The sequence below is a fragment of the Amblyomma americanum genome, chromosome 8 (assembly GCF_052857255.1).
Source record: "Amblyomma americanum isolate KBUSLIRL-KWMA chromosome 8, ASM5285725v1, whole genome shotgun sequence".
Lineage (NCBI taxonomy): Eukaryota > Metazoa > Arthropoda > Arachnida > Ixodida > Ixodidae > Amblyomma > Amblyomma americanum.
The window spans coordinates 13991349-14057031 of record NC_135504.1 but is presented as its reverse complement, the minus strand read 5'-3'; the positions used below and the strand labels follow the sequence as shown (position 1 = coordinate 14057031).

At 47.2% G+C, this 65683-nt stretch overlaps 4 protein-coding genes across 5 annotated transcripts in view; 3 read left to right on the top strand and 1 right to left on the bottom strand.

The window, feature by feature from the left end:
- KdelR (ER lumen protein-retaining receptor) overlaps positions 1-10302 on the top strand; it is a 14164-nt gene extending 3862 nt beyond the window's left edge. The window contains exons 2-5 of one of the 2 annotated variants that reach the window (XM_077633871.1): positions 2101-2360; positions 3400-3480; positions 7023-7275; positions 8494-10302. In XM_077633871.1, the coding sequence (XP_077489997.1) occupies positions 2101-2360; positions 3400-3480; positions 7023-7275; positions 8494-8528 (629 nt within the window). In that variant the 3' untranslated portion in view covers positions 8529-10302. The remainder of the gene's footprint in view (positions 1-2100; positions 2361-3399; positions 3481-7022; positions 7276-8493) is intronic. The other variant, XM_077633872.1, reaches the window with a different exon arrangement.
- A 2714-nt stretch (positions 10303-13016) lies between these two features.
- On the bottom strand, positions 13017-14438 carry LOC144100942 (glutathione S-transferase kappa 1-like). The gene has a single exon (XM_077633870.1). The coding sequence runs from the start codon at positions 14251-14253 to the stop codon at positions 13576-13578; it is 678 nt and encodes a 225-aa protein (XP_077489996.1). The 5' UTR covers positions 14254-14438; the 3' UTR covers positions 13017-13575.
- A 1282-nt stretch (positions 14439-15720) lies between these two features.
- Positions 15721-42652, top strand: Axn (protein axin). Its single transcript, XM_077633873.1, has 13 exons — positions 15721-15989; positions 21309-21500; positions 22337-22633; positions 24098-24364; positions 25013-25287; positions 26211-26499; positions 28838-29050; positions 29342-29611; positions 32362-32591; positions 33264-33401; positions 34330-34515; positions 36507-36779; positions 40558-42652. The coding sequence occupies exons 2-13, from the start codon at positions 21402-21404 to the stop codon at positions 40682-40684; spliced, it is 2664 nt and encodes an 887-aa protein (XP_077489999.1). The 5' UTR covers positions 15721-15989; positions 21309-21401; the 3' UTR covers positions 40685-42652.
- Positions 42653-49135: 6483 nt separating this feature from the next.
- Positions 49136-55045, top strand: LOC144100949 (ubiquitin-conjugating enzyme E2 S). The gene is made up of 4 exons (XM_077633878.1): positions 49136-49274; positions 52821-53009; positions 53218-53447; positions 54782-55045. The coding sequence occupies exons 1-4, from the start codon at positions 49266-49268 to the stop codon at positions 54918-54920; spliced, it is 567 nt and encodes a 188-aa protein (XP_077490004.1). The 5' UTR covers positions 49136-49265; the 3' UTR covers positions 54921-55045.
- Positions 55046-65683: the final 10638 nt, after the last annotated feature.

Here is a 65683-nt window from a genome sequence, read left to right as displayed (position 1 = left end):
CCCTAGAAGGAAGCTATTTAAGTAAGCGTTTCAGACGGGATAATTTGCCAGAAGGTATAAGAAAAGAAAATACAACCAACTTGACACTGATGGGAACTAAACCATTATTAGCTGCAGCCGTAGCTCAATAGCTAAAGAGCTCGTGGGTTCGGCTGCCATCAGTTACAAGGTGGCTGTCTTTTCTTCCGCTTTCTGCTAAATCATTTCTCATGTAACATGATAACTCACACAATGCCTTTCTCTAACACTGCCTCAGAAAAATAATCTTCCTCTGTGGTTTTTTTTATATATGTATTTCAAACACTCATGGCTTAACCAGTGTATATAGGGTAAACCGCCCAGTAGATTTCAGTTAGGGAGTAATTACTAATTAGCTTTCAGCTTTCTTCGTATAGATTGTGGGCCTCTGAGAAACTAACGGAGAGTGTGTTTTGGCGAATTGCTGTACAGTGAACAGCACAAGGCATTTGCCATGTGCCATCTCTGGTCTTGATGCGGCAATTGAAGAAGCTAAGTTGCCTGTTGAATGAGGAATGATTATGTACAGACAATGTGGCGTTGACTGTATGTGGAAACTGATGCTGGCATTCAGACTTATTTGCTCGTATATTCTGACTTCAGAGTAACCCGGAGCAGTTGCTTCGTATTTCATCTACATGGCTGTGCTTCATTTGAGCTCTTCCAAGTGTGACGATGCTTTTCGAATGTGATGAATCCGTAATTTTGTGAGCAAGGCTTCGCTTTATGCCAGAGTGTGAAAGGAAAAAAAAAGCTATAAGCATGTTCTGGTGGGGCTGGTGGAGTCGCAGACTGCGCGACATGGCTACGTCATCCCTTTTCATTGCCACACTTGCTTCTGCTGGCTGACAGATGTGCTTTAGCCGCATGTGCGGCAAAGGTCTATTGTTCCGCATGTGGAAGCCCAGGTCGCATAGCGGCTGGTTTCTGCAAGTTTTTTTGCGTATTCGTTTCGCGTGGTGCCCATGCCATGTTGTTCTCACAATTTATTTTCCTCAGATTTTACAAGTGACAAAAATAAGTGACACACATTGGCTTCTGAGCATCTGTCGTTGACTGCTGCTTAAGCAAGAGGCGCAAGACATGTATGCGTGAATCATGCGCGACACCTGTCTATGCCTTCTTTGTTGCCTAAGGATTTGTCGCCATATTAAATGTCTGTTCGAAAAACCGCAAGTGCATTTTAATTAGGGCTTGGTCACTTTGACATCTTTTCATGCACAGTGAATAGGAAAGCTGTTAGAGCAGTTTGTATGATTGGTTTCTACCGTTCTTAAATGCTGGCTATTGGGGAATTTGCACGGGATGGCAGTAGGCGTTGCACTCTCAGGAAATTCTATTTCTGTTCTCCTCGGTTCTGTACAGTACATGTGGTGCCAAAGTTACTTTATTTACTTTTATGTGTCGTAAGCATTAAATCTGAGTGACACGTGGGGGACCACTTCTTTGTCTGGTGCCCTTATCGCACATTGTTTTCCAACATGTAATGAATGTATGTCTTTGCGTCTCATCTTGGGCATTATTTGTGTTCCCATTCAATTTCAGAAAAAAATAAACTACATTCTAATAGCGTATTTATTATACTGTAGCATATTTGAGCTGCTGATCGATATATCTTTTACATAAATCGTGCATTTATTTGCATTGCTCCATAAATGCTGTTAATAGATCTGTTTACTATTAAAAGAGGTACATGGCTTATTTGTCAAGCAGCGGCAAGGCAAACAGCAACTCTTAATTAGCCAACTTTGCGCAAGGTGAAAGTGGAAGTACAGAGGCAACAATGGATGCTTTGCCATTGTGATGCCGTTAAAACGGAGGTAATGTCGGAGGATTTTGAGTCTGGTGACTCCGGCCGCAGTTCTTTTCTGTGGCCGAATGATAAGCCCTTCTCTGATTTCTGAAAGTGCATTCTAATAGCGTATTTAATATATTATATCATTTGTAGCCACTAGCTTTCGAATGCTCCATGTCATCCTTCCTGCTATATTAGGGTGCTTTGCCTGTTGATCAGATTTGTGGGCGAGTGCCTGTGCGATCAGGGAAAAAAAAAGCCTTTCCCTCTTATTTTTTTGTGTACAGGAATATCAGGGAAGAGCCAGATCCTCTTCTCCATCACGTACACGACGCGCTACCTGGACCTCTTCACCACGTTCGTGTCGCCCTACAACAGCATCATGAAGGTGGTGTTCCTGGCCACCTCGTTTGGCACGCTGTACCTCATGTATGTCAAGTTCAAGGCAACCAATGACCGTAACCACGACACCTTCCGCATCGAGTTCCTCCTGGTGCCGGTCACCGTGCTCGCGCTGCTCGTCAACCATGAGTTCACCCCGCTTGAGGTGAGCACGCTCTACTGCTGCCCTTCTTCGGGTTGCTGTAGATTCGAAAATGGAATTCAGGTTCCTTTTGTTTCAAATGTCAAAATTATAGATGCTGAGGGCCGTGGCGTAAAAGCCATACTAATAGCCTGACGAGGTCCGCGGCCCCATATGCATGGCGCAGGCTTGTGCAGTAAAAGGCTTGTAATACACGTAGTCTTACACGCCACGAATACTTGAGCAGTAATGGTCAAGAAAAGTAAAAATCATGACAATAAGAATGGAAAAAAAATTGGCTTGCAACCTAACTGTTTGAATGAGGTGAAAAACGAAAGGATAACATTTTTGTTTTTGTACTTTTGAATGTGCAGAACTTCCTGTCTTGTAAAGCATGGGTGCTATTTTTTCTTTGGCATGAGAATAGGAATTGTGCTAAAGAATAATTGTTGTCTTGTGAGGGGCCTGTATGAATGGTAACCATTTTTGGGATGCTAACGTTGTGGTAGTTAGGTGATAACTTTAGAAACGTGAAAACAAACCGTTTATTGGACGTCGTAGTGCTCGGTGGCATGGCGTCGACATTATTCGGGGACAAGCAGAACAATGTTAAATGCTGGTAACTTTGCATCGTTGTCAATTACAGAATGTTGTAAGATTTCTGAAGTCCCTTTTCTTTTAATCTGATTTTTAATCTCATGGACTCCCTTCATAATTGTGAAATTGGCTTCACCTTAGTGTTGCACGGCCAACTAATGGCAGTACAGCAAATTATTGAAACAATATATAGCTGTAGTTTGTGGAGCAGTATATGTCAACGCATTTCCTGTGACACCACCACTTGCAGCTGTCGAGGAGACTTATACATGTTCAGCATTTATCGTTTTACTGACAACTATTGACTATATCCTTAAGGCAACATGGGAAAGCCAACTGAACGAATTACGAAAGGGATCATTGACTTGTTTAGACGCTTGTTGTTCCAACTGTCCCCACTGACTTGTATGTCGGGTTGTGTGGGCATGTTGTGAGACCTGGGTGTCGACTTCTCATGCCGACACAGGCACAACCCGGCGGCCAAGAGCGCAGCTTTCTGGATGTGCTGTTCTCTCACGCCACCCTGGTGTTCAGGGACCCCGTCGAGGTAGAATACAGTATTTCAACAGTTCTCATTGGCACGGCTTACTAGTTTCTCTCGGGGGCGGGAATCTCACAGCACGACTGGGATGGTGGCGGCGGTGGCGGTGTGGACTGTTTGGTTCCGGGTGGTTCAATTCTGGCAAAGAGTGCCGCAGGACGCCAGCTTTAGCAAGAGGCAGGACGTGCGCTCACCTCAAGTGCAGCCTTGGATTTTTTTTTTGCGTATTGTTGCGCTGATTTTGATCATTTCTTCATTTTGGTGCCAGTCATTGTTGACTTCTTAGGCTGAGCGTGTGCGAGATGAAATCTTTGCAGCATCAGTATTTTTGCTTTCAAACCATCATGATCAGCATCAAGCAAACTATAATGTAGAGTTGTGCACGTGAATAGAGATTAGCTCAGAGTCGTGTTCAGTTATTTTAAATTTTCACTGATCATGGTTATTACTGCTGTGGCTGCATTTACAGAGTCAAAATGCAAAAATGCCCATGTGCTTTGTCATGTCAGTACATGTCAAAGAGCAAATCCCGAACATGCAGCTTCACGATTTAAAATCCCACAGGTCATACCCTGAACAAGCTTCTTACTTTTGCCACTAGAGGATTTTCTTCCCGTTTTGAAGCTACGAGTTCGCCCAGCAAACTGCTTTCGATGGTATCTTGCCGTTATTTTGATCTGTACGAGACTTTCACTCGGGCATAGTGGCGGGCGCAGCCGCCAACTGAATTAAGGATGTGGCTTTTACAGCCTTCCCCGATTTATGTGCATCACATAAGATTTTAGCGTGCGTATTGGTTGCACAAAAGTTCAAAAAAAGCTACCAGTGACATGATGAGTGCAGTCTGGTACTTGAGGGTGCCTTGCACCAAAATGGAGACGTGACAAAATCTTATCCCTTACCTTAGCAGAGTAATTTGTACAGAGGTAGGAAGCGAAATTTGCTGGCATTTTTTGGGGTTCGCAGGACACCTTGGGGGAACAGTTACCTTGCACATCAGTTTTGTGATTTTGACGAAGTTGTACCGGTTATTCTTTATTTATATTTTTTGTGGGGTCATATAACTACTTAACGACCAGCACAACAGTTGATGAGGCTTACCGCACCTTTGTAGATGGCTGTGATGCTGCAGCTTGCATCCTGTGGCCTCCTTTCCCACTGTTCGCATGGCCGCCGGGTTTTGCCTGCTCTGGTGCTCACACTGTGGTGAACCGTTTGCATAGTTTGCGGACGTGTTCCTGGGTCTCAGTCACATTAGGGCGTGACTTGATGGTGCCACAGATGACTTGGGGCCACTTGCATTGTGGAGGCACCTGGTGGTTATTAGGACAACTGCCCCATTGTTTTTGTGCCTTTTTGTGGGGCAAATATTTATCCCAAGTGGTTTAGCCAGCAGTATTATCAAGCACATGCAGACATTTTGAAGCACGTGCGGTGGCATGTTTCGCAATTGTTTTTGCGGCTAAAGAACAGTTTGAGAAGCTTGTATTCCGTGCCACTAGGTGTCTCTAGTGCTTTTCTTCTCGTCAGCACCACGTGTTATCTGGTCGTCTGCTTGTTCTGTTGAGGGTGTGCCTTTATGTGAGTGTTCTTGCTTTGTGTTTGCTTCATCATGTCCGTTTTGAAATGGTACATGTGGCACACTTTGTTCGTTGCATTGCTTGCAGTCTTTCTTTTTTTTTGTCCTAGCGCATTGTCTCTGTATGTGCGCGTGCACTTTATGCTTGCATGTTTGATCCCTGAACGGACCTGTGTAGTACTAACAAGGATTGCCTTTGCAAAAACTAGCCTTTAGACAGCTTTGCCATCTTCCTCGTTTACCAAGCTCTTGGGTTCACTGGAAAGGAATTTTAACAACATGGCTGTCACAGTTCCCAAGATTTGCTGGCTGTTATCTGGTAGACTACAGAAGCTATGCACATACGTACAATGGCGCAGTGCCATTGTATGTGGGTTCTGCACTGTCATGGACAAAATTTCAGAACTGTTACTGGCTGCTGAGATGGATTGCTGCACTATCTGCTGGCGACTAACTCCTAGGCAGACTCCTTCAGATGTGTTATCTGGACTCACTGATCACTGTTCATATGTCCTGGAAACATCTGTCTAAAATTTTACACCCTAAACTTGTGCTCTGACTGTGGGGCAGTTATTTTTTCCCTCACCCTGACAGCGGAGGGCATAGTATATTTCTTTCCGTTGGCCCGGGCTGTTCACGCTTGGCGCAAAAGAAGCAAGATGTAGGTCGCGTTCTCCAAGGCATGTGGCGTCTGGCTGCCTTGTCCGACTTTGTTTGACTGGAGCATGTGGGGTTGTACATTGAGCAGCGTTGCGATTCGTCTCGGAGCAGCCTGTGCACTTCAGAAGTGGCTGCAGTGTTTGGCTGCTGCGGCTAAGCTGCCAGATTCTGTGTAGCGTTGTATGGTTTGTGCATGTTGCATGTAAACAGTGCTGCAATTCTGCTGCCTCAGTGGTACTGCGTTGAATGTTTTTTGGAATGGTACATGGCTGTCCTGCAGATGTCTCCTACTAGCTGTTTCCTTGGGCATTTAGCTATCCTTTTGGCATTGCAAGGAGCTCAAGTTATAGTTCCAAAAAAAATGTTCAGTTTGTTGACCTTGACACCGTGACAACATTATTGATGATTAAGACTTAGAGTGTTGTAAATGTGTTATTTGCACCATGCAAGTTAGTCACAGCACTACCAAAGTTCGTTGCCTTTGCTTTTTTTCTTGTGGGGGGTGGTTGCAGTTAGGTGTGCTCAATCTTCAGACTGTGGTTACTGGCTACACGAGCTGGAGCTTTTACCACACACGCGGCTGTGTGTCTATCAAGAGAAGCTGCCTGCTCAGCTGTAGCACTTAGAAATCGACACATAGCACAGTGTGCAGATGCGTCGAGATACCGTGTGTTCTGTGTTTATCTGTCCTGGTTGTAAAAACTTCTCCTGGACAAACTATTAGCCTATATGGGCTTAACCACTGACCACAAGGTAGCTTATGGTGGTCTGCATTTTTCGGTAAATAATAAAACATCGGAACTAGGCTTCTTCCGCTTAAAGTGAATCATTTATACGCTAGAAAGAGCTGAAAAGAATGAAATACACGTGTCGCCACCACTGTGCCATTTGTGCAAGCAAGCAAGGAGGGTGTTATTTATGTTTCCTTGGTTGGTGATCTCTGAGGCCAGACCACGTAGCGGAGTGCCATTCTTTATTGTGATTAAGTGTTTGAATTTATATCAGGGAAAGAACAGTCTATTTTCGTGTCCAGTTTTTTCAGCCATTAACACATCTAATGCCAAGAAAACGTAGACACAGTTACAGCCAGCCAAACAATTGGTTTTTACTACAAGCAAAAATTAGATGGGTTGTCTTCAATGACCCATCAACACTGCAGCACGAATGTGACTGCTCCTGTACGCTTGAGGTTGCAGAATTTGCAGAATTCATGCATGATTGTTGTGGGCATTGGGGTGGCGGCCTGTGTGCCTCACGTGAATCTGTACAAGTCTGATGAGGTGCCGCACGTTGCCGTCACGCCCCGCAGGTCCTGTGGACCCTGTCCATCTACCTGGAGGCCGTGGCCATCCTACCGCAGCTGTTCCTCGTCTCCAAAACTGGCGAGGCTGAGACGATCACGTCGCACTACCTGTTCTGCCTGGGCATGTACCGGGCACTGTACCTGCTCAACTGGGTGTACCGCTACTACACGGAGAACTTCTACGACCTCATCGCCATCGTGGCCGGCCTGGTGCAGACCATCCTCTACTGCGACTTCTTCTATCTCTATGTCACGAGAGGTGGGGCTCTCTCTCTAGTGGTTTTGTCTCCTAACAGAATGTTCCTCATTGCCCATCTTGCCCATTTCGTAACTGTGTGTGCGTACCTGGTCACTTTGCGTTTTCACGTGCGAAAGCAGCGATAGTAAGCAGAGGTAATTAGCGAGCTTAGGTGCGAGCATTGTGTAGGGGAAGATTGACATGTCAGCCTGGTGCGGACATGCTGCTTGCAGGGATGGCAGTGTTGACCAAGGACATAACTGGTAATGGAAAACTGCGTGATGTACTTGCGCATTCCTGAGCAGGTGACAATTAAATGCATTAGCATGTATAGGCTTTTTGAAGGGCTTTTACAGCGAGGTTCAATCAGTACACTGGAGTTAACTGCACTGTGGCTTGCCGCACCCTGTGGTCAACAACAGCAGCTTAGTGAGAACGAAAAAAAAAAAAAGCAAGAGAACATAGCTGAAACTGAGCTGTGCTGCTAAAGGCTGCTTGCGCTGCTTGTATGGTGGAGGTGTGAGGTCACAAACTTTATTGGTGAAGCTCGTGCATTGGCATTGAAGGCCTAAACCAGCTAAATGATGAGCCCAACCTTGAAATGTCCGAGATTACCAGAAACAAGCCAAAATGTTTTGTATCACGTCTTCATCGAGCCAGTAGGCAGCGATGATGTGGGAAACAGGCGTGTGACCAGCAGGGAGGTAGAAACAGCATTATCTTCTTTCAGGACACAACACTACACTCATCGTTACAGTATGGAGACCTTTAGCACCATCTGACGATGCGGGTTGTTGCACGAATGGGGGACGCATAAATGGGGCTCCACTGCATTTGCAGTCTTGAGGCACTAATGTCTCAATCCGCCTTTTTCACGAGATGTGGCGCCCTTTTAACAGTGCATGAAAATTCGTCTGCTACCCTGAAAAGAATTGCAAGTGACCGACACTGGCATGATCCTGTTCCATGAGGCACTAACTGTGCCTGCAAAGTGGGAGATGTGTTCTTGACGGCTGCTGTCATGTATCGCTTGCACCTGTCACTAACATGAACTGCACACATGCTGTAGAAGCTGGCAGTTAGGTGGTTATGAACTGTGGATCACGAGGAAAAGAGGAGCGCATGCACAGAGAGCGTCCGTGTGTGGAAAAAGGCGGATTTAGCTACACGTGGTATTCCCGTTTAGGGTTCCTTTATAGTGTTGTCGTCCTATTTGACTGTGCCCTTTCTCATTTGCAGTCATCAAGGGAAAAGCCCTGAAACTGCCTGCCTAAGCCGAGCCAGGCTCCCAGCTGTCCCAAGTGCCGCTGCGGACCACCCATCTCCCCGAGGAGATTGCGCAAAACACCCTGCAGGCATCGCTGTTGCGAGTACTTGTGCAGTTCTGCCCCCTCCTCAGCATCCGGTCTCGGCAGTTCTTTGGAGCCAAGCAACATTCTTTCTGATTCTTTCTGTTGATACCTGTTCTTTTCTTTATCCCCCCCCCCCCCCCCCCCCCCCTCTCTCTTTCTCCGAAGTTGTCATAACCCACCCATCAAGTTTGTTTTTCTCCTTGTCTCATTAGGACTAAAATTCACACTAGCTTTGTGCTTCCGAGTCGAACCTTGTTTCTCTGTGTATACTTTCTTCCTTACATTTCGTTCGCTTCTGGCGAGGTTTGCAGAGGGCTGCCTGGGGAGTCAGCATTATGGCGCCCCCTGTGGTGAAACGGTGGAACAACTGGTAGGCAGTCGGCTGCACCACAAATGCTTGCTCGGGTGGGTGCAATGCGCCCAGTTTGGGGTTGGATTGGCCATAAGTTCTTGCTCTGAAAGTGCGGGATCACGTTGCCTATGTACCGTGGTGCCCTGCTTCAAACGGTTGCTACTAGTCTGTCATCGAAAATGCCTGCGACTTGCAGCCTGGCGGCAAATAAACTTGCGGAGGTGGTGGAGCGCACGCTGGCTTCTCTGCCGCCGTCTGCAAACCCTGTCCGTGTGCGCAGATTGCCGAAACATGTTCAGCCGCTTTGTTGCGTAGGCTTGTGAATGCTTATGTCATCGATTTCTTGCTTTGGGAGCAGCGTGTGAATTCCCTTCATGCCTGTTCTTTTTTTTCTTGTTCACTGAGTGAATGGAACTACGGTGGTCATAGTGTGGGGTGTTTTGGGGTGGCTGGTTGACAACTTGTGTACAGTCTCAGTGGAAGTGTTCCTCTTTCTCGTGTGCATTCGAAGACGATTATCATTATTATTATTGATTATTGTTTTTTTTTACGTGTGTGTGTACGTGTATGCAGAGGTATGGCAGGAGGCGGATTCCAAAGTTTCACCTCCCAGCGGCGAAAAACGTATATTCTAGGAGGAATGTCTACATTGTGTAAATCTAGGAAGATGGAAAGTCGTAAAATTGAGGTCGTGCAGTGTGTACTCTGGAAAAAAAAAAATAGGTACTCAAACAGTGTAACTGAAATGCGCCGCATCTCTTGCAGCTGGCCTTTTCAAGCGAGGGATTTCGGATTCTTGCACTTCAGAACTTGGGAAGGCACACTGCTCTTTTTTTTTTCTTGAAGAGGCAGCCAATAGTGTGCCGGGCAACTTTCTCTATTCATGTTTTGAAATAATGCAAATTAAATATGGAAAGGTCCTGCATTTGTTGCGAGGAACACTCATGCAAATGAAGATTGTCACTGAAGGCAAAATAAATGCCTCGAAGGATCGTGGAATGTACAGTAGTCCCATGTAGCAAGTGCGGAACGCCTGCCTGAGGTTTAGTGCAGCCTACGTTTTTTTTTTCGAAGCTGACGTGTGTCCCATTTATTAGTGGCTTGTCACGGTGGTTGCCAGTGTCGTGAAGCAAATTTTTGAGGTGCCGTCGCGTGCAAAACAGGAGTGTTGGAAATAAAAATGAGAGGTGCTGGGAAAAAAAAATTCTCTTGCTGGCACCAGAGGTCGCCAGCACCTGTCGACGGCATCACCAAAGTTGCTGACCCTGCTCCTGTCACGGCTGTCCCTGGCATGGTTTCGAGGCATGGATCATGGTGCAAATAAAACTGTTTACCGATTTTGGACACTGCCTTCGGTTTCATGCTTTTAGGTTATAGGCCTTTGCAATGGGTGAGAGGTATGTTGAAACTCCCCCCCTCAACTGTCTCATACCGGTTCTGCTGCTGCTTCCACAGTGCTAGCCAGTTGCACATGACAGTCCAGTGATCAATATGGTGACGCCAAGGGAGCCCTTACTGCAAAAGTTTACAGCTGTTGAATCATATGTCGGACAAGTATAAATATATTAGTGTATTTTTTATCTTTCCCTGCGATGGCAATAGTAATTGGGACAAGTATAAATATATTGGTGTATTTTTTATCTTCCCCTGTGATGGCAATAGTAATTAATAATCGTTTTTTTTTGGGGGGGGGGGGGGGAGGAAATGGCACAGTATCTGTCTGGTATATCGTTGGACACCTGAACCGCGCCGTAAGGGAAGGGATAAAGGATGGAGTGAGAGAAGAAAGGAAGTGAGAGGTGCCGTAGTGGTAGTGGAGGGCTCCGGAATAATTTCGACCACCTGGGGATCTTTAACGTGCACTGACATCGCACAGCATACGGGCGCCTTAGCGTTTTGCCTCCGTAAAAACGCAGCTGCCGCGGTGTGGTTCGAACCCGGGAACTCCGAATCAGTAGCCGAGCGCCCTAACCAGTGAGCCACCGCGGCGGGTCAACGATGGCAACAACGAGGTCAGAATTCTCTGTTCTGGCAGGAGTTTGGAAAGTCTGAAGAAAGTCTGTTCAGAACCAACAGTAGTGACATGCCGTGTTCAAACTTCATAGCTAAATATAGTCGCATGGAGTAGATATACTACACACTATCAACAGGACTGAACACCATACGAAGGGTTGGTGTTGCTGTTGGATACTCCAGAAGTGCTACTTTTCTGTTGCCTATTTGTGAAAACCGCTAATAGCACAATTAAATGTGGTCAGTACAGTTGCTCCTATCGTGCAAAGGGTTAGCTCTGCTTTTAATGCGAGAGCGTTAAGCCTCCCGTTCTACAGAAAATCTTGAGGCGCAACATAGAGGCAACTTAGGTGGGCCACCTGGGTCATGTGACCTTGTGGTGCCATCACAACCTGCCCACCGGACTGTGTGTGGACTGACCACAGTGGCAGGTGACGGTTAATGACTGGTTGCAAGAGGTTGCTCGGGAAGAGCAACTGGGGTTGCAAAAGCCCCGCCAGTGGCAGCACCTGCTGTCACAGGGTAGTGGTGCATTGTTGAACTGCTTCACCACTGCGCCAGGAGAGGTATGGGGACTCCGAGGAATCTATGAATGCAGTCTGTAATGACCAGTTCCGCATATATGGGCATCAGTCGCATCATACCCTTAAGGCGGAGTTTAAGTGTTGCCTCCATTTTCTGAATGCATAGAACAGCAGCCCGAATCCATTTACTTGAACACTTGTTTTTTTTAGTATTTACACCACGCAAACTATGTCACACTCCCTTGGGGGTGCGTTGCCTTTTAGGTCACATTCCGAGATTCTTTGGAGTAATGCTCATCGTTTAAAAAACTTTCAGACGATCCAAAAGACCAAGCGGGATGTTTATGCACTGCACTGTTGACAGAGCGGAAATCCGCAGCGCTGCTGCCGGCAGAAAACGCTTGCTGTGCTCTGATATCGTCAGTTTGATCTTATTGAAAGTGTTTTTAAAAACACCTCAACGCTTTACAGTAAAATCTATGCTTTAAGAAGTTGTGTGTGGATTTAACATATTTTTAAATGCGTAGGAAATGCACGGTGCATTCTTTATCCACACACAAAAAAGTGGGGGTTATGCAAGATTGTTCTGCCGGGAGGGATGATGCACCTTGTTGGGCTCGTGACACTGCCGTTGTACTTTCTCAGTGGTTCGGTCTTGTTATATAAATCTTGCAGTCACAGTGAGGTCATTTAGGAGCTGCTTTTTTTTTTGCTTGTAAACCCAAGGGCTGAATGTTAATACTGAAGCCTTAAAATTTAAGAGGCACTGGAAACAATGCCATCCAATTTTTGTTCTCATTAAAATCAAATTCAGTGCCACTTTATAGCTACGTTGAGATTTGTTGGTAGCACTTGTTACACAGAAAATTGGTTTTAAAATGTTCGCATGACTATTCAAACTGGTGTCATCCAAACTACAAAGGGGTGGTGTGTAGCCTAGCCTCTGTAATCCATGAACAAGAAAAAAAACGCGTCGACGCACGGAGTTTACTTGCAGAGTCGGCCAGTAGTGGCACCACCTGTATTTTGTCTTTTTATGGCTTATGAAAGCTCCGTTTTCATTTAATGTCTCTGTTGTCAGAATGCCATAATCTATCAATACAGGCAAACTTCAGTTTGCCCTCAGCTGTCTGTGCAACTTAGGCAGATCTGCAACAGGCAGGTAAGTAGCATGAAAAGCTTGCTGTTTGATATTTACACACATTAGTCTGAAATGGGTCTGAAACCTGTTGCCTTGTAACCTCTATTCTATTCTGCACATGTTGCGAGACAGTACAGTGAAGTGTGTCAATCAACATGCACAAAGCTTAATCATAACAGGTAATGTTGTTTTAAACACATTGCCATGGTATTTTCATGTCTGGTATGTGAGAACAGTTTTCAACAGTTATGCAAATTTTGTTGGCAGATATTTGGACTAACTGTTGAAAACTGCTCTCTTATAGAAGGGCTAACGCCACAACAACTCTATGCCCCGGTAACCTTGCCCATGTCATACTGATAAACTTCAATAAACACGAAGGCTATTTCAACGTGTGTATTTCAACAACAGTGGTACAAAAATAGTGATATACAATATAGTGCTGCAGTTTCTTCCCATATGACTAATGCAGCTGAGCACCCTGCAAGCTTGCGCAGATGAGTTTCAACATTTTTATGCAAAGTTACTCATTCAAACTTCATTTTGTGAAGCTAATTTGTGTTGCATTTGCATTTAATGCAAACATTTCACTTGATGACGCACCACGATCTTTACCTCAAAAGCCTATTATTAAATGTGTGTCGAGATGAACACGCAAAATTGCCAGCTTTAGACATTACGTGAAACACGCTCACTTCGTAGTGAACTGAGGGAGCAACCAAAAGTGGAAAACGGGGATGTATGGTATGCCAAGCTTTTCTCAAACGTCAAGAAACGTCGAATCAAAAGGAGTGTACGATAAAAGACAAATGCCGTACACTAGTAATTAAAAAGACCTGAAATGCATTATTCTTTTCAAAGGTATGCTAAACCGCAAAACCAGCACTGCGCACGCGCCGAGTTACCACCTGTCATAAATCGCATTGCGCATGCGTGAAACTACAGCTTGGCTTCTGCCGGTTTCGGTCCGAGCCACTTCTTACCCATAACATGGGCCAGCAGCTCGAACCTGTCACTGCCGAAGAACACCTCCGGTTTGCCCCCAACGTGCGCGACTATGGTGGGCGCGCCGAACGCGCCGTACTCGTCAACAGCGCGCTTAGTGTTTTCAGCCAACGCCTTCTTGATGCTATCTTCCTTGATCATGGCGAGAGCCTCCTTAAGCGCCCCGTCGTTCATGCCAACCGCGCGACCGACCTCCGCGATGCTGTCCTCCTCGGCGATGTCCTTGTTGTCCTGGTAGAACCGCTTCCAGAAGCCCCGCGACGCCTCCTCCAAGTACTGCGGGTACTTCAGGTCGAGCGCGACGAGAAAACGCTGCGGCTTAATGGTCGACTTTGTCGTTATGAACTCGATGAAGAAGTCGGGCACCTTAATCGGCACGCCGTAGTACGGAGAGAGCCGGCGGATGTCCGTCATCATGTAAGCGCCCTTGTTGGGTACAAAGGCCGGTGGCTTGTTGTTCGCCTCTTTCATGACGCCGCCCAGGAGGAAAGGCTTCAGCTTCAGATCCAAGTTCCATGGCGTCCTGTAACGGATTAGCGTCTCGAACGCGAGGTAGGAGTAGGGAGAGATGACATCGTAGAAAAGTTCGACAGTGATTCGCGAAACTGCCATGTTTACACGTCGTGCTGGTGGGAGCGGTCGTGGCGCGTCGCGGCGGCGTGGAAAACAGACGAAGCGACTACTGTTAAAAGCCAAGCCGAAAGGTCGAATCCGGGTTGATAAGCTTTGCCTACTTCTTTTGTGCGAAAGGGTGCCGTTCGTATCCTCAGGACCGTATCAACGGTTATCGAACGAGGAGGATGGACAGAATAAACAGGGTTATTAACGGTGCAGCAAGGCTAGCAAGGCCGGCAAGGCCCGGCGTCGTCTGCTACTGAGCGTAGTGTGTACTAGTGCTGTCATCGTGTTTTTCCTGCCTTGAAGCTCAAAATATGGTTGCAACTTGTTGATATTCAACCGTTTTAAACTACGATCGAAAAATTTTTTTACAAATAAGGTCGCACCAATGAGCCCAAACGAGCGTTCAGTGAATATAATAACATACACTTAAGTTTCGAGCTGGCGCATATGTAATCGTAATTTCATTGTCTCGTCGGAACTTCACATCTGAAGACCACCAAAAACGAAACGTAGACCCTCCACGCCTGCACGACGAGGGGGGTTGTCGCCGCCAGGCGTCGTTGAGAGCGGTCTCAACTTTTGCGCTTTTTTTGCTTTGCTTGCTTGGGTTCTCTTGTGGGCCGCGGAGCGTGCGAAACGGTGGCGGCGACTTGCCTTTGATCTTCAAAGCACGGCCGCCCGCCCCTCCCCGCAGGCAGTCAACAAACGCAACGACGAATAAAAAAATGCATGAAAACCAGGCGGGCCGCTCTCTCAAGCGGCTTCTCTGGTGGCAAGCGGGTTTGCAGGGGCACAGCTTTAATCGTAATCAGATTCGCCAGCTATGGTCTTCTCTTCGTCTCGGCGCCGGCTACTCATTTTTGCCGCCTGTTAAACACGTGCGCGCGCCTTTTTTTTTTTTTCGCGCGTCTGCCAAACCACGTGCTATTAAACCAAGAAATAAAATGTAAAGCAAACTATGTCGCCGACAAACGCAGGCACAGGAAAAAAAAAAAAAAGACAGCCGGACCTTCACACGTGGTGCGTGTTTTGGGGCACTCAGGCCTTTAATCTTTTGCGGAAACCGCTGCTTTCTGTGAAATGCGTTAACTTATCTGGTTTTTTGAGAACGAAAGCCGAAAACGCGTTGTGAACGTATTATGTGAAAAAAAAAAAAAAACATCCCTAGCGAGTAGTTTGCTCACATTTACCCCGCGGCATAGCTGTGCTGTCCGTGTTTTGACAAGCTTTGGAGGCCTGATTGGTTCGTGATAGGCATCTTTCACTCCCAATAATTGTTAAAATAATTTTTCCTCTCTCGTTTCGAGAGGAAATCTCGGGCGGTAGCCGCTCTTTAAGAAATTTTAAACGGCGGACACCGGCGATATTTGTTCCCTAGGGAATTCACGATTGGCCGAGGAGAGGGGTGACGTTCAGTGAAGGGGCGTTGCGATTGGGCCTTTTTTTCGTGACGTTGACGCTGTCGGAGTATGGCGGCTGTGGACATGTGCGGCGATGGTGGGGGACGGGAATCGCAGTGCGGAATTTGCGTTTGAACTTGGGTAATCATCCCGGGCCCGTGTTCCCGGCCGCAGGCAGTGCCTTCCGAAGTCTTCGACGCAACGAGTTTCGATCGTCACGCCGCGCAGTGCCTGCGCAAGTTCCCTCAAGCGCTAGGCCTAGCGCTCGTTTTCGGCACCTTTACTTTTTGTTTTTGCGGACTCCTAGGGCTCGAGCAACCAACACCGGTGAGTAGCGATCCTGCGGTGCCGTGTGTCAAGATTGAGCCGCTCGTAGCACGCATCCTCCCCAAAGTTTCGCCCTGTGTTGAAGACGAGCGCGTAATTCGTGGCGACTTTGTGTGCCGCTGCTCGCCCGTGCAAAAACTTTTGCTGTCAGGAAGTAAAAGTCGAAAGCAAAAGTTGACCAGCGGCACTCAAAGCGAGCCTTGTGCCGCGGTAAAACTTCATGCGCGGCTAGGCCTACGACGTCGAGTTTTCGCCGTTTTACGGACGTCCTGACTCGAGAAACGGAAGCGAGACATCGCTTGACAACTTCTTGGATTCCGTCTGACGCCTACCCTGACGTGCATTTGTTGTTGCTTTTGTTTGGGGCTCGCGAGAGGTGCACGCGACAGACTCGGGAGGATCTGGTTCATTGCTTGTTTTTCTGCAGGCCGCTGTTTAGGCTTTGATCTGCTTTATATCGCTTGCCCTACTGTGCAAAGTTCTGCCAGTTCAGGGGTAAATAGTTTGCTGAGATAAAAAAAAAATGTTGCGGCTTTTCTTGTCCAAAATTGGTGAGGTGAAAGGAGAGGTAATGGGGTAAGGAGGGGGGGGGGGGGGGGGGGGTGCGCTCACGGAGCGCCAGCGTACTATGAATGGTCAGTGTTAATGAACTTGCGTGGTTTCTCGGTAAGCTTACGTCTTTAAACTGCTAGTATGACATTCCTCAACAGCAGATGCTTGCATGTGCCAGATTTTTGATCCGGAGACCGAGATTTCCCCCGATTTATTATTTTTTTTCGGTGTTTTCGTTCAGAACTGTTTGATTTTCGTTACACAGCTCATTTACCGTCACAATCTTTTTCGACTGCGCAGCATATAGCAATCTCTTGACAGATTGTGATGCTGCAGCGTTGGTAATAAGCACAGACGGACACGGGCATCTATGAAATATTCCGTTGTCATCGCGTAATGCTTGACTTATCGTGGTTGTCATCGAAATCGAATTCGCGTGTGCACAATAAATAAGACATTCCTCGCATTAGCTGTAGCCGCCCTTGTTTGTTTGGTTCTTCGGTCAAAATAGCTGGCTCAGCGGATGAAACCTTGGTGCAGTAGTATTGAGTGAATTTTGGGCTTTTGTTCGACCGCGCGTGCATGAATGAGAGTAAAGCAAAACGCTAAAACGGAAGCAGTCTACAAAAGTTTCAGCTCGTGGTTGATTGTCAGATGCTGCGCCACTCTGTGCTTCCGTCGTTTGGCTAATACGCAGCACACGACGGAGCGAACAGTAACCACTCGAAACAATGCCGGGTTCCTCTGGAGAGCCTCTGCTTAAACTAAACGGATTCTGTTCCCCCCGGCTAACAATGGACCCGCTGCGCTCCAAGGAACGTTCGAGAGGACCCTTCACTACAAACCGCGACCCCTAAGCGAAGTGGTTTTGTGCCAGGGCCCGAGTTCGGGGCCATCGACGAAACCGCGAACAGCGTGCCCCGAGGGAACGCCGTAATGAGATCAAAATGCCTGCGCTTCGTGGTCCCTTTCCTTTCCATATTTTTTTTACGGGGCTACGACCAATCGCGGATTTATAATAAACTGTGGCGATCTCCGGTTTGTGGAAAAACTGGTCGGTTAGTGTGTCGTCCGCGCTGCAGCGGGATTCAACGACCGATCGTTGGATGTCGTGTAGTGGGACAGCTAAAGTGCCTGCGGCTGTGTCGCGTAGCAGACGACGCAGAGAACCTGTGGGTGGTCCTTGTCGTCTGCGTGTTCGACGTTGGCTCCGCGATTGAATCGAATTTTGAGTAACGACGCGCCCGGATTGAAGGGAGTTAGTGCGATATCGGAGCGGCCGTACTACGATTCCCGGTGAAATAAACTTGCGCGGCGTGCTGTGCTCTTTGATTTTCTTGGAGCCGCCTGGTGAATTGCCCCGCTCGCGCTGCGGTCTGTAGCGGGATAAACCTACACAACCGTTCGGAATATAACAGTTGCCATCATCATTTATCGCTGACAAGCCCGCCAGGTGCGACTGCGTTATAGTGGCTACAGTCTTTCGCTAATAGGTGTCGAGTCTTTTGTGCCCGCCGACATGCTAAAGATTCGACGCCTGTAAGCTTGATCGTTGTCTGCTTAGTTGCAGCAATGCCTTGCATGTAGAAGTCGTGACCAAAAAAGCGCTCAGATCGTGTTCCTAATCTGTGAGCAGTCGCTCCTCCTCTCAAGAGAGAGGGACGTCACCTCCATTCGCCACGTTGTACCAGTCGCAGGGAGATACTTCTCGAGATCGCGAAGAGCGCGGATATTTCGTATTTTACCGTTTTTCACCTGTCGCGGACGGGGATGATCGCTGGAGCGTGTAATAGGTGTTGACAGGGCCGAACGCGCATGTTAGCTGTGGTTTTTGCGCTTTTTTTTTTGGTGGGGAGGGACCTTGCATCATGCGGGATACTTAATTCTGATTGGTCCATCCTCTGAGCTTGTGGGAAGGAGGTTTTGAACGCCGGGAAGACGGGAGGCGACTGGGGCCTTGGGTCTGTCAGTTTTATGCATGCCTCTCACTTGGTACAGGAGAGTTGGCCAGCTAAGGTGCATTTTGGAAGTTAGTGCGAGGCCATAGACTATTGAGGACAGCTGCTACAGTCCGAGAGAATGTGAGCATGTTTTCGTGTCTACCGGTAGAGCTCTTGTTTTTGAAATTCGTTTTTTTTCCCCCGTTACTACGTAGTGACTATCGTGTTTTTGCTTACTACTGCATGTACCTCTCGCTGGGGATTTCTTGTGTTTAAAAAGTGCGTGTATTCAGCAGGTTCATGACCTACAAGAGCATAAGTTTTGAGTTGTGCTTGTGTATCAGTCTTCGTCCTTGCGTGTGAATGTTGCTTTCAAAAATTGGGTGCAAAGCGGCATGAAAATACTTCCAGATGCACTCAGTGCAGCCAGCCTCTACAGATGGGAAAGGTGCCATCTGTCCACGATACCAGTGTACTGTTGGCCTCGAATGTTTGCTGGGTGCAGGTGTATAGGAAAAATTTACTTCGAAGCTGTTGCACAAGACTGTCACTTGAAATGTCTACAAGTATGTGTGGGAGCGTGCATGCTCCAACAACTGATAACATTACCAGGAGGCTGGGTCGCGGGGCAGTGCATCAATTTTTTTTTTGTAATGACATGCGTCCCATAAACTTTTGTGGCCAATAGTACATTCACTTGTGTTTTGCGGCCTTGGCAGGCACTTTTAAGGGTGCCAAAATGTAGACGCACTCGTGTGCTACACGGTGTCAATACATGAGCACAAGTTGGTTGAGATCGATCCAGAGCGATTAGCTGTGGTGCGTCTTGTAGGCATGGGTTCAGCTTTGTCACGTAAAAGACCATTAGTATTACTTTCGGTTTCGATAGCTTTGCAATAGTTGCGATAGTGATAGTTGCGATAGTGATAGCTTTTCTTCACGAACAAAGCTGTAAAAGCCGATTCATCGCTGAATGCTTGACGTTTAATAAATAAAAAAAAAATACTGCTGTGACTGGGCTTCGAACCCGCGGCAGCACGAACAGATCAGCTTCGCTGGCCACAGCACGAGAGCACTATGCAATTGCTGCAGCCGCTCACTTCTCATGTTGAACTGCAACGCACTCTCGTGTTATGCATTGCACATTGTCGCCTTCATCAACTTTCATCTACGGTGTGAACATATCAGATCAGCTTAACATCAATCAGAGCTTTACCTGAGTCTATTGTCGTTGCCAGATGTGCGGATGACCCAGCAAAGCAAAACCGTGAGCCAATCAGGCTAAACAAATGCTTTCACACGTCTACTTGGTTTAACCACGTTAGAAATGTGCCACTTCTTTTCCTGCAAGACAGCTATATAATGAAAGGGTGATGCAGATGGTCTGCTTTGCATAGATTCTAACAGTGCGGCAGCAATTTACTGTGCTTTGCTTCAGCAGCACAAGGTAGCACCTGTGTGAACATGTTGGATGTAGTAGGCCGCAGGTTTGTGTGAGGTATGCCTGTATGCAATGGTGATAAGTATTTTGGAAACAAATAATGGGCTTGGTGATGCTGAAAAGTTATGCCGAGTTGAAGCCTTGTCAAGTGGTCACAATTAAAGCAAACAGAAAAAAAAAGTGCTAATACCTTGATCACCTTTTGATTTGCACTGGTATGAATGTTGTTCATTGTCCTTGGTGATTTCGTTATGGTCAGGAAATGTTTTTTGTGTTTTACTTTTGGAACTTGATGTTCTAGTGTGTAGCATTCTTCTTATGGAATTCTACACAGCAGTGTTGGAAGCAAGGATAAGCAGTTTGACTGTGCCATTTTAACCTGATGATGGTTATCCATTTGGTATTTTCTGCTGGTTGTCTTAACCTTGCAAAACAAGTTGGCTATATGTTTCTTTTTTTTTTTGCCTTGTAAAACCCCGTGCACAAAAAAGACGGAACTCTAGGAGAGGACGAGACGAACACGAGCGTGCTAAGTGCACTCGTGTTCGTCTTAGCACGCTCCTGTTCGCCTTGCCCTTTCTTAGTGTAAAGTCTTTTTGTGCGCTGTGTGTCACAAGGTGTTACGAACTGGTGCAATGTTCCAAGTTACTTGTTCTTTTGAGCAGTTTAGCTGATCAGTTTGGAAGATGTGGCATGCAGTAGATTGGAGTGAATGACAAGTGGACAGTGAGCCTTTTTATGGCACATTTGTTCTCTCTTCTGGTTTTCCCCAAGATGCGTGTCGTACTTTAAACGGACACTGAGGAGAAATTGAAGTTGGCTGGTATCGATAGAATACCAGCTCCTGATCACAAAAACGCCGCTCTTGCTGAAAACAAACCTCTTGTAAGGTAGAAAATAGCAAGAACCAAAATACAGGTATCGTCGCCACGGGCCAATCTCGCAAGTACAAGCGTGAAGACGTCATAGGACAAGAGACGCCACCTTGGAGGAATTTTCCTTCCTACATGGGGCCGCGAATCTCTGAGGCTGACAAAGGAAGGTTGCGCGGTTCAATATTGAAGTAAGTTTTGTTTTAAAACCGATAGTGCACTCACAACGAAGACAGACAAAAGACAACCTGAATGTTGGAAGCAAAGAAAACTGATGCTTGGCGGCGCCACAGGCGGCCAGGAGAGTTTCGATTTGTTATGGCGCTTCGCGTTTATGAGCTTTGCGTGCCCCGTGGTTTTGTTTTTGACGCGCCTTGATTTACAAGCGCCGAACAGCAGAGGAACTTTATGCCAGAGGGCACCCTATCAATGAAAAAAAAGTGGGACCTTTGTGTCGCCTTTTCTTTCGACTGAGTGTGTGTCGTCCACCCTCTGTTTCCCTCTCTCCCCGGAGGTGAGCGTCGTGATGGGGCAGGCGGAGGAGCTGCTTGTCTGGTGGTGGCGGGGCGACGGGCGGAGTGGTGGTGCACCCCTCGCCTGAGGGAGGATGGGGGATGGCGACCCCGGGGGTCGCCACCCCGCGGAAGGCGCTGACAGCCTCCAGCACCGCGAGCGCTCGCCACGGCCCCCCTGGGACCCCGGCAAGGTGTGTGGACAACATGCTTTTTCTTTGTGGCCCAGGGGCGGTGTGCGAGCGTCAGACACTGGTGAATGGGCTCGTGGGACCGGTGCCTAACCATTCATCTCTTGTATAAAGTTGCCCTCTATCTATGTCGTACGGGGTTTCTCAATCTTTTCAAACTGGGAACCTCAGTGGCTTTCAAAAAGGGCTGAGAAACAATGAATGCCTTAGCTTCCATATCTTGTTAGGTAATGCGCAGACAAAGAAGAGCGCGCAGGTATGGACCTTATTCACTATTAGATTTGACGAGCTGCAGGAGGTTCCGGCACCGTAGAACTTCACGATGTTCATCCTTATTTCCTGTTTTTGAATCCTTTCTTTTAGGCACAAAATGGCCCTACTTATTCTGTCCAGCAGGGATTTCAAGTGTTGCCAGCATCGCTGACTTTTTGAGAACAGCTGTAGACGCCTTGAAAAAGTTTGAAAAGTCGTGTGCACAATTGTAGATTCCATGCCGAAGGGATAATGGTTGCATAGAGAAAGTCTGCTATGAGCCATTACAGCATGATTAGTACCAAATTAAAGAAAGCTTGGTCAAGGCATGCATGGGTTTAGGTACTCTGGGAACACTGCAAGAAGCTCTAGGCTTCCTTCGAACACAGTTTGAGAAGACCTGGTGTATGTTAATGTGCTCTTTATTATGAGAACTTGTTTTAGTATGTCAGGTTCTCTCAGGACATTTAGGGACCGCTGTCATTTTGGGTGTCATTTTGTTTTTTTTCCCCATGTCCCATGGTCCTTGACAAAACCGTGGGAGTTGCAATAAGTGAAACCACACTGCTTCCTTCTTTCTTGTTCAGGCCTTCTTTGCGGAAATGGGCAACTCCCCGGGCGGCTCCGGCTGCGGATCGGTTATGGCAGGGCCGGAGAGCGGTAGTGGCGGCAGCCGTGCCTCTGGGGCCACTGCCACCAGTGCGGGTGTCCCCGAGGGTCCCCTGCGGTGGGCATGTGACCTGCGCAGCCTGCTAGTGGACCTCGATGGCCTGCGCCTCTTTGAGCAGTTCCTGGCGCAGGAGGGGGCCAGCAAGGACGGCCTCTACTTCTGGTTCGCCTGTAACGGACTCCGCTCCAACCTGGAGCCCTCCACACAGCTACAGGTGGGGGCCTGCTCACTCCTTTGCCTACTTTTTTTTTTGTTTACAGCGACGGCTGTTAAGGGCATGCTCCCCAGTTTTGTGGCGGCGTTGGCGTAACAAAAAGGAAAAACAAGGAGCAAAGGGGAGTGGCCCTGTGTGTCATGACACAGATTTGTGCATCACCTGCATGAAATTGTGCTTGCATTGTTGGCATCTCTTCGCATAGAGGGCGCTACTTGATTGCGCAGTGAATGGCGCATTCAGCACTGCAAATAGCTCTCACTGAATCTGGCATTACACAGATGTAGTACTTGTCAGTCTATGGGTATTTGCTTATTCTTACCTCAACGGCCTTGCTGTGTATTACACCAAGAATTGGCGTGAAGTTTCGGCTGTAATGGTTAGAGATGATTTTTGATGCCAGTCTTGAATTGGTGATGCTCCTCCAACAAAGCAGCTTGGAGAGGAAGTTTTTTCCGCTCTTTCATTGTGCACAAAAAAAAAAATGCCTTCTGAAATATTGCTGTATGGGTGTGCTGGATGTAAATGGAAAGAGTGATGCAAAAAATAAATGCCTATAAGCTGTAACTGTGGGTGGCCATTAGTTTTTGTGCAGTCAGTTTGCAATAGTACGACCTGCTCTTCCAGTTATCTATTTGTCACTGTCAGAAAGCTTCTCACTGCGGAATGCACCGGAAGAGCCTGTGGTAATTTCATGCAGTCTTGTTATGGGGATAGTCTGTAATGGTTTATGTTCAGATAGTTTGTGGTAAGGGTAAAAGCACCTGAGGGAAGTGGTTGCCGAGAAATTTTTCCAGACTCCAAGCAGTGGGCTGTACTCGAGGGCAACCGATGCAGGTCATGTGAGCCCGAGAGCACTAGACTGTCATTGCAGTTGTCATAAATCAAGCACACATCTTGAAGATGGGCATTTTTGAAATTCAAGTTCAGCAGCAGAGTACTCCATCTTTTTTGATAGCAGTCCTGTACCGGTCATGCATTGCAAGGATGATTGTAGTGGTACAGATAGACATGGTATTTCTACTTATAGCGGCACAGTTGAGCAATAAAAGCAGTGCTAATGATTGATGGGATGACCAAAAAGCATGTCAGAATCTTGTTTTTGTACAAATCTTTTTAATGTTTCATATGTTAGGTACTGCGTGACATGCCCAAGGGAAGTTTCACTAGTGAAATTTTGTATTTTTTTATTTTATACTTTTTGTTTGTGATTTAAACTGTCTGAAGGTAAATAATATGATGCAATGTGTTATGACTCGTTAATGGAGCAGTGGCTCGCAGAGATTTATTCCATCAGTGGCAGCAGCATTCGTGCAACTAACAGGGCTGTGCGATGATTTGCCAGAGCTAAGCTGTACAGCTGAGGTTGTCCAGAGGGTCAAAACTTTTCCTCTGCCCTGCTGGACTGGTTTTTATTCCTTTCCTCTAACATGGTCCCGTGCCTTCCTTCTCGACTTCTCGCAGTACATGAAAAGCATCTACCGGCACTACATCCGCAACAACACGGTGGAGGTGTCTCCTAACTTGCGCGCCAAGATCACTGAGCGCATCAAGGAGGGCGTCGTGGACGTCTCACTCTTTGACCAGGCCCAGCGCGAGTTTGAGCTCTTCCTCCAGCGGTCGGCCTACCCCAAGTTCCTTCAGTCGGACCTCTACGTTGAATGCGTTGAGAAGACCCACGCTGAGGCTCTGGCGGCTGCGGAGGCGGCAGGGGGAGGAGATGATGGACAGGTTGGTCAGGGCCCGCAGTTCGCTGGGCTTTGCCTTCTACTTGACACACAGGTTTGCAGCTGGGGCATGATGATGAATTATTAGAATTTGTTGCTGGGCTAGTTGGTACATGTTTTTGGCCATAAGAAGAAGCTGTCAGAAGGGCGTCGTTCTGTCCATCTTTCTTGTATCCGTGTTATGTTGCGCCTTCTTATGACCAAAAATAGTGAATTATGCTGGTGGAGAAGCGCAGAATAGTAGTTCAGTGGAGCCTTATTTCAGCGAACAGGCAGAAAAGTGAAAAATACAGTGGAATCCTCCTACAACGAAATTAACAGGACCAGCGAAAGCTTTCGTTGGGCAGCACCTTCGTTGTCATGAAATCAGGCTAGAACATTGACAGATTGGACTGGATATTCCATGAACAATGTTTTTTTTCCAAAAATGAGGAAGTGTGCTATATAAAGCTTATGCTGTGAAGAAAAATAAGTGAAAACCAGTACTTTTTTTTTTCCCAATAATAGTTGAGTCTTGGACCTTGCCCTCTCCTGTAGCAACGAGTCGGTGTAGATTGGTGGTTATGCTGCTTTTTTTCTTCTTTTTTTTTTTGACGTCTGAGCAAGCAGCTTTTCGGCAACGCCTTCAGCCCCTCTACCCTCTCTTGCACAGGACTCGGCAAGTGGCGATGAACAGAGCTCCGCAGATGTGTCGGGCGTGGCCGCCGATTTGGGGCCAGCCTCCGGGGAGGAGGAGAACGCCTCGCCGCCGGTGCTGCCCCCCTTGGGCCTGGAGATCCTGCCGACGGTCAACGAGGACGAAGAGCTGTCTACGGACGCATCTCCCGCCCCGGCCGCCCTGACTAGGCGGAATGTGCGTAAGCTGTACCGCTATGGCGAGCAGCTGCCACGGCTGGTGGCACGCATGACGTCGGAGGCAACGGCCGGGTGAGTTTGGGGCAAGCGTGTTGGTGGATTGTAAAAACTGATGTTTTGAGAGAGAGGAAATGTTTACCATATATTGCCACATATAAGTAGATCTGAATTTGTTGACTCCTGAACTTGCAGTCCTTCCTGGCCAAAAAGAGGAAGCGTGCTCGAAATTTCAGTAGGCACATCCCCTCCCCTGCCAGTCCTATCTGGCCAATGAAAAATGTATGTCTACAGCGTGGTTTTTTGGTGTGTAGTTCTTAACTGTCCAGCGCTTAGTCACGTTACCTTTATCAACCTCCTGTGCAGTGCACAACTTTTCTTTCAGCACATTGGAATTCCCATGGGATGTTGATGTTATGGTGTGCACACACGTTAAACATCTCAAAGCGGTGTAGGTGTAACATTGTAATTGCAAGGCGAACAGCCGGACGCCGGTAGAAATCAAAGGGGATGGAGCATGTACGTGTCCCAACTGAATTGGTGGTCATGACTGACGAATTACAGGGTTCTCGGCCTCAGGGTTGTACAGTGAGCCAACGATATGTTGAGCGTAAAAGAAGGAAAATGAGAGAGCTAGATATGCCTTGAAATTAGGTGTCTCCACACTGCACTACAATAGAACTTTGATAATATGAATCTTGCCCATATGAATTGAATTGAATATGAATTGTGCCCATTGTGCACGATGCACTCTGGCCAGCGAATTTTACAAATTCATTTCATCCAGAAATTAAATCAATCGTGATCGTATCATCGAGGTTCTACTGCAGTTGGAAATGTGAACGCAAGGCGGCCTTACAAAAAAAGCTAGCTGGTCACCCGACCAGGAAACCACGACATGTTGGCTAAATGCCAGATGTGTGTCCAGGATCTACGGGAAAAGCCAAAGCTCAAGCTGGGGTCACGGGCACTCACGGTGTCGCTGCTTGTGTGCACAGGCCCAAGAGTAGCAGCGGCAGTGGAAGTGGAAGTGGCACATCACTAGGCGTCCCGCATCCATACCACGTGCACAACTCGGCCTTTGTGCCGCCCTCGGCCCAGGATAGCGAGCTGCACAGCCTGTCATCGGGCGCCTACACTGACGACACGGGCACCGATGTGGACAGCGTGCCCCCTTCTTCGGCGTCAGCCAAGGAGACCCTGATCCAGCGTGCCACCCACCGCATGTCGGTGCGCAAGAACGCCAACATCAACCGGGACTCCCTCGGAGAGCACGTCATCATCCCGGTGAGTGCTTGCCATCTGTCGCTCCCACCAAAACTGCGTTAGTAGACGGGGCAAGGGCTCTGGCCTTGAGTGAGTCCTTGGATGAATATTGACCTGATGCCAAGCCTCGGTTCTAAGAATACTGCGCATCCCATTGGAACTCGAGTAGATGGGCGCCACTTGCTTCGTCTGTTGCGGGAGTTTTCAAACTGGCTTCCTTGAAGTGATTTTTGGTTTCACCAAGCTTTTAACCCTATGCATGCCCCGCATTTCATTTACCTATTTTATTGTTGGAGTATTCATAGTATAATTGCTCAAAGTGCATTGTTTCATTGCATACTGTAAGTGCACATTACCTATATTATGTTCAAGAAGTTCCACATCTATTTTGAAGCACTGTGTTACTGAGGCTGATACGTTGAGCAAGCCGTTTAGAGGGAACGCTATGAGGCAAAGTCTAACCTGAAACAGTTTTTTTCAAAAAACTGCGCCCTCAAACCTCACGTAAGTTTATCTGCAATTGGAATCGATTCTGTAAGGACTGTTTTTTTTAAACTGGTTTAATTTAGACTGTCGGCAGGTATCGGGAATTTCTTTTTTTTCCATTGTTTCTTTCGTGCCAAATCTACACATGCCCTTGCAAAAATGAGTATGCCAACGACACCTGTTAGCAAAGCATAAAAACACGCTGAACTTTGAGCACTTGATAGATGGCAGAACAAAAAACAAGGTGGTAGATGGCTGTACCGGTATTGGTTTGCATGCAAAAAAAGCACAGCGAGAAAGTGGTACATACGTGTACCAAAGTCCTACAAAGGGTTAACCTTGTGGAATTAAATAGCATTGCTGCAAATACTATAGGTGGAAACACTGCAGGTACAGGCAGTTTAGATTGCTGCAAATGCCGCAGGAGCAAGCAGAGTCAGATAATTGACCTAAAGATAAGGAAAATAGCTCTAAGACCAGCGTCTCTCCACCCCTCCGTCCATGAACATAACTGCAGCCTTTATAAGCTCTATGCAACCTTTAATTCTTGACTACCCACATGTTTTCGTAAATGTTGTAACCCAGGGGCTCTCCTTTGTGATGGGTTCATTTGCTCAACTAGTGTTGGTACTGCTGCGATGAATTGCCGCACTGTTTATTCATCAGTATATACCGGATTTACTCGAATGTAACGCGAGTTTTTTTCCGGATTTTTTCTTCTTAAAGTCTACCCTCGCGTTATAATCGAATACCGCACTTCGATTGGCCTAAAGCAGTGCCGCGGTGCAGCCATTTCAAAGCAATCAGCTTGGTTTCGGCTTCTGCACTTTTGCGATGTTACGCTGGCAACATGGGTACCATGGAAGCCAAATCCTCATCCATCCAGAGTCAAAGTGTTGTTCTCTGTCATTTTTTTGTGTTTGTCGCGACCTCGGGCTGAATGCGTCGTCGCGTCGTGTTCTTGTGGAGTCGCTCGCGGTGTATTGATTCAGTGCACACGATGGAAACGCATCGTGCTCAGTACGACGCTCGTTTTAAGAGAAAAGCGATTCTGTTAGCTGAAAAGGTCGGGAATTCTGCGGCAGCTGGAAGGCTTGACCTCAACGAGTCAACCATCTGCGGATGGCGGCTGCAACGGGAGGGGCTTTTTAAATGTGAGCCCGACTGCAAAGGATATCATGAGCCTCGCCACGGCCATCACGTCCAGCCGGGGAAAAAAGTGTGGTGGACTTTGTTATCGAGTAGCGCAACCGTCTCATGGGGGTCAGTGTCGAGCTGATCCGTTGGAAAGTTGCTCGGGAGATGGGAAGTTCAGATTATCTCGTGGGTGGGCCCAAATGTTCATGAAAAGGAATGGATTCTCTCTCTGGGGAACAACATCGATGCGGCAGAAGTTACCGGGAGACTTCAATAGCGAAAAGGAGGGTTCCGTTTCTGAGAACTCGGCCTCCGAAAGCGAGGAAGATGAGTAAACGTGTTGATCACGATGTCTAGTAAAGGTACTTTGTTTTGCGTCCCTAAGCCTCGCGTTACATTTGTGGTTTTATTTTTTCCCGCTGGGCAGCATGTTAAGTCACCCCTCGTGTTACATTCGCGGTCATGTTACATTTGAGCAAATACGGTACCTCTGCATGTTGCCACTAGTGCACTTGTTTTGAATGGCGCCTCTTCATATGTGCGACATTATTTGGTGGCCTGCTCGCACTACAACCATGGGGAGGTTTCCTTTGCACATCTGCGCTCTGTGCATTTGGAGTATGGGGCTGCGCTCTACTGTTGCTTCCCCAATTTTTTGTCCCCTGTGTGTTCTTTGTGTGTGCCCTCACCTGCTGTGTTCTTCCGCGCACGTGGTGGTGGCGGGCTACCCCTGCAGCGGACGCAACTGGAGCACCCGTACAGCCTGGCAGAGAAGAACCCGGAGAAGTTTGCCGCCTCCATCATTGAGAAGCTGCGCGCCGTCAAGAAGCAGGCCGACTGCGGGGACAAGATGGAGCGCTTCCACCGGGCGCAGGCCGAGGACTTCCCTCCAGTGCCCCCCAGGGGACCCCCCGTGGTTGGCGGGGGAGCAGGGACCGCGTCTGCCTCGGTGAGTTTCAAATGGTGTCGGTAGTAGTAAGAAATTTGGTGTACTATCTTTTGAGTTCACTTTTAGGTGTTAGAACTTTGGTTTATGCTGACTACACTGGTATCTCTGTGCGGTTCGAATGAACAAGCTTTCCGTATTGGGAGCCATACACCAGGTATGAAGACATGATACTATAGTTTCCCTCGTGGCCAATATCTCACTTGCAAGTTCTGTAACGAATCGCCCTCGTTCTCACTTTGTGTGCAAAAAGATAAAGGAATAGCCTTTTGATGTGTGTGCCTGTCGTTGCAGTCTGGTGGAGGAGCTTCGCTTCCGGGCTCTGGCACGGGTGCAGCAGCTGCGGGTGGCTCAGCCAACCCCGGCTTCTGTGAGCGGCTGTTGGGCATTCCAGCGGAGGAGGTGAGCTCCCAGAGCATCCTGGATGAGCACGTGTCGCGCGTCTTCGACTCGCCCCTGTCGCACACACCTCCACGGGCCCCCTCTCCGCGGCACCGCTTTGGACCGGCCATGGTGCCTCCATCACCGTATGCGGTCCTCGGCCACCAGCTCTGGCACAGGAAGGTGCGTGACCTTCTAGGTATTACAGGTAAATTAAAAAAAAAAAAGGATTCCAATTTTATGCAAGAGAAGTAGGGGGTATATGTGCGACCTGTTTTTCAAAGGCCTTCGTTTAGCGTCTGTAACATTCTGAAATGTGTGTGGTTTCAGGATATACAGCACAAGCTTGTTGATTTGAACTTGGTAAATTTGATGTTATGGTTAATTCGAACTGATGCCCGGGCCCCATCACAGCCCTGTGTATTTAAATGGAAGAAAACGCTCAATACAGTCAAGCCCGCCTATAATATCCCGAAGTTATATCCCGTAGTTCATAGAAAGTGGACCACAGCTTCAAAGACAGTTGCTTGTCAAAAAACTAAATTTTTTCTTTGCGAAACAGTCCGCGATGTACGTCTGTTTTTGCAGCGCAGATCCGATGAGGGAGGTTTCCAGTTTATTTAAAGCAGAAGCGTGCTCTTCGCCAAGCCCCTTGGCATAGACGTTGTTTGAGGCTGTCTATGTAGCCCATTGCTGCAGGCGCGCTTATGGGTGCTGGCTCCGAAGTTTCATCCTCATCTGATTCCTCCGCGTCACTCTCGTCCTGCACTTCAGAAACGATGCCCTCGCCCATGCATGGTTCCGCAGTGTCGGTGTCGTCATCGACAGAAATAAAATCTCTCCAACCAATGTCATGACCCCCCATGTAGGAGTCGACGACGCGCTGCCACAAATCGCCACCGGGCTGGTCATCTTCCGAAGCATCAAGCTCGGCATCAGGCACTTGTGTCGACGAAGCCGGCCTTGCGGAAGCACTTCTGCTCGCCAGTGGCCGTCACCTCCGCCCAGGCCGCTTTCATCATCTCTACCGCTGAATATAATGGAAATGGGCACGGTGTTCCCGTCCACCATCACAAATTACAACCAGGGCCCAAGATTTGAACGAAGCCACCGAAACGTCCACACCGCAACTACAGTTCCAGCCACTGTACCGCAACAAGAGTGACAAAAGTGTGCGATGGGGTAGATGTGCAACGTGCACAGCCGGCAATCAAGCCAATCAAGCTAAAGATACAGACGCACAGTGCCAGCGGAGGGACCCATGAGGGGCGTCCGTGAGCGTCAGTGCAGCCACATCTTGGCTCCCAAGAAAAGCCTGCTTCACAGACCGTGGCCTCCGCAATCAGCACCGGCTGTGGTGCGGTTGATCGCGGAGGCCACGCACGGATTTGCAAGAGAGTGAGGAGAGGGAAGCGGAGCTGCGAGGAGGGGCGGGGGGGGGGGGTGATCTTGGAAGGCACGTCAATGGGGAAAAGGTAGCTTGCTTGAGAGCAGCACGAAACTGGGTGGGCAGTTGGCCTGCGATGAGGCTCAGGGAAACATAGCACGTGCCGGGCGGCGCGCAAAGAGGTTGGAGACAGGTTATCTCGCATCGCGGCGCCGGGTTTACGCCGTCTGTTCACTGTAACCGATCAACAGGGCTTAATGACGTTTGTTTTACGTGTGATTTTGTGCCATTGGAACAATGTATATTTCGACGGTCGCGCAGGTCTCGTTCGTTATATGGGGGCTCGACTGTAATTCGAACAAGTCGGCATCCGTTGCGGTTAATTCGAACTAGGAGTCCCTTGCGACACCGCTCCTTGTAGATAGAGTTGACCTGTAGCGAGTACAATGCACTGCTAATCTACTGGAGATGTAAAACAATGGAAAAGAAAATATCTGAGGGCACGATGCTGGCGGAGCACGCGCTCCAGTGCATCCCGAAGCAGGCTTTCGCTGCCTTGCACTCGCCCGCTCCGCCGATGCTTTGGCGCAAGTCGTTCCAGGTTTTCATTCTGATGCGGTCGCGATCACATGGTGTCCACAACGCACTATGGCGGTTCGGGTGCTGGCATCATGTGTTTTGTTGGTGCCGCGAGCTACGTGGACAGCAGTGTTGAGACGTTGGAGCCGTTCACTGACGCCGATATAATTGAGGCTGCATGCTGTCAGCAAATGTCACTGGGCTCATGAGCAGTGAGCACAGCTGACAGTGATGTCCGACTGCGGCGACGAGCATATGCCACTGCCATGTGCATGTAGTGAATGTGAAGTAGCATCGGCGCTCGATGTTGCAGCATGCTACCTCTCTGCCAGTGAGAACTTGGGACGTTGCACTGGAGCTCTTGGGCAAGCTGCAAATGATGCTGATGGAGTCTCGGCAGAAGAAACTCAGGCAAATGCACATCACTGAATACTTTTAATTTTGACAACCCTTCCCCGTAAATAAACACGTTTCGAAGCATAAATAGCATCCTATATTCCAGCACTAAAGCTCGCTGCTCACGCAAATGCATTCTAGTACTTAGTTCTGGCGCATAACTGACCGATCAATTTATTTCATTTGCCTATAGGACCGCATGGATTTAATTCTTAGAATCGCCTGCCACAAACGTGTTGCACCTAGCTAGTGATAACGAGTCTAGATGTGACTGCTTCGGATTCAGCCCGCGCGGTGGGGCGCAATGACCATTCATTCTAGCGCCCATTCGATAATTGGAACTTTGCTTAGTTCGAACAATATTTTGGTCCCCTTGAAGTTCAAATTGACGAGCTTTTACTGCATATGTCTCGGTGCTGTAACTTCATGAGCAATTGCAGTCGGTAAAATCGTACCAAAATGCATATTTTTAAATGTTGCTGTAATTATATAATCAATAGCAAAAGAAACGTTGCAGAAAGCCCTTGCAAAACGGTTTCTGTGGAATGTAATTGGTGTCACCGCACTGCAGGAACGTGATGCCTGCTCCAGCGACAGCGGTGCCGTGCGGGACTTCTCGCCGGACGATGAGGCAGTGCATGGCAGCCGGAGGAGAGTGCAGGGGAGCAACTCGGCGTCTGGCGGAAGTGGCGCTTTTGGCAAGACATTTCGGAGTGGGCCGCAGCCGTCGGACAGTGGTGTGGACAGCGGAGCCAGTGCTGTGTGCGAGCAGCTGCCTGTGAACCAGGGCGCAACGGAACGGTGAGCAGCTGGATGCCTTTTTTAGTCTTCTTTTTGTTATGCACTAGAGACCTTCAGACTGATTGAAACTGTCACCCAGCCAGTTTCTTTGAGAATCTCAAGGTCCGCTGTGTAAAGTTTATATATAATGACAGCAACACTTTATGGCAGTTGCCTGCTAACGTGATGCTTGATTTTCCTGTCGTTGGGGGATTTTAAAAATTTTTCTGAACGCTGTATGTCAGGACAGGCATTCTCAGTTTTTTAGCCTTTGGGAACCACAACAGCTTTCAAAAAGGTTCTGAGGCACCCCATATGTCTTGGATTCCATCTTTTCTGGCCGAACATGCATGCAAAAAGGAGCATGGAGATGCGTGGCCCCTAAAAAATGTCAAAATTCAATTAATAGTGACTGGCTCTGTGTAGAAATGGTTAGTGTGGTCAATCTCAAAATAAAATTGAGTATAAGAAACTTGGAGGTTGAGGCATGCATGGATTCAGGTGCTTGGGGAAACGCAGAAAGCCCCAAGAACCTAAGGGTCCCTTGGAATGCAGTTTGAGAACTCTTGTTTCAGGATAAAGGGAACTGGAGCACGATTGCTATGGTGGGCTCAGTGTTGTGTGTTCCACTTATGCGCCAGGTGGCTTCGTTGTGGGCTCGTGTCTCACCCTTGGCTGTGATTTGTCATGCAGGGTTAACACCTGGATCCTGAACCACAAGGTCCCCGGGTACCCCTTGGGTCCCCCTGATCCAGAGAGGGACTCCTCACGAAGCCACAAGAAGTCCACCACATCTGGCACATCGTCACGATCCAAGCAGAACTCTGTCGGGTGAGTTCGTTGAGTAGGGAATGCTTGAGCAGAAATTTTGCTTTTCGGCTTGCACAAAAAGTGGAACCTCATTAATTCAAACTTGAGGCACATTTGGACAGATTCTTTTGGTTGTATCAGCATCAAGTGCAGGAGCTTCGTATAGTTTGAGCACAACATAATTCAAACAAATTCTGTGTCCTGTTAAAGCCAAAATTCTCAAGTTAGAAGTTGACCGTGTGCGAGTATGGATAAAGTTCGGTATTGCAGCAGAACCTTCGCGATACAAACATGGTTGACACGAATTGCGGGATGATATGAATTCTTAAAATGCCCCAGCCGGAGTGCGTTATGCACAGTGTGCAGAATTTCGATGTACCGAACACTCTCCCATGCCACTGCAGTATATATGAACGCACGAGCCATGCCAGCATCCTGGAGCACTAAGCACTGCCCATACATTGCCGACGACGTGATCGCTATAGTTGTGCAGTACGCACTGGGAGCATTGAGTGGCGGCACAGGGCATGTGCATTGCTGACTCCATGATCACCAGTTGTGCTGTCTGCACGACAAATACTGAGCTGTGGTCGCGCAGTCGTAATAAATCTCGTCAGTTGTAAACAAATCTGTGTGAATGCATATCCCTTCATGCTGCTTACAGGTTTTGTTTGTTCGGGTGATATTAATGCTTTTGTGATCCCGTGAGAATTGTATCATTGAGATTCTACTGCATATGTTGCTGTAGTGTATAGGGAATTACGGTGCAGTGGTGTGGCTTTTAGGTGCAGTGGGTATGCTTGTGTTGGTGCAGTTATTACACTGCATTGGGGATAAAAGGTAAGTTACATTTATGTTCTCTTTACCATGTGCCGAGGTGCCATTTTTTTTGTTGAAAAAAAATTCTGCTTCCTAATGAGGAATCCTCTGACTATCTGGTTGCACACAGCCCAGCTCGAAGTCGTTCGTGTGGCATTCCTTCTGGCTGCGGTTCGGTCCCTGGCTCTGGCTGGGGCCCCCAGGATTCTGGCTTGCCGCCCACTCAGCAGCCTCCGGACACCATGACTCAGCTCGTGGAGGCACGGCGCAGGCTGGAAGTGAATTACAGCACAAGTCAGCAGATGGCAAGGGCAAAGTAAGTTTCCTGTGGACTTGTTCTTTGTAGAGTCACATCCCGCTACAACGAAATTCACGGGACCCATGAAAAATTTTGCCCAAGCGAAAGCTTGATTGGCACGACGGATCATGAAAAATGTTTATTTTGAGAAATCTGTCTGCTTTGGCCTTTCACAGGTTCGAAATCACTGCCGTTACAGTCTGGAAATTAAATTTCGAACATTGGACATTTTCACATAATAAACGTGCCCGCTACGCTGGCTATCAAAATCATTTTTTTCCACTTGCTCATTATGGGGGAAGTACAGTCGACGACCGATTTTTCGGACATGCTTGATTATTCGGATATTTTTGCGGCACCACGACACGGCCCATAGAGCCAATGTATAAGCGCTCCTGAAATTTTGGACGCACCGCAACTGACTCCTCGATTTTTCGAACCCCGTTAACACTGGCCCAAGCTGCCATATAATGTGTACAGTGGAACGTCATTAATTCAAACTGCAGGAGAGATCGAAAACTTGGTCAGATAAAACGAAATTCAATGTTAAAGAGGGCCTCTTAACTTGCGATGCTGAAATTCTGTGCGAGCCGGCACATTGCGCATGCATGGTTTCGAATTTGTACTGTTCTTGAATGTCTTCCGCCGCACGAAGTTGAACAGTAGTCAAAGTTCGCGGAACTCATCTGAGCCGAGTCTTTCGTCCTGAATACGGAAAGAGGTAGCAGCGAAGCACGCGGGAGGCGTACTGCTTCACGGGGATGGCGAGCGCGGGAGGAAATGGTGGTGCATTTCAAAGCGAGGTCAGCGTACTATCATGAGCAATACGAGCAGGAACATGAGAGCGCCTGGCAGATATCTTCAAACCCTCCTTGTGGCGATGCATGGCGGCCGCTTTTCGCAACATTGTGGAAAGGGTTCTGCTGCACTGCCTGCTTCTGAGAAATGGAAGAACGCACCTCCCTTCCCACTTTGTTTCTGAAAGCTGCCACCACGCATTGCTACAAGTAGGGTTCGAGGTTATCGGGCACGCGCTCTCGTACAGGCTAGACGTCTCTCATTATACGCAAGCCACCGCAGAGTGCATATCGCCAGATACGATGCCGATTTTGGCTCTAGTTGCTAGGCCTAATGACTAAGGCCAACGCCGACAGAGCGCTTGCTTCGGCTGTTTCTCGGTTCTTATTCTTTCGCCATCTTCGTGTTCTCGTTCCGGCCCATCGTACTGCAACCACAGCGCAGTTCCCGCAGCGGCATGTTCACTTTCCCGTTTAGACTGCCTCAACCCGTGCGTTCATCGGCGACATGCCAAGGGCAGCACAGCCAGGCCGAGCTCGTGAAAGCGGTCGCTGCCTGTCGTTTGTGCACATATCGCGCGGCGAAATTTAGTTGTGAGGAGCTTTAGATAATGTCCAATACAACTGGCCCCTTCCTTCAGCACAGTGATAATAAGTTCATGATTTTTTCGGTGAAATTTGATTTTCTGGACAGCCAGATTTTTTGGTTGTTTTCACGGTCCGTAGAGAGTCCGAAAAATCGGTCGTCGACTGTAATTGTATTGCTTTATATAGTTTGCTGACTGAACCAGAAATACTTCGTTATGGAGGACACTGCATGAGGATTACCGGTAATTTTCTTGTATCTAAAGCAGAGAAAGTTGTGGCAGAGACGTTCGCACCAATAACACCAAGGGGAAACTGGTGCAGTTGTCTGGAGGGCTGCCGTTGTGGCTGTTCATCCAGCGTAGAATTGGTGGGAGGCACTCAGATCTTTGCACCCACTTCAGTGGCTGAGTGGCTAAGGTGTTTGGTTGGCTTGGGATCCAAAGGTTGCGGGTTTAATCCAGGCCGTAGCAGCCACATTTTAATGCAGGCGAAATACAAAAACTTCCGTGTGCTGCTGTGATGTCAGCACACATTAATGTTGGGGTCACATGGTGACAGCGACCGCTGGCAGTGTAGTGAGAAAGCTCAGCTCGCTCACAGTGCTTTCTCTCCCTTTCTGTGCAGAAAGTGGCCCAAAGCGACATCGCGCGGGCCGATCCCTGGACAAGCGGCCGGTGGCGGTGGTGGGCCACCCCTGGCGGGACCAGGTGTTGGGCCGGGTTCTGTCCCTCCTCCTCAAGCCCAGCAACAGCAGGCCCCGCCCTCACCCTCCACTGAGATGACTGTGATTGGCTACTGCTACTCAGGGGAGACGGTCCCCTACCGGACAAAGCTTGCCGGCCGCGACATTACACTGCGCCAGTTCAAGTCACTCATCAGCAAGAAGGGAAACTACAGGTGTGGCCCTGGGGAGCAGTGTTGGTTGCATGGGGGCTGGCTTACGTCATAAACAGTGCACCTCTGCATGGCTGTTCAGAGCTGTTTGTGCAGATTAATTTTTTAGAATGGCAGCACTCATACATGACCATAAGTGGCGAGAAATTCAAGCTAGCTGTTAAAAGAGAAGCTGAAATGGTCGCAAAGAACAACGGCAGCGCAACGCAAAAATGGACAACCACCTGCGCTGACTCGTTGCTCTGCTGTCGTTCGTTGTAGCCATGAGCCAACTAGCCTGAATCACCAGCTGCCGTTGTCCCTTGTAGCCATGAACCAACTAGCCCGAATCACCAGATGTTGTTCCTTGTAGCCATGAGCCAACTAGCCCGAATCTCAAGGTGCCGTTGTTCCTTGTAGATATGAACCAACTAGCCCAAATCTCCAGCTGCCATTGTTTCTTGTAGCCATGAACCAACTATCCCGAATCTCCAGGTACCATTGTTCCTTGTAGCCTTGAACCAACTAGCCCGAATCGCCATGTGCCGTTGTTGCTTGTAGCCCTGAACCAACTAGCCCAAATCTCCAGGTGCAGTTGTTCCTTGTAGCCACAAGCCAACTAGCCCAAATCTCCAGCTGCCGTTGTTCCTTGTAGCCATGAACCAACTAGCCCGAATCATCAGCTGCAATTATTTCTTGTAGCCATGAACCAACTAGCCCAAATTTCCAGCTGCCATTTCCTTGTAACCATGAACCAACTAACCCAAAACACCAGCTGCCGTTGTTCCTTGTAGCCATGAACCAACTAGCCCGAACCACTAGCTGCCATTGTTCGTTGTAGCCATGAACCAACTATCCCAAATCACCAGCTACCATTGTTCCTTGTAACCATGAACCAACTAGCCCGAATCTCCAGGTGACGTTGTTCCTTGTAGCCATGAACCAACTAGCCCAAATCACCAGCTGCCATTGTTCCTTGTAGCCATGAACCAACTAGCCCAAATCACCATCTGCCGTTGTTCCTTGTAGCCATGAACCAACTAGCCCAAATCACCGTCTGCCGTTGTTCCTTGTAGCCATGAACCAACTAGCCCAAATCACCATCTGCCGTTGTTCCTTGTAGCCATGAACCAACTAGCCCAAATCACCAGCTGCCGTTGTTCCTTGTAGCCATGAACCAACTAGCCCAAATCACCAGCTGCCATTGTTCCTTGTAGCCATGAACCAACTAGCCCAAATCACCATCTGCCGTTGTTCCTTGCAGCCATGAACCAACTAGCCCAAATCACCATCTGCTGTTGTTCCTTGTAGCCATGAACCAACTAGCCCAAATCACCATCTGCCATTGTTCCTTGTAACCATTAACCAACTAGCCCAAATCACCATCTGCCGTTGTTCCTTGTAGCCATGAACCAACTAGCCCAAATCACCATCTGCCGTTGTTCCATGTAGCCATGAACCAACTAGCCCAAATCACCAGCTGCCATGGTTCCTTGTAGCCATGAACCAACTAGCCCTAACCTCCAGCTGCCATTCTTCCTTGTAGCCATGAACCAACTAGTTTATCACCAGCTGCCGTTGTTCCTTGTAGTCGTGAACCAACTAGCCCGAATCGCCACTCTGCATCAGTTTTGAAATGTTTTTTTTTTTTAATTCATGGTGATTGAACAGTCCGAATGTATGAAGCTTCTAGGTGAAGCATGCTAAGTAATTTTGCGCTGGCATTTAAAACAGCAGTAGTGTTCAGGCTTCTCTTTACTGCGTCATTGTTGCCGAAATTTCAAACTTCCCTCTGCCTTCAACCTCATGGTGCCTGGTGTCTTCCAACGCTGCCAGACAGCTCTGCACGGGCTTTATCTTCGTGGCGTTTGTTTTCTTTCTTCATGCAACTGTTCTTTCGCTGTTAACATGGTGCTGCCATACATTACGTCATTACTGCGACCCCTGCCTGTCGTTGTGCACTGTGGAGAAGCCCGGGTGCCTATGCAGCTTCATTCGGCGATTACTTCACCATTTGAAATGCTAGCATGAAAACACCGCACTATATACCTGAAAGTTTCACATGTTCAGCCACTTTAGACTCGTCGACTTCTAAAATCTATTCAGTTACCATTAAGGTACCAATTTGGCCATGTGGTACAGTGCAGCTAGTTGTGGGGCCATGTCTGTTTTTATTTTGTAGCGAGAGCTACACTGGGCTACCAGTCGAGCATTTCGCGGAACATGGGAGAGGCCAGTTGTGTGCATGCGCTGTTATCGTGGCAACCAAAGAGGAGCAAAGTGCGGCGTGCGCTTCACTGTCGCTGCGCCCGCTCTACCGTCAAAGCTGAGCGTGATGTCACGTGGATGAGCAGTTGTGCACATGCACCGATGCCATGTTTACTAGAGAGACCCCACAGCCGCGCCGCGGTCTTCGTCGACACCTCGCCGCACATCGCTCTATCTCCTGGACATCGCGTCGCTTGCGCAGGATTGCGTATAAAAGGTGGAGATGTAGTGGGCGTCTGTATCACAACGTTTGGCATGCATGCTGAGGAGAGTCCAGCCGCTGCTAAACGGCGGTATGGACAAGAGAAGATTAACTCTTCCGATCCTAAGGTTGTCGTCTGGAACTTGGCTTGAACCTAATAAGAACGCTGGAGTCTGTGTGTATGTGAAACAAGGTATCACGGCTGTCAGACATCTCCCTTCGATCGTGGTGAATAATGGTGAAGCCTGCTGTGTTCGGCTTCTGGAAAGCGGTATTATCATCCAAGGAGTCTACGTGGCACCGGGAACATCTGTCAAGCAGACGATTGATGTGGTTGCCACGTGCATACCTGCCTACGGCACGATTTCACAGTTGTGTGTGACTTTGGGCGATTTCAACAGGAAACGGGACTCTCTTAGTCAGTGTATGCAACAAAAGTTTGACTGTAATTTAGCTTGGACCCTCACGTCCAGACTACACAGTGGGAAACTACTATAGTACTTGTATACTAAAGAGGCTCTACCAAATCGGAATACTGTATCGACAAAATTTTGACTGCTGCATGCTACTTCACAGATCATCGGGCAGTCTTCGTCTCTGTCAAGCAAAATGAATAAGGGATGTGCGTACCCAATGTCTCTCATTGCTAAACATACAGTGACCACAACAAGCTCCGCCACGGAAGCGTATACCTCTCGCTATGTATATCCTGGCATAGCCGAGCTAAGCCACTGTCAATTTTTTGGCATTTCTCATGTCTTTGAGCCGGCGTAAATGGTTCTTTTTGGGAAATGCTGCTGGAAAGCTGCACTTCCAAACAAGACCAGATGGACCACATTATGGCCATTGGTATTGAAATTTGAAGGCAAAAAAAAACTAGCCTATTTTGACGCATTTTCTCAGTTTTAAACTGTTATGTGAGAATCCGAATATTATGGGATTAAAAAAATTTTTTTCCCCACTTTTTTGCCCTGAAAGACCCATATCCCCCCTTTCAATGTTATTGCTGCATAAATAACTTTGCCAGCTTGGCCCTGTTGATTTCTATTGGTGCGTTTTAGGTTTTTCCAGCCGAGCATTCATGCTCATTTCCTGATAAAAGATGCATGCACAATATGAGTGGGCTGTAGTGAGCCAGTGGCACGTGTCATCAGGGGCTAAGCCAATAGACGCATATTAGTGCAGATTCAAGTGTTCATTTGGGGAATGGAAGGTGTGCTCTGAACTTGAACTGCGCTTTGTTTCACTGTGCTGAACATTTTGAATCTTATGTACAACCAGACGGAACACTGTAAGACTCCCCCTCACCCTTTCTCTCTGTTTTGGCCCCAGGTACTTCTTCCGACGTTCCTGCCAGGAGTTTGGGACGGACGTGGTCTCCGAGGAGATCTCGGACGACAACGAAATCCTGCCTCTCTGGGAGGGGAAAATTTTCGCCATGGTCGAGCCCATCGACTGAACAGTGACGAGAAAAGAAAAACGCCAGTCATGTCTTCGCCGCCGCTGTGGTTGCTCGGGCTACCGGTGCCATCCTACACCCTTTCTTGGTGCCATCCTGCACCTCTTACCATTCAGCCCAGTGACGGGTTGCACAATACTGGAAGATCTCATGCAAGCTCTGTTTTGTGCAAGTCGTGCTACCGCTGCCAAATTGTGAAAGTGCATTGGCCGTGTGGATTGTTGTTTAGCTGTGCGCCGGTTTTCATCACGAGTGCAGTGTCGCCGGCACCCGAGGTTCCACCTTCCACTCAAGAAGTTCCCCAGGGAGATATGGCGTTCTTGGCAGCACAGGAGTCGAGTTTCCATGCATCATTTTGTGTCGCAAGGTAATTCGACCAGGTGGTGCAGCTGGCCATCGCTTGCATCCGTGACATCTGTAATGACGGCATCCTGTAGAAGTATCGAAGAACAACAGCGGAAAATGTAGTGCCCATCCCCTGTTGGTGCTTGGCAAACCGGTTTCATGTCGTCACTGAGGTGTCACTTCGGGTGCTCGTGAAGACCGGCGACCACGGTATCTCTTGCATCGCCGCACATTTTGCGTGGAGGCTTGCAAGATGAAGGAAGATCAAAGTCTGCCTTGTGTTCTGTCTTGTAGTTCTTTTGCATTTTCAGTGTAGTAGTAGTGCGATGTGGTTGGAAGAAGTTTGTGCGAGACATCGAAATCCTTTCCTTCTGCCGTCGCCAGCCGCTTGGTTGGATCCCCATGTGCGGGGGGTCGCTGGGTTTGAAGAGGAATGGATATAGCATTTGTTGGTTGCTTTTCAGTGCAGTTGTTTTTGCAGTGTGCTGCTGGTGTGTGTGAAGGTGAGACATTTTTCAAGAACTTTGCTTGTCTAGACAACGACAAACTTTGCCGCTGCGACAGCTGTCATGCTACTGTTTTTGATAAGTGCTTGTGCGCCACAACTTTAGTTGTTTTTTTTTGGTGGGTGCACCAGTTTGCTTTTAAAGATTTTGGATTGAAAACGTCAGTGCTTGATGTTGTGCCAGGTCGCCTGGTGAGCCAAGCAGAGGGATGTCTGGCCAGCGCAGTGTTCAGTTCCAAGGCATACACTGACACATCCACTTCGGAATGCTTTGTTTTTTTATTGGATTAAGTTACTCCCTAGCCGTAGAGGGCCATGTGCCTCAAAAACTGTTCCCATTAGTGTGCAAGGGTTTGCATGCATCCATATGTGTTTTAAATTATTTGAAAAGTTTCACATCATAAAGTTTCATTTTTCGCTGTGAAGCTTTGATCGCCACCGAGGTCTCGCATTGCAACCTCTTCACCCCTCTGGTTGTCTTCGTCAAAGGTGTTGGTGTGACCACATCCCACCAGCTTTGACCACCCTGGTTGAATATAGAGTTTTTAATCTAAAAGCTGAGAGTTATTAGTTGCAAAACGTGTTCTTTTTTTAACTGGAACAGGCCATGGCCCGATTCGCTGCATATATTTCAACGGAAGATTTTTTGAAGTGCAAAGTGGCAGAGCCTTGGAGATTCTTTTTTTTTTTTGTGCCTCCTTTTTGAAACGAAGTCACTGTTGTGGACTGCTGTGTTCTCGTCTATTTATGTGTCATCATGTTCCTCTCTTTGCTGTTGCCATGTCGATGAACTCGGTTGCGGACTCGCCGCGTCGTCAGCAAGGTGTTATGCCAAATGAAGATTGTGCTTCCATAGGACTGCTCGTTGGAACTTGTTCCCCACAGCCCCTCCCCTCCCTCGCTCTTTTATCACGGTTGTGTTCCGCCTCCGCGGCATTGTGTGTGTGTGTGTGCTCGTGCCTGTGTGCAAGTTACAGTTGAGGTTCATTTGGCCACACGAGACCCTGGTTGTGTGTATGTGTGTTGTTTTTATTTCTGCCCTCTAACTGCTGATTGTTATAGGTGGTAAAGTGTGGATTGTTGTCTTGCTTAGGGAAATTGTTGCCAAAAAAAGAAAAGAAATGAGAGACGTTGCATTGTCTTTGGACTTGAATTGTTTGTGGTAGGTGCAGGATATTTTGCAGGGCACTAACAGCAAGTTTTTTTTTTTTTTTTTAGCTGGGATGTGCAAACCCACGGTTGCAGGGTTGGTAATTAGAACAAAGTAGGGGAGTTTGCCATCGTGCAAAGTAGGCACTGTGCACACAGTTATCTTCAAATTTATGGAGTCCACTTGATGCTCATCCTGATCAGTCACTGAGGCGTAAGGTGGCTCTACATTGGTGCTGTGGTGGTGTCCTGGAGTGGCTCTGGAGGTGTCCTGGTGTTGGTATGCATGCGTCTTGGTGTTGTTCTAACTGTGTCCAGTTGGCACTTCAGAGGCCTAATCAGTGGCGAGCAAGTCCAGTTTACTCTGTACACCTTGCAGGCACCAGGACAACCATCAAAGCCTTGTCATGGCACTTGGTGACGGCTCTGGTTGTGTGCCAAGTAGTCCTTAAAGTTTCGAAAAAGGACTAGTACCTTGTTGACTTGGCACCTTCTGGTTACGAATCATATACTATGCAAAGATGCCAGCCTGAGGTGCTTTGTATCCAAAGCTGTTGTGTGGGCGTCAAACCTTTAAAGGACTTTGTGTGAGAGTGGCCAGGTTAAAAATGTGCTTGGATGAATAGAACTCCCTGGTATAATAGATTGAGAAGGCTGTTTTGGTTTTTGAGGAGTAATGCAGCATTATTTGAAGTGCAGGTGCTTTATACATATAATTGTGGTTTAGAGTTGCTAAGCGAATAGTCTTGGGTAGATGTCCGTTGAGTGATAGTTTAACTGCTGTTGAGTTTAAATTGGTTTCCATTTTCAAAGTTTAAATTGCTTTCCAGGGCGCCATATTGGTGGGAGTCCACTTCGTGTATATGAAGAGTACTCATGTGCTAGAGATCAAAGCTGTGCCGCCTCCAGCAACGTTCTGGCACCGCAACTTAATTCAAAGGCACACTTCACAGTGCCACAATGCATTGCCAAGCCATGTGTTTTCATCTAAACTTTTGGTTTGTTTTTTGGGCAGCTTCTTGGTAATCACGGAAACCAGATTGTTTGGGTTATTTGCAGTGAACAGCTGTGCATTGTGATTGGTGCACAGTCTGTCCAATCGGTGCAGTCCATTCAAGTAAGCTCCAAGCTACTCATTTGGACGCGTGTATTAACAAGGTACTTGTGCATTTGTCATGTCTTGTGTCTTTGAGTGCCGAGCTTGCTAAAATCTACTATAATGTTGCTTATCCTCACATTTCCAAATCTTTTCGGCAGTGTTTTTAAAAGTATGTTTTTACTAGGGGTGTGCAAATATTCGAAATTTCAAACACGAATCAGATAGGTTTCATCTCAGATTCGTAGTCGAGAAATAATAATAATAATTGGTTTTTAGAGAAAGGAAATGGCACAGTATCTGTCTCGTATATCGTTGGACACCGCCTTAAGGGAAGGCATAAAGGAGGAAGTGAAAGAGGTGCCGTAGTGGAGGGCTCTGGAATAATTTAGACCACCTGGGGATCTTTAACGTGCACTGACATCGCACAGCGCACGGGCGCCTTAGCGTTCTGCCTCCATAAAAACGCAGCCGACCCAGGTGGTCTAAATTATTCCGGAGCGAGAAATTGATATTCGAAAATTCCCGAGTACTCGTCAGCGATTGTATACCGCGCCGACTTTCATAAATTTGACCTTGGCAAAACCATATTTGGGCAAATTTTTCAATCGAGTTTAAAGTCCCAGGAAAACATACAAAGGTCCTGTTCCCTTCCTTCTCCATCGTTTATTGCGCGTGGACCTTTCGCATTCCTATGCTGCTAGGCTTGACCTTGTGTGAAATTCCACAAGTGGGCTTTGCCCCGCATTGCAAATGCTGCGAACAAGATGTCCGACAATTCGCTTCTAACAATCGCAAGGCAAAAGCGCACTTTTTTGTCCTTCCGTAATATGTCGCATACTTAATGCCCACACCCATGGCATTCGTCCTGTCTTCGCAACTCTCTGAGCGTGACCTCCACTATCTCGTTTTGGCCAACTATGGCATGTGGGAAAGCCTACTTGTGGAATTTTGCGTGAGGCTCCTGAAGGGGCAAGTCGAGATGTCGCAACAGGACAAGCGATCCTGTAAAAATCCCGCCTATTGCATGGTTCATTGTAACAGGCGCACCTCTTAAGTGGGCCTAACAACAGGCATGACAATGTTCGGAGGGCCTTTGTTGCTTGGCCAAAAAATAGCCTGGCCGCTTAGTTTCGGTTTCTGAGCTGTGCCGCTCACCTGTGACAACTGCAGCTGTAGGCCCGCGCATTTGCCGGTAGTCCAGTACCAGCTCTGCGCCACTTTTGGACACCGACTGGCGCGTTGCTGGTCGTTTCTTTTTCCTCTCTAGAAGCAGTCTCGCCAGTCCGATGCCAAAGTGTGCTCCCCCATCGCTTATGTTCACGTTCTTCCAGCATGCCGAAAATGCGCGCTCATTACGGCCTTACAGGTGTTAGCACGATGGAGCCGCCTCATAAGGCTTTACCGCATTTTCACATTTTCGACAGTTTTTTTTTTTTACCTTCGGCTAACCCGGGCAGTTCTCCTGGTCCCTTGAACTCCGAATTAATGAGGTTCCTAGCCATCATGTTATTTTTTGTTGCCAGTCTTGTCATTTTATGGATTTTGTTTTGCATGACCACATTACAGGTTGGATACTGTTTGCTGTCTAATCAAGTGGTATCAATTTCTGTGCGCATCATATTTTTTATATGGTGCTGAAGTAGTCTAGTTTTGTTTATTTCAGTTGCAAAGACTACTGAAAAAAAAAAAAAAGGAAACAACATTTGCTTGTTTTTCATTTTATGAAATATTTTTTTTGTACTGAACAAATGTTCGGTTCGATAGTCGAAGCCATTTTTGTTTCGTATTCGATTCGTATTTGAAAATTTCAAATATTCGCACACCCCTAGATTTTACACAAGGGGAAGTGTAAATGCGAAAATAATATAGGCCGCTCTGGAATCTTCAATCTTTTTTGTTATTTTGAATATGCGCACTCTTGCTTTTGATCTTCCGAGTGCATTTTTCTTTGGCTTGTACCATAAGAATAATAATTTAAATTTAATTTAAAACAGATTTTTTAAAATTTGTGGAAAAGTACAGGAAAAGGAAAAGTACATTGTAGTAATTGAAGTAATGTCAGCAATTAAAGTGTTTTGTTTTGGTATTTTTTACCTTATGGACTTTCCGACTCAAGAATGAGAGTAAAATTATGTCGAGAAAATGGCAGGTACAGTAACTTTCACTGAGTATACACCTGAACCACAGCACAAGAGAAGGAATGAAGGATGCAAAAAGAGGTGAGAGATAAGTGCCATGTCCTACACTGGCAGTGCTTTTGCCCTATACTGGAAACGCTTGCTCTATACTGGCAGCACTTGCCCTAGACTGGCATCACTTGGCCTAGACAAGTCTGATACAGTTGGCACAGTACAAATTCTAGGCAGCTTGAAAGTGGTGTTAGCAGGTGCAGTGTGGAAGTATTCAAGAAGTCATAAGCTGGGCTCGGGAAGTCTTTAACTTAGTGCAGCTAGCTTTGATATGCGTGTAGGATGGTTGTGAGTGAAGTGCCTTGTTGCTTTGACTTGTGCAAGCTTTGTTGTGTAGACTGCCTCTTTGCAAAGGATTAAGTCGGGAACTGCAGTTACTGTCCAAAGTCCTCCAAATTTTTACACGTACAAAGCTCTGTAGATTCATGCTGTGTGGTTTGGCCGTATCATTTTTCCTACTGGGGCCTATGAGCTCCTGCGGCTTATTTTTTGTACAGTTTCTAGGACAGAACACATTTTCTGTTGTGTGCAGGGTTTCTGATCGTGTTGACGGTTTAACATGGCATTACGTGTCTAGTAGGTACTTTTATGTGTTTGCATGTGTTTTTGTGAGTGTATATGTCCGGAGCATTTTTCTAGAAATTTTTTAAGACAATGCCATTGCTGAGAAAGCTTGAAATTGTGCAATTTTTCTGGCAGTTGGCACGTTGCTGAATAGTTGACAACATTGAGGTGGTGTTCAAGCCACACCTGATGTCAACTGATGTTGAACAAGTTTTTACATTTACGCAGCGAGCTGTGTAAAAATGTTCGGGTTTGTACAAGCGCCGCTTGTTCTGCGTTTCTGCGGATTGCCTGTTTCCTGCGACATTGTGAGCACGCAAAGGCAATGGCAAGACCTCCACCCATTTATTCTAGGAACCTGACTGGAGGCGGTCGTGTAAATAAAAGTTTCAACATTACGGGTTTTCTATGTGTGTGCAGTGTTCTTTCTTCTGAACATGATTCATTAAGGACATTAACATTGAGAAACGTTAAAGGATTGTAGACACCAAATTTTTGCTTGCGTGTTTTCTTCTTTCAAGCGATGCATTAGACATTGGTATACATTAGCAGCTCATGGTATTTGCCTGCGACTGCTAAATAATTTGATTGAATTTATTCTTGATGCTCTTTCGGTTTGAACTGTCGAGCAATGGCTGTGACATGTAGTTGATGTATAGGTGATGCAAGGAATGAAAAATCTGTACAATTGCTAATAGGTCATTTTTTGTTATTCCAGGTCTTGAGAGGCTGGCTAAAGTGTTGTAGTGAATTAAAACTACGTATCAGCAACTATATTAGCGTTTTTCTAGTGCGTCTCGTTACCTAGACCCCAACTACACGTCGCAACCATCGTTCGGTTGATGGAACCAGAACAGCAGGAGAGAAGAAATTCAATTGTGAATTTTTTAGCGCCCGTAGGCGGATACCACGCGATAATCCATGTATTCTAATGTCTAACGCATCATTTGAAAGAAGAAAACAGGCAATAAAATTAAGTGTCTACAGTCCTATTAGAAAGGACGCTATGAAAACGTTACTGAATTTTGTCCAAAATGGACAGTGTGCGGATATGCCCCGGTGTGCCTTGCGGAAGTGTCATTAAGGGGACGTATCCGTTTTGAGTCTACGCTCCAAGTTTTTGTGCAGTTTTTCGAAGTTCCCCAACATGCACCAATGTGCCCGTAGGAAAGTACTGCTGCGGACATGAGCTGCCTTGCAACTCGTGCAAAGGATTTGCACTTTCTATAATCAGCTGTGCTGTTGTAATCTTTTGCACTGAACTAGACTTCTGCGTATTCTACCTTGTCTGTATAGCAGCACGGTGCTTGTGAATGAGTAAAATTTAATGTATAACCCCTTCCGGCACATTGTAAGGTCCGGGTTGGTCAAGCAAAAAGCACTAGGGCTGAGGGTGCTTAAGGGTAATAGGGTCTCGAATGACAGTGAATGAAGCCAACAGTCAATGAAAGCAAGGACCATAGGGGAAGTTTTTTATTTGTGGTGTTTATATTAATAGTGTTCTCTTATCTCAAAAGAAAATTGAGTAAAAACAATGCTTTGCTTAGTCACACTCGCTCATTGTGAACACCGTGAGGGAAGGGATGAAAAGTGGGATTGGGGTGCCGCTGTAAAGGTCTGGATTAATTTTGACTGTCCTTTAGCGTGCACTGGCATCGCAACGGTCAATAGCCTTTCAAATAAAATTGTGAATTGTGGGGTTTAACGTTCCGAAGCGGGCTATCAAGGATGTCGTAGTGTCCACGGCTACGGATGAATTTAGAACAGTTGTGTTTCTTAACCTGCGCTGACAACGCACAGCACGCGATCGCCTTTTGCGTTTCGCTTCACGGCATAGTTGAGGTGTCCACCGAGATGTGAGACTTACTGCGTTTTTTCCTTTCCTCAAAAGGCACTAATTTTGGGTTTCGCCTCTATCTTTACTCGACAGCCGTGGCGGTTGAGCACGACGTGACCACAAACGGGCGATAGGGGAGCAGTTTATACCCCCCGTGAGACTGCGAGCGGTGGCTGAGTGATTATGGGCCCCGAAAGACGCGGGTTCGATTCCGGCCGTGGCAGCCGAATTTTGATGGAGGCGAAATTCGAGGCCCGTGTACTGTGCGATGTTAGTGTACGTTAAAGAACCCCAGGTGGTCGAAATTATTCCGGAGCCCTCCAATACGGCACATCATTCCTCCTTTCACTCCCTCCTTTATCCCTTCCCTTACGGCGCGGTTCAGGTGTCCAACGATATATGAGACAGAAACTGCGCCATTTCCGTTCCCCAAAAACTAATTATTATTATCCCGTGCGCGGCGGCTGTGTGCTGTGTGACATGTCCCACGTGGTCGAAATTATTCCCGGGCCTTACATTACGGCGCCTCTTTCTCTCTTCCTTCACTTCTCGCACTACGTGGTTCCCGTGTTAGCGGAGAAGTGAGAATTTTTCTGCCCCTTTTCTTCCTTCTAAATCGATTTCTATTTTCAATTTCTCGCGTCGTTTTCAAATCGCGCGCTATTTGCATCGAAGAAAGCACAAGCTTCCGGTGAACGTGCAACAGACCATCCGATTGGTCCGTTTCAAACTTGACTTCCTGTCTTCGGCTCGCTTCGGTTCTCAACGGTTGCTTCCTTCTGCCGTGCCAGGCGGTGCTGGCGGTGCGTCCGACACTGTGAGCGGTACTGCTCGCTGGGTGTTCGTTGCCTGCCCCGAAGCGGACCGTGCGTGTCGGTTGCCGACGTCTCGCCATGGCCAGCGTGAGTGAAAGCCTTTGCTCGCCTCTAACAGCGTGCTAATACGGGCGTGAAGCTGCCGAGAGCGGCTCGAGTTGCGCGCGCCCCTGATTAGGCTTAATGACCGACGTAAACATTGCGTGAAACTGCAAATTCAGTACTTCTCTGCTCTCTCCGAGCTTATTGAACGTTGAAACTTAGCTAGAGCTGTGGCGCAGTCAAGTTTCAGCGTAATAAATTTGAAAATGCGCCTGTCGGGCTGGCTGCTGCAACGGTTATCGCAGCTCACGCTCCGCTGCGAGCAGTTACGCGGTTGCTTAACTTCTGCTCGTCGATGCAGTGCTTCAGTATTTGTTTACTCCATGAGTCGACCAACAAGCTAAACGGTTCCGCAGCGCAGAGGTGCGTGCAACAACCCTAATGCATCGGCGCAAGCGAAGTGTTTTTGCGAAGGCTTGCATCTCCTCGTCTGTGGCTTGCTGCTCGCGCTTGTGAAGCCATTCATTTCCTGATATTTCGCTACGCGTACCGACCTTCGTCGCTTTAATTTTCGCGCGCACTAGTGTCAGCATGATGTTTGCTAAAGCGCATGTCGGCTTGCGTGAAGAATTTCCCCGCATAGATTCAAGCGCGTTGCATGGATGCTGACAGAAGTGCGGTTTGTGAGCCAGCTAGGTTAGCTAACGTAGCTGACGGACCGTGCAGGCTGTCCCGTTGTTTTTTCGAAATGTTCGTGCGGTGCCTATTTTATTTTTTCGATGGTAATATAACGTGATCCATTTTGTAGTTGATGTTTGGCATTGTGGCATTGCCTATTTATCGGGCGACTAGTACGGCGCAGTAACATGCACCAACTAGCCCAGCAAAAATGTTCACTGCAGTAGGCAGGGTGGTGAACTTGCTAGTTTTCACATTGCCGTTGGTAGCCTTGCTTCGCAATTGTAACCTGAAATCACTTCGGCACATGTACAGTTGCCCTTTAATGTGCATGTCATGCGAGTTACCTAATCTGAATCTTCTCTGCATGTTTCTCATGCATGACATGAGTTGCATGTGAAAGCCTGTTCTTAAGACCTGCATAAAATACATGAAACATAATGTGCTTTAATTTCTGTGGCGTGCTTAAATGGCCAGCCTGTGGGGTGTGCCTGTAATGTTAAGAGATCACAATTTCAAGAACATCAGCGTGAAATTTCATAAACCGCAACACATGCTGAATTACTGTACTGGCATCTCTCCTAAAGCATGCGACATTCAAGCGGGAGTCGCGAGAGTTATTGAACCCACCTCTACTCTGTACAACTGTCACAGGCGTGGTGTTGACCTGCTGTGACTAGCGCTTGCTTATTCCCGTTCTTATCGCCTGCACCTGTACATGAGGAAGAACGCAGGTTTTTGAAAAGTAGGTCAGGTTATAAGGGGCTTAGACATTAAAAATCGAATTGCCAAGGCTCTTTCTGTGGGTTGGATTGTTATTACTGGCTTACTCACTGCTTGCTCTGTCAGGTTCCTTGACAGGTGTCGAGTAAGGTAGCTTACTTTCATCTGGTCACTACAGGTTTGCTGGCTGGCCAGATGCAGAGTTAAATTACCACTCTCCAGAAATTAGCTGTGAAAGTTGTGTGGCTAAGTTCATGCTGTTGATGAGTCACTGGCCTCAACTCATGCTTCTGATGTGTCGCACGCCTGGGAAACCCTGCGTTTCTCTGACCGCCAGTGGGCCCTTGAGCTGTTTGCAGAATGCGACAGCAGCTGTGCTTATAGCTTGCATATGCACAGTAGACCTCTCCCTGGTGTAAACAGTGTGACGTCAAAAAGGTGTGGCCCGATGGGCAAACACGTCCACTTCCGGTTTTGAACTAGTTTTACTGACGGCAAGCGATCCCCTGCCGCCTTTGTTCTCCGATTCGAAATTCTTCGCAGCAGCCTTCCTTCTCGTGGTGAGAGCCTCCTAGGTACGGTGCATATTTTGCCCCTTGGACCAGAAACACTTGCGCTGATGATGTAGATCGGGAGAGGTCTATGGTTGTTGTAGTTTGCAGCATGAAAGAATTTGACGGCTACTGTGAATGACTTATTATTTCAGAGTGCTAAAATTCGCGAAGCAGAGGTAATAGTCCCCTTAGCACTTCTTTCGCCCAAACTATTCGCACGACGCACTTTTTTGCAAGGTGTAGAGGATTTGCAAGAATCGAGGGCTTCTGCAGGAAAGACTGCAGGACATGCATATAAAGCCCTACTTTAGCAACTGTACGAGTGTGCCTGGGCTATTTAAAGGTAGCTCTCAACTTAAAGGTCAGGGGTTCAATTTTCTTTTCAGCGAGATTCATTTACTTTATATACTTACATGTCCTAATGACGTTTGGGTCATATTGTGACCTTCTGAAATCGCCAGTTCTCTTATGTTTTAATCTAGCTGCCACAGTGGCTGTGTGGTTATGGTGCTCGGCTGCCGGCCCGAAAGACGCGGGTTCGATCCCGGCCGCGGCGGTGGAATTTCGATGGAGGCGAAATTCTAGAGGCCCGTGTACTATGCGATGTCAGTGCACGTTAAAGAACCCCAGGTGGTCGAAATTTCCGGAGCCCTTCACTACGGCGTCTCTCATAGCCTGAGTTGCTTTTGGACGTTAAACCCCTATAAACTAAACTATCTATCTTATGTTTTAATCGCTTTTGAAATCCAGTGCTTCATGTGTGACGTAGCCACCTGTCCGACCAATCCAGATTATTTGGTCACCACTACGGACGCTGCTCGGTTTTCTGCACAGTGGGACCTTTAAATATCAACTCCGAGGGTTTTTTGAACATTTTGAGTTGATAATCACATCACATTTCTTAGCAGCTGCTCGCTGCACAGCAATAAACCATTTTCAAAATACCAAGTAGCAGTGTTCAAAAAGAGCAAAAGCCAGGAACCCAGGTTTTGACTAAGCAGTGATGTCATGGATATTGTCACAAACCTACCTGTGCACGTTGGTTGATCAAACTAACAGCTGTAAGCAAGAGCTTGGGTCATTATTTGGCTGAAGTGACCAAAAGCCACCTCGATACTTTGTCCTTCAGCAAATACAAATTGAATATCGACGTTTCCCATAGAATCTTCCCAAATTAATCCACGAAATGGGAAAATTTTAAGAGTCGTTAGCAGAGCAACAAAAACTTCGAAATTCACTTCTAAAATGGCGGCAACCAATCCTCCTTGGTGTAGATGTCACGGATTCAGAATTCAGTGCCGGGAAGATTTTTAAATCCAGTTTTCTTCGCGATAAATGCTGGACAAATGTCAGTATAGCTGGAAAAAGCCAGGGAATCAATTTTAGCCGAGAACAAATAATTGGAAGTACTGTCTGAGCTGTGCAATTTAGTATGTAGGGAGAAGACAAATTTGTTCAACCCCAAGCTGCGAATAGCCCGAATTCTAATCATTGAGAACATGCTGTGTATTGTGACGACCATTTTTACTGTTAGGTTACGCTGAGTAGCCTATCGCGTGCATGCAGCTTTTCTAGTCATTAAAGCCATCGATGATTGATGTAGATTTAGGTATGGGCTTCTCTTTGTGCTGTGCAGAGCTCAAACGTCGAAAACCTTCCGCCTCAAGTACTGCGGCAGGTGTCACGGGAGCTCTGTGAGCTGGTTCGTCAGCCACCCGAAGGCATACGCGTCATTGTCAACGAGGAGGATGTCACTGACATTGAGGCCACCATCGAGGGACCTCAGGGCACCCCTTACGCGGGTGGTGTCTTCAAACTGCGGCTGGTACTGTACTGAACCATCTTGCTTTCTTTCTTAATTAGTTTTCCTGTTTTTCTGTGTCTCAGTTTCCCTCGTATTTCCTGCCTCAAATGTGACAAGTAGGACCCTTTCCAGAATTGAAGGACACATGTTGCATGCGACGCAGCGAGACAATCGGCTTGCGTCAGCAGATGGCAGTGGCCCAGGGGTTAACTGTGTTGTGGTGTTGCAGGTGCTGCCTAAGGACTTTCCAGCATCGCCCCCGCGCGGCTTCTTCACAACGCGCATCTTCCACCCAAATGTGGCGGTTCCATCAGGGGAGATATGCGTGAACACGCTCAAGAAGGACTGGAAACCCGATCTGGGCCTCCAGCAAATCCTTCTCACTATCAAGTGCCTGCTTATTGCGCCCAACCCCGAGTCTGCGCTCAACGAGGAGGCTGGCCGCATGCTGCTCGAGAGGTATTGTGGGGTGACATTTGGTCATGGTGCTTCTTGTGGTGTTCACTAGTGGCGGCTAGTGTAAGGACAGTGTGCATTTAGGTAGCAGTCATGCGCAGTTAATGGGACTCTTAAGGACAAGTTGAGGTTGGCCTAGATTAAACCATTCTCAAATTACACTTACTGCTGGCACAGAAAGTGGAGCTGTTAAAAGCGAGAAAGAGTGAGAAGTGTAATGCAGGTATCGGCCACCACCAGCCATTTCTACGGTTAAGCTGTGGTGATGTCAACACATAATCTTCGTTGCATAAGAAACTGTGGCCTAGCAACTTTATTACTGCTGATCTGGTATTGTTGTGCAGTGAAGGTGAAAACAACTGTGGAAGGAATGTGTAAATGAAGCAAGCCAATGACACTCTGATGTCATCATCTACATCATGGGTTTCACTCGGGGTAGTCAGGGGCTAGCATCAGTGTCCCGAGAGGCTAAGCTATTAATTTTTTCTAAGTAAAACGTGACGACATTGTCCTCAGTGTCGGATTTAAAATCTAAGCTTAAAATACCTTTAGTGATAGGAAGACCATGCCTCTGATTTAGTAGGTTTTAGATGTGTTGAGCTCCAGGCAGGTGGGAAGGAGAGGTTAATACCACATGCATAGTTGTGCGGAAGTCTTTTTACATATATATATATCTCTTTGTACAGTTTCCATTGCAGCTTTGGTTCCTCTGCACATGCCTGGCTGTGGACAGATGAATATGCAGTAAATTTGCCCAGTCTGCCTAGATACTTCAGTTCTCTCACTGAACATCATGTTGTGTTGCTGGAGTTCCCGAAGAGTTTCAGTTGATCTCATTTTGTACCTTGGATGGCAGTGGCACGAAGCTGGCACTCTTGTGCAGTTGTGTGCGAAAATGCTAATTGAGGGTTTGTTTCTTCTGCCTCGGGAAAACTGACCCTAGTATTTACATGAGGGACAGGCTGCTTGATATGCTGTTGGGTGCATCAGTTGAGCGTGGTGACAGACAGGCAGTTTGGAGATGTAATATTGTTTCCTTGGAATTGCACGGCCCTGTGGTGTACGTACAGTCAAGAGGCTGGTGAAATTCTGGCTCAAATAAGCCGTCTATGCCTGTATTGGGTCATATCGCGGTCGAGGTGGCTGGAAAATGCGGTACTGCAGAGTGGTGCTGCGACAGTGCTAAGTTATGCTTGCGAAACAAAACTGCATAGGTTTTGCCATAAACTCTGATGCCGAGGCTCTTTAATGCGTTGTTTCATGCATTGCTCCACCATTTGTTGTTTTGAAATCATTCCCCCTGCCCCCCACCCTTTTCTATCTCTCTGTCTCTGCAGGTATGATGACTACTGCCGGAGGGCACGGATGATGACAGAGATCCATGCACGGCCTGCCAAGCATAAGGGCGGTTCCTCGCCTCAGAGCAAGGCCGTCAAGCTGGCGAAAGAGAAGAAACGCACCCTGAAGCGGTTATGATGGCCAACACGCGTGCGCCTTTCCCGCTCTCACACACACTCACCTCTCTGTAAATAGGACGGCGTGTGCGTGGCCATTGCAGCAAAAGAAAAAAAAAGGAAATAAAAAACACTGAGGCAGCGGTGCCCCTCGAGCAAAAAACGCTAGTCGCTTGGGGATGGAGTTTTGTTTTGCTGCGGCATCTTCTCTGCAGAAAGAAAAATGGTGTCTTCATATTGGGGCATAGATTGGTTATGGAATTAGTCGGGCTGGGAAAGCTGGAATTGAACTTCTGTTTAGAAGCACAGTGAGCATGTCCTGGTATGTAAACACTGCAGTGGTGCAAGTGGATGGTCTAATGTCTCAGAAGCGGTGCATGCACTGGTGACACCTGGTGGCAAAGAAAGTACATGCTTATTTCTCTGCTGATAAGCTGATTGCAGTGAAAGGAGGCAGCAGCTTCCAGGTCAAGGTGGCTAGCTTACATGGCTATGAAAATGCACGGCTGGAAGCAGTCTCCTAGCACCAGTAGCTTGCACTGTACTATGGACAGGATTGAGAAATGAAGTGTAATCTTTAGCCACTAGTGAAACATGGCTGTGACATGCCAGAGAAGCAGAATTTCATCTGCATAATTTTGCAAGTGTCTGGGAGTCTGGTTCAGCTTTGTGTTTACTTTGTGGTCAAAGTTCGTGCATCAGTGGTTTGGTCATCTTTTTTTTTCATTTCCACTGAGCTCTAGGACAGTGTGCTCCTGTGGTTTTGTCCTCCACCTGTGAGGAGGAGCTGTCCTTTGTGATCTACAGCAGCGATGTGCCGCCTGTTTTGCAAATCTGACAGTTCTTGTTTTGCTGTCGGTGTCATTGGCTCTGTTTGCTGCGGTGGAGCACGTGAATACTAAGTGTTTGTGAACGTGCTTTTTTATCTTTAGAGATGCATGGGCAGAAAAACCTTGTCTTTCGGACAGGTATTGCACTTTTATTTTTTATTGAAGGGCATTAGCAGCGCACGATAGTTATTGGGGAAAATGAAACGTGGTATGGTGTGCCTGTACCTGTGCTTCTTGTGCTGTCTGGTGCGTGGGGGGGCGAAGTTGCTCTTTTAATCTGCTCAAAAACGAAAAGCTCCTTTAACTCTGTATTGGATCATAGTTTTGATCGTGGTTTGGATCATGGACATGGGTGTCTTGCACTCTGTATAGACATGTAACCAATGAGGGAACCCAGACCTATCTTCCGAAAAGAAAAAAAATCCCCACTTTGTGCCTGGCTCCAAGGGAACATGTTGGACACTGGTTTTATTCACCTATGCTGAAAGACTATACGGTGAGCTAGTGACAGAGCATCCATGATTGCTGGAGGTGTCCGGTCTGGATCCTGAGTCCGCATTATATGACGAATTTGGCATCAATTCCATTTCTTTATTTTTGGAGTGGAATGGAATCTGCTGCAGAATAGTCATATTATGCCAACTCTTGCGAGCACAAATTTCCCCTGTGACTAGGTGACCTGCATGTTTTCTGCCTCTGAAAAGGGGCCATTTTTTTTTTTTCGGTAACTGCATCTTAGTGTACAATCCTTCATGAAGCATTCTCTCCTTTTGTCTGAAAATCATTTTATACAAGCTCGTCACTTTGGGAAGGCCTTGTCACGATCAAAAAGTCGAGGAACCTCGCACAATGCAGATGTTAATTTCCACGTATTCATATTCTTCGTATAAATGCGCAGCTCGCTGTTCGTTGCTTGCACGGTTCTCGTCATCTGCCGGGATTTTGCTTTCAATTTATTCTACATTACCTCTTCATTTGTATGTTTTCATGGTAATGCAGCCTCTGCCATTACAAGTTAAATTCTGACAGAGCCATCTGTGATTTTTTGTCGTCTTGTAAATAGGGCATCTTTATTGGGAGATCCTGCAGTTGCGTGCTCTTTAGATCATGCTTCTTGCTGGCTTATGCAACTTCAGAGGATGAACTGCTGGCCTCTGGAAAAGCATGTGCATGGGATGACCTTTCGTTGAGAACAATTGGGGACTGCTTTGCCTCCTAAACTATTCTGACTAAGAGCCTGTGACCTGCAAGAAACCTATTATTTTTCATGGGTGGATTTTTGCAATGTTCTTCCGGTTGCACTTTGCATAGGGTTAATGTCACCTGCATGGGTGTGTTGTGGCTTTTATTTTTTTCCTCCCCTTTTCTGTTCATCATTCTGTGTTGCTGAGACCTTAATGTGCTGTGGTAAGGTTATCTGTAGCAGAGTTAATTGTGCTGGCTTTTGACCAGCGTTTCTCGCAGCCACATATTTTGTTTGCCAATACCAGCACTTGTTTTGCTGCAGCATTTTCTTGCCAGTGTGGTTGAAGTGCATTATTTCTGGTGGTCAAATATTTTTTTAGTTTTCATGCCTAGCACCAGTAGGCATGAGAGTCGCTTAAAATCAAATCATTGTTGCCTGCCATCTTTCTCCTCAGATCGCTGTTCTTGCATCTTGGCACTCTCTATGTTGCTTGTTTGCTAGCGTGTAGACGTTTATGACATTTCTTCGAAAAATGCCTCTGTTGTCTATGTGCACTGCTTTTCTGGAGTGGTTTACTTCAGTCTCAAATTTTTTGATCTTGACAAAGTGGTGCATTCACTCCTTGCACTTTTAATCGGTGCAAGTGGCATTTTTTCTTGTGCATCCTCTAGGCAACATTTTGGGTGTCTGGAAACAGTTCAGCCGGTCCCAAATATTTGATGATTCATGCAGCGTTTTGAAAGAAATTGCTTTAATAAACAGAGAATATGAACTACTGCTTTTCTTTTCATAATTTATTTACATGCCTTTATTTTACTGGTGTTCAGTGATAATGCTGTGTTTTACTGCTTGCTAGCTGAAGTAAATATTTGAGAGGTTCCTAGTTGACATCCAGCGCAGTGACATGGTGGCTGCATTTACAGACACTTTTGATGTGAGCTGAATAATATGGGCCATGCTTCGGCAATCTGTGCATTTAATCTGTGCAATACTTCAAAAGATCGTAGAGACTTAATTTTAGTTCTGAGCTGCCACGGTGGCCGAGTGGTTATGGTGCTCGGCTGCTGGCCCGAAATACGCGGGTTCGATCCCTGCCGCGGTGCTCGAATTTCGATGGAGGCGAAATTCTAGAGGCCCGTGTGCTGTGTGATGTCAGTGCACGTTAAAGAACCCCGGTGGTCGAAATTTCCGGAGCCCTTCACTACGGCGTTTCTCATAGCCAGAGTCTCTTTGGGACGTTAAACCCTCGTAAACCTAAACCTAATTTTAGTTCTGCTTTTTGAAATCATGTGTTAGGCATTGGAATAAATCTTTCACCACGTGGTATTTGCATATGACCGGTAAATAATAATTAAATTTTTTCTTGTTGCTGTTCGGTTTCATCAAACAAATGATGGCCATGACTCGTTGGGATTGTTTACGTCACTTGAGGCACGAAAAATAACTTGAGTATAATCACTTGTGCAGTAGTTCTAATTCACTACAGCGCTTAGGCTCTGCTGCTTCAAGAGCCAGAATAACAGCAAATGACGTCTCTGAGTTCATACCTATTTTTTTCGTGCCTCGCGTGACCTAAACACTCGGTGTTTTGCAGCCATTGTTCAGTTGATGAAGCTGAAACAGCATCGAGAAGAAATTCAGTTAAAAACTGTTTAGCGGTTGGAGGCAAATACGGTGTGGTGAACCATGTAAAATGTCTAACGCGCATTTGGCAAAAAGAAAATATGCAGCTAAAATGAGGTCTATGACCCTTTAGTGCAATTAACTGCCATTTGCACACAAATGCAGCAAGCCTTTTTATTTCTGTTGTGCAGCAGGAGATATGAGATTGAATGCCGAAGCATGACCATGTCATTGTGTGCGACTGCGTATAATTACTAAGTGTGTGCGGGTCCTTGAAAATCTTAAAAACCGTTGAATGTAAAGTTGTTTTCAAGGGCCTTGAGAGTCCTGGAATTTCTGTGGGCCTTCGAAAAGCCTAATGTATTAAACGATGTATCATTTTTTTCTTAATGATAGGTGTATTGTTATGAGACAGAGAGCAGGAGTGGCCAGGAAAAAAATGCGAGTTCATGTTATGTGAGCTGAATTCGAGGAGAAAAAATTGGCATGGACTGGGCATGTAATGCGAAGAGGAGATAACCAATGGTCCCTCGGAGTCGCTGAATGGACTCCTAGAGAAGGCAAGTGTAGCAGGGCAAGGCACAGTCAGGTGGGTGGATGAAAAGTTTGGATAGGTGGCTGTGGTTGGCACAGGGTAGGGTTAATCGGAGGGATATGGGATGGGTCCTTGTGCTTTTGATGTAGTTTTTCTTGTGGAAGTCGTCAAGCCCACTTGGGCTATTACAGAGACGGATCCCAGGGAGGTGTCGAACCTGTGCCACAGTGACTGAATCCACCACTGACTTAACTCTGGGAATGAATTCACGTGTGCATATGTGTTTGTACATTTTTGCACGAATATTTATGTGCTCCATAATTGATGTAGCCAGCAATTTTCAGCCATTCATGAGGCGATTCAGGAAACATTCCTTTAAAGGGGCTGTGAAAAGGGGTCTCAACAAAGGTTTGATGTGACTAGGATGCTAAAGGACGCTGCTTCACAAATATCCTCCAGCAAGAATTTTTTAGATGCATTTTGTGGAAGCTGAGTTATCTGTAGTCAAAATTTGAATATCTGTGTTCTCGCGCCTTTTCCTCTCTCCTCGTCACTTTTTGCACGCTGAAATGGCACTCTTCCGCTGACGCCTCGCACTTGTCCCCTTCGCTGGCTGCCGACGCGCGCGAACCAATGCTTTGTGCGCTGCTTACGTAACGAGTGCTACATGAGGTATTGAGCGCAGATGCTGACGTAACAAGCATGGATTAGGGCGAAAGCTCAGCACCGCAGGTCGCCGCCAGGTGCAGAAGCGGAAGATTTAAAAACTTTATTATAAATTATCGGCTCGTTTTTGAGGTCTTGTACGCGTCATGAACACTCGTTGGCCTGTACTCTACATAATGCGAGCATTTTATAGACAACCTCAAACATCCTTTTCAGGGACCTTTTAATGCCTTGACTATATACAGTGACCCATTGGTTTCTATGTTCCGTTTGTTGCGCTGTAGTCTTGGAATACCGTCCCAAACACCCAATAAAACTTACCTTGTTTCCTTAATGGATGTCTTGTAGGGTACTTGGGTTTTGTTACCGTTTCTGTGACTGCCCTTTGTGCTACTTAAGCTGCTAACCAAAATGATCAGAGTGTGTGTAGCTATCTGATTTGGCGACATCCTATAAGCAGTAATGTAAACAAGCTCCCAGGTTCCGCCAGCGATTTTCAAACTGCGCTGAAAACACCAATCCTGGCTTGATCAGTCTGGAAGTGATGGCATCACTTCCGAGTTCGGCAAAATCCGTCTCTGCTGAACGATTATGAACTTAAGTAGTTCTGACAAGACTATGGAGAGTAAATGTTCTGTAATCTGAGCCAAGGGCATGGGAGCAAGTTGCAGATTCAGCATGAATAAGCAATTGACTAGAAAATCTGAGAATTTCTTGCATATCTCAGTGGATTGTTTGTGATGCTGTGGACAGCAGATGGCATCCTTTTTGCAGATTACAAAAGAATCGTGGTCTTCCGCGGCTTCCGGAGGGCATCATTACCATGCTTTTTTTGGAAGCTTGAAAGAAGTAGGAGGCTGAAAGTGAAAAGAACCAGATGTATATAAAGCACTGATTAGAAGCAAAGACATGATATAACAGGAAAATGTGTTGGAAGCCAGTTTTTTCAGTTTCATGGTTTAGTGGCTTCTGCAACAAAACCGAAGCTGCTAATGACCCGACGGTGATAAAGGTCAGCGGTTTGATGCAGTGTTAGATATTCTCGGTGTCAATGCTCAGCCAGAAAAAGAGGAAGCAGAGCTTTGGTGATAGTTGCGACTGAAGAGCAACTTAGCTAATGTGGTTTCATTGGTAGAAATACCTTGCGCTATAAGTTGCATTCGTGATATGTAGAAAGTGTAGTCTTGATAAGCAGCTGGTGTGTTTTTTTCTCTTCATTACAAGAATTGGTGAGTCCCTAAAGGTTCTCGGAAATCTTTGAATTTTGAAGCTTGTAATCGGCATGAACCCAGACGGCGGTAACTAATCCATTATCTTTAAAATAATTACCCTGTTAATCTCCCATTTAACACCACAAATCATTAAAACGATATCTCCTATGCTCCTTAGTTTCGGTGACTGCTTCCGTCACACACACACAAAACGTATTTGGTACGGATCCACGCGGTTTTTGCGCAGCGCATAGATGTACAATAAATCAGGTTACATCTGATTTTTTCGAAAATGCGCCTCGCGGAAGTAGTTCGTGTGCCAGTGCACAAAGCTGAAGGAACCACACGTAGCCATAACAATATATATATATATATATATATATATATATATATATATATATATATATATATATATATATATATATATATATATATATATACATATATAAGTATCCATGAACGGGCGCCATAATGTATGCATATTATGGCGCCCCTTGGATAGTGCGATGGATGGATGCTCATTCGTCGGCCGGCGGCCGTGTTTCGATGGAGGGGAAACGCAAAGGCGCCCATGTGCTGTGCTACGTCAGTGCATGTTAAAGATCTCCAGGTGGTCGAGATTATTTCGGAGCCCTCCACCACGGCACCTTTTCCTTCTCTCAGTCCTTTCTTTATCCCTTCTCTTGCGGCGCAGTGTTTCCCCAAAAACCAATTTTCAATTTTTCTCTGTCCATTTTTATTTGAAAATTCCGCGAACGCGGTTTTCGGCGTTGTGAGGGTGCAGCTCAGTGTTTTTTTTTCGGTGATATATGTGGTACCCTTCTGCACTCACACCACATGCAGTCCCAAGGGACCACAGGCGTCCAAACAATGTAGGAAGGACGTCCGCTACCGGATTTCCCCGTCCACTCGTCGAACCCCCTCCCCCTTACGCTCACTGCATGCCTCACTGCTTGGGTGAGGTGTCCGAATGAATGACATATTGCGCCTTATAATCATTTACAGGGCCGTTTCGATGGATGCGAAGCGCAAAACGCGCAAGTGTGCTATGTGATAGTGGTTTTTGAGGAAAGGAGATGTTGCAGTAACTCACTTGTTGGTGGACAACTAAACCACGCTGTGAATGAAGGTGGAGAGAGAGAGAAAGACGGAAAGGCAGGGAGGTTAACTAGGCAGCGCCCGGCATGCTACCCTACACGTGAGAAGGGGAACGGAGGGAGAGATAGAAAAGGGAGAGAACAAAGGGAGATGATCACTTTTCCACGTGTCCGTTGGCCGTTACTTGCAGGGTACACAGGGCACACACTGATTGTTCACAATCTTGCACTCAGTCCTGAGTCCTTCAAGAACTTTAAAAGTGTAAGGAAAGTTGAAGTGATAGAAAAAAAGTGCCGTAGTGGAGGGCTCCGTAATAATTTCGACCGCCTAGGGATCTTTAACGTGCAGTGTTTCGTTGCTAAGTATTGCTGTTCCCATTACGAAGAGGAGGAGAAAACATTTATTGTTGGACTATTAAATTGGGAATGGGAGGTGGGGATGGTTGTCGCGCTGGATGGCAGTCCCTGTTTCGGGGCCGCCGCTGCTGCCCGTGCTGTCTGGAACAAGGCCTGCTGGGCCTCCAGGGCCGCCTCCGAGCACTCCCTAGCTGGATGACTTATAACTATACGTGTATTGTACTGGCAGGCCCGCACCATGTGGTATAGGTCAGCATATTGCCCGCAGAATTTGCACCTGCCCGTGAATATAGGGCCCACGTGTTTTACTATGGCGGGATTTAAGAAAGACCCCGTTTGGAGCCGTCTAAGGTGGCATTCGGTTCTGTCGAGATCCTAAGCCGGCGGGGCGTGTGTGTGTCTGTGTACTCGCGGATGGCAGAGAAAATCCCAGCGATGGCCAGAAAATAGGGTGACGTCATCAAGCAGCCGTATGACGTTCACAGCAAGCAGAGCACAGCCACTTCTGACAATCCTATGCATGTCGTTCGTCTATACTCACCACTGGCCAACTTCCATGTGGCGCCAGTTTTTCCGACAACATATAAAAACAATGACGCAACCCTTTGTCATAAAGCGGTGTGGGCCGGATGGTTTTATACGTTTTCTCGTTGCATATAGCTTGCATGTGCTAGTCAAGTAGGAGGCTAGCATGCGACAGGGATTCGAGCCAACAACATATGCTTCAACTGTATGCTTTCCTATTCCTTCCTTTACCCTTCCCTTACGGCGCAGTTCAGGTGTCCGCCGATATGTAAGACATACTGCGCCATTTAATTTACCTCAAAACCAATGTTGCATATAGCTTACACCCGCCGCGGTGGCTCAGTGGTTAGCGCGCTCGGCTACTGGTCCGGAGTACCCGGGTTCTAACCCGACTGCGGCGGCCGCGTTTCGATGGAGATGAAACGCTGAGGCGCCCGTGTGCTGTGCGATGTCAGTGCATGTTAAATATCCCCAGGTGGTCGAAATTATCCCGGAGCCCTCCACTACGGCACCTTTTTCTTCTCTTACTCCCTCCTTTATCTCTTCACTTACGGCGCGGTTCAGGTGTCCGCCGATATGTGGGACAGATACTGCGCCATTTACTTTCACTAAAAACCAATAGTTTAGATGCGCTAGTCAAGTAGGAGGACAGCTCGCGACAGGGATTCCAGCCGACGACTAATGCTCCTTCAATTGTGTACCTTCCTAGACTACCCTTCCCCTGAGGCACGGTTGAGGTGTCCACTGAGATGTTAGACAGTTATTGCGCCATGTCCTTTCCTCAAAAACCAATTTTCCTAACAAAATTGTGATGTATCCTTTCGTCCTACAGTGTTCCGGGTGGTGTCATACGAGCGCGCATGTGCGTGTGTGGTGTGTGTGTGTCTGTGGGTGTCAATGCACCAAGGGACTAATACTTGCGGATTTCCACACTTGAATAGTTTGAAGTGAAAATGAAAATTGGCTTTTGGGGAAAGGAAATGGCGCAGTATCTGTCTCACAAATTGGCTGACACCTGAACTGCGCCATAAGGGAAGGGATAAAGGAGGGAGTGAAAGCAGAAAGGAAGAAAGGGGCGCCGTAGTGAAGGGCTTCGGAATAATAATAATTGTTTTTTTTTGGAAAGGAAATGGCGCTGTATCTGTCTCATATATCGTTGGACACCCGAACCGCGCCGTAAGGGAAGGGATAAAGGAGGGAGTGAAAGAACAAAAGGAGAAGTAGGTGCCGTAGTGGAGGGCTCCGGAATAATTTCGACCACCTGGGGATCTTTAACGTGCACTGACATCTGACATCCACAGCACACGGGCGCCTTAGCGTTTTGCCTCCATAAAAACGCAGCCGCCGCGGTCGGGTTCGAACCCGGGAAGGGCTTCGGAATAATTTCGACTTCGTACCCGACCGCGGCGGCTGCGTTTTTATGGAGGCAAAACGCTAAGGCGCCCGTGTGCTGTGCGATGTCAGTGCACGTTAAAGATCCCCAGGTGGTCGAAATTATTCCGGAGCCCTGCACTACGGCACCTCTTCTGTCTTCTTTCAATCCCTCCTTTATTCCTTCCCTTACGGCGTGGTTCAGGTGTCAAGCGATAAATGAGACAGATACGGCGCCATTTCCTTTCCCCAAAAACCAATTATTATTATTATTAATAATTTGGACCACGTGGGTATCTTTAACGTGCACTTACATCGCACAGCACACGGGTGCCTTAGCGTTTTGAATCCATAAAAACGCAGCCGCCGCGGTCGGGTTCGAACCCGGGAACTCCAGAGCAGTGAGACAGGTATGAGACAGATACTGCGCCATTTCCTTTCACAAAAATCAATTTTCCACTTTTCAAACGTGTCAGTGCCAGTGCACGTTAATGATCCCCAGGTGGTCGATATTATAATGGAGCCCTCCACTACGGCACCTCTCCCTTTCTTCTTTCACTCCGTCCTTTACCCCTTCCCTTACCGCGCGGTTCAGGTGTCCAACGATATACGAGACAGATACTGCGCCATTTCCTTTCCCCTAAAACTAATTATTATTATTATATTTCAAACGCAAAGGCGCCCGTGTACAGTGTGATGTCAGCACACATTAAAGACTTCCAGGTGGTCGAAATTATTCTGGATCTCTCCACTACGGCACCTCTTTCTTCCTTTCTTCTCTCAGTCCCTCCTTTATCCCTTCCCTTACGGCGCGGTTCAGGTGTCCGCCGATATGCGAGACAGATACTGCGCCATTTCCTTTCAACAAAAACCAATTGTCAATTTTCCTGGGCTTTTTATCGTGCCCTGACATCACACAGCACACGGGCGCCGTTGCGTTTCGCCCTCATCGAAACGAGGTCGCCGCGGTCGGGTTCCGACCCGGGTACTCCGGATCAGTAGCCGAGCGCCTTAACCACTCAACCTACGCGGCGGGTGGACGTTAAACCTCATAAACCAAACCAAACTATCCTTTATCTCGTCCCTTACGATGCTGTTCGGACGTCCAGCGAGATGTCAGACAGTTACTGCGCCATTGCCTTTCCTCAAAAAGTAGTAGAAGTGGTTTATTAAAATTATAATTAAAAGGAAGGATAAGATTTTTGCTATCCCCGGCATCTGCCTTTGATACTGAAGCAACTGAGCCGGGCAGCGGAAATAAAGGATAGCAGGCAGAATGGAGAAATGAAATGAAAGAGTTAAGGGTACGGGAAGAGAGGATAGGGTGAGAGGTAATATACACAAACTATTTACACAATAAGAAATGTGTACAGGTTACGCGTGT

Coding starts and splice junctions, on each gene's coding strand:
- LOC144100942 (XM_077633870.1), bottom strand. CDS start 14,253: ATGGCAGTTTCGCGAATCACTGTCGAACTTTTCTACGATGTCATCTCT.
- Axn (XM_077633873.1), top strand. CDS start 21,402: ATGGGGGATGGCGACCCCGGGGGTCGCCACCCCGCGGAAGGCGCTGAC. Junction 21,501..22,336: donor CCCCCTGGGACCCCGGCAAG/GTGTGTGGACAA, acceptor TTTCTTGTTCAG/GCCTTCTTTGCGGAAATGGG. Junction 26,500..28,837: donor GAGAGCACGTCATCATCCCG/GTGAGTGCTTGC, acceptor CTACCCCTGCAG/CGGACGCAACTGGAGCACCC.
- LOC144100949 (XM_077633878.1), top strand. Junction 53,010..53,217: donor GTGTCTTCAAACTGCGGCTG/GTACTGTACTGA, acceptor GTGGTGTTGCAG/GTGCTGCCTAAGGACTTTCC. Junction 53,448..54,781: donor GGCCGCATGCTGCTCGAGAG/GTATTGTGGGGT, acceptor CTGTCTCTGCAG/GTATGATGACTACTGCCGGA.